Raw genomic sequence first — 72,089 nt, 5'->3', positions numbered from 1 at the left:
GAATGAGAGCAAATGAAGGAAATCACACAGAAGTTATATGGAAAATTAGATAAGACCTACATTAGTGAAAATCTCTCTCTTTCCAATAATTTTAATACATTAAATTCATGACCTGTATATGGGAATCTTTGTTATAAAAATAATTTTATTTTCATTAAGTTCATAAACGTTTCTTCCAAAAACAATGACAGAAATATCACAAAATGGAGAAGTTGGCACAACAGTTCCAATGTTCTATAGTAAGTCAAGATACTTATCCAAGACAAAGAAATATTGCCAGTAGGGCGAGGAGAAATATTTGTGCTTAGGGAATTGGTCAAGATGAGCTAAATTACACAAATAGCATAAGATTATGCTAAGTAACAAAAAACCCCAAATCTTAGTACCTTAGAACAACAAAGGCTTATTTCTCTCCTAGATGACATGTCCGTCACAGAGTGGCTGAGTTTTCTGCTTCACACACTAGGGCCTTACTGAGACAGGAGCCACCATCTTGAATGTGAGCAGTCACCATGCCACAGAAGAAAGACAGCTTTGCAGAGTCTTGCAGTGGCAGTGAAATGCTCTGGCTTGGAAATTCCAGTCATCAGATCCACTGGCAGCACAATCTTATTACATGTGCAGAAGAGAAAGGAAACTGAGATATTTATGAAACAACACCATTAGACTATGACTACCACCTTTAGCAAGTAAATCCTAGCTGATTTCCATTAAAACAGTAAAATCCTATATACTTCTTAAAAGAACAATGAGCTCAGATGTATTTAAACCCTAGCAACTTTATTTTCTTGGTTTGCAGGTAAGTAAAAGCTGCCTGAAGTTTCAGCATGAATTCTTGTGCCTTCTCATGTACCTCTAATCTGGCAGGGTTGTATGTAAACAGTGTCTCAGTGCCCACCGGGGGCCACTCCCTGGCACTAGCACAGATGCTTGCCTATGCAGAAGAGCACCTAAAAAGAACATAGAACTGTGAATATGGTTACGTAGGGAATACATTTTCTTTGCAAGTTTTAAGGAGCAGAGATGCTAGAGGGCAAAGAGTTTAAATGCTAATATGGATGTTCAAGGTTTTCCAGAAGGGAGAATGATGTGTGAATGTGCGTGCGTGTGTGTGTGTGTGTGCACGTGCTTGCATGCTCACACTTCACCTGGCTGTCCTTTCCAAGGAACCAAGAGAAATGATGTACAGCCCTGTAAAGAGAACAAAGAACAGGGTGGCCTTAGGCTGTAAATTCAAAGAACTTCTGGAAGAACATTTAAATATTGAACATTGAATATCTCTTTGCAGGAGTCAACAAAGATTGATGAGGAGAAAGTGTGAAGGGGACAGGATTTATAATCTGTTAATGTTCCCAGCCTCCCCACCCACCTCACTGAAGAGAATGAGGCACCCCTCACTCCTCTGCCTTCTGAGGAGCTTCTCTGACAAACTAGTTCAAGGACTCCTGCAAGGCTGAATTAGAAAATGAGCAGAGGACAATTGAAGCTAAGAATCCAGAGAGGAAAGCCTAAGGAGAAAAGGAAAAGGAGCAGAGAGCGAAAGACAAAGTTGAGAGAGAAAGAGAATGATGGGAGAGAAAAAGTAAGTCATGGGGTTCAGAGAAAAAGAGGGTTTATTCTGTGGGAGTGGCGGGTCACAGAGGAGAGGCTCCAGCATAAAATGATATGAAAAAGAATCAGGCCGAAGACGGAAAAGAGACATGAGAAGTGCTCCCTGGGTTTATGAACTGCGTCCCCTTTATTGTTTTCCAGGGGCTGAGTGCTTTAGTACTTGTGGTTATTTGACACGCTTATTTGAATATGACTCTCTCTAAGGTTTGCATTTGTCTTTAAAAATACAGACAAAATGGGGTGCCTGGGTGGCTCACGTGGTTAAGTGTCCAACTTGGGCTCAGGTCATGATCTCCCAGTTCATGAGTTTGAAACCCCTTGTTGGGCTTTGTGCTGACAGCTCTGAGCCTGGAGCCTGTTTCAGATTGTGTCTTCCTCCCTCTCTGCCCCTCCCCCGCTCGCACTTCGTGTGTGTGTGTGTGTGTGTGTGTGTGTGTGTGTGTGTGTGTGTCTCCTCTCTCTCTCTCTCTCTCCCTCAAAAATGAATAAACATTAAAATTTTTTAATTTAAAAATACAGGTAAAAACTTGCTCCACTTTATATAAATGCACAAATTAATATGCCATAACACGTTGAAAAAATATCAAAGTGTTTGAGTCTTTTGTCAACAGGAAAAAAAGGTTGTTTGCCTGTGTTCTCTTAAGGGCTCTCCTTTCACAGACTGAAAAGAGCCACAAGTCTTTTTTGTAATGCCGGTATTGGCCTTCTTTACTGCCCTTGGACTCTGTATTGGTTATCGTTCATTGCCAAACACATTCCTGAATACAACGCTTTATGATAAACCACCCAGGAATTCCTAGAAGCATTTTGCCTTTAGGGTGAGTATGATACTAAGCCTCCCCAATAGAGGGTGCTGAAGAGACAATGCAAGAGGAAGAGGCTTCTGGAAATTCTCAGCACAGGTAGGGGAGACAGTTGGGTGTTTGCCTTGTCTGGATGGAACCTGCCCAAGCCATGTGACCAGAACATGATCCCTCACGACCTTGCAGCTTGGCCTGGTGATAACTCGTCCTCTCTTGAAAACCTTCACTCACCCACCCCCATTCCCAGCACATCCTACATCCGGAAAGCCTTCTGCCCCTGCTAACATCAAGACCCCCACTGCATGCCCACACCACCTGTTGCCAGTCGTCTGCTCCCCACCTAAATGCACCTGGAGGACTGCCTGATGTCTGCCTACAACTCCACTCCAGCCAACTTTCCTGCTGTTAGGTGGCCACAGCACACTTTATCCAAGAAGCCTGAACTCCTTCCAAACATGTCTTTCCTTGACTATTCCCCCTCAGCCCTTATGTACTATATATAAAGTTTCCTCTGTCTTATAGTTACTCTTTATTAGAGTTACAAATTCTTATATCAAAATTCCTCTTTAACCTACTATGCGGTTTCTATCTCCCAGTTAGACCCAGACTGTTACAGACTCTTTGATGTAGTTTGGTATACTAAACTCCACTCCTAATACCATTTTTCTCAGAGGAATATGTCACTTCTTCACTCCTTGGAAACACCCACTTTATGAATGCCTCCTACCTCTGGCAACCACCAATCTCTTCTGTGTACCTATGAGCTCAGGGTATTGGGGGAGGTGGGTGCTGGTCTAAGGTGTTTTTTTATATTTACATATAAATAAGATCATATGGTATTTGTCTTTCTCTGATTTATTTCAATTAGCACAATGCCCTTAAGATCCAGCCATGTTATTGCAAATGGTGGGATCGCCTTCTTTTTATGGTTGCATAATATTTCATTTTATATATATATGTGTGTGTGTGTGTGTGTGTGTGTTTGTGTATACATACACACACACACACACACACATATATATATATATATATATATATATATATATCCCACATTTTCTTTATCCATTCATCCATCGATGGACATTTAGGTTAGTTCCATATCTTAGCTATTGTAAATAATGCTGCAATGAACATAGAGGTAGAGATGTCTTTTCATGTTAGTGTTTTCGTTTTCTTCAGATAAATATCCAGAAGTGGAATTTCTGGATCTGTAGGCATGTTTATTAACATGTCATACATTCCAAGGGAGCACTCAGGGTCTGTTTCTTTCTTCTCTAAACATTCTATCACCAATGCTTCAGAGATTTGATCTTTCACTCTGAAATGTTAACAGCTAAAAAGTTAAAACGACCTTCTTCACCCACACCAATCTCTCTCTCTCTCTCTCTTTCACACACACACACACACACACACACACACACACAGAGTTTGGTACATCTGAGTTCTAGTTGCATTTGTTCCTACATTCTATCATTTTTTTCTTCTCTCATTTGCAAATGCCACTATTACTTTCGAAAATCAGGTTATAATTCACTAAATTCAAAAATGTCTTAATTATAGGTCCTGCAGCCTTCTTAATCTATACCTCTTGAGCAATTATCTGTTTTTTTTCCATATTTGCCATGCCAACAGGTCTAAGATTAGAATTTACATTAGCAGTTCCCCAGCCCATGAGTTCCAAACTAAGAAGAGAGAACCTACTGTTACATTAACTTTTGACAGAAAATAACATCCTGTGGCAAATACCTTTAAATCAAATTTGTCATGCTCCAGAGGGCCCATTTCTTTCAAAAGTGCAAAATTCAGAAGGGCAAGGAATAGAAATAAGAAGGTGTGATCTTGAGTGTGAAATATTCAGCTGTGAATTACTACATTAAATGTTCCTACATTTCAAACCAAATGAAAATTCTCTAATAATCAACTGTCAGTCACAAACTAGTATGTATCTTATTAATTAATCTCTTAACAGGAATGACACCAAATATGAAGTCCAACCACACTAGTCTAGTTATTGTTTGATCTGCTTTTCTTGAACTTGTTAAAGAACATATCAGAAAAAATTCAGTATAGGAGAAAAAATGATAAGAGAGTTTGTTAGAAAACACAGGCTGAGTCAAGCCCTAGAAGATACTATCAACTGGGAAATATTGAATGCATTTTCAGCAAGACTTATGATGTTACAAACTGAAATCAAGTTACCTGAAAGGCACCAGATGTAGAAATTGAAAAACTTATTGCAAGGAATGTCAAAAACTGAAAAATAATATTAAACAAAGTGGAGCCATGCATAATTCCTGTTAATATATTTATCATCAATCACCAGTTTCATATCAATTGCAGGTCTCTGGTTCCTTCAAAGTTCTCTACAATTTCTGATTTTTCGTCTTTATTTTTTTTAGCTTTCTGAAATTTTACTGTTGTAAAAGTTTCCACAGAGCCTGTGGTAGCCTGTTTTGAAGATGTTGCTATCCATTCATTATTTTCTCTTTGATCTATTCATATAATCTTTTTCCACCAAAGCTTATCTCCTTACATCATTTAGAAGCAATTGTTTGGCATTCTTTCCAGCGATCTCCTGAACTGCTCTAAAACCAGCCCCTCTCCCCATTACTATTTCCATGATCCTAATACAGGCTCTCATCATCTTCTGCTCTAATGATTCCAGTAGATTCCAAACTTGTCTTTCTGGTTTCCCTGAATAGCTAACCCTCTTTCTTGAGGATGAACCAAGTGTAAAGACTTTCGTTCTACCAGATATCGAGGCTTATTATAAAGTTGTGATAATTAAGAAAATGTGGGGGTGCCTGGGCTCAGTCAGTTGAACGTCCCACTTTGGCTCAGGTCATGATCTCACAGCTTGTGAGGTTTTTTTTTCAATATATGAAATTTATTGTCAAATTGGTTTCCATACAACACCCAGTGCTCATCCCAAATGGTGCCCTCCTCAGTACCCACCCTCCCCTCCCTCCCACCCCCCATCAACCCTCAGTTTGTTCTCAGTTTTTAAGGGTCTCTTATGCTTTGCCTCTCTCCCACTCTAACCTGGTTTGAGCCCTGTGTTGGGTTCTGTGCTGACAGCTCAGAGCCTGGAGCCTGCTTCAGTTTCTGTGTCTCCCTCTCTCTCTGCCCCCTTCCCACTCACTCTGTCTCTCTCTCAAAAGTTAATAAAAACATTAAAAAATTAAGAAAGAAAGAAAAAAGAAAATATGGCATTAGTGCAGCAATAGAGAAGTAAACCAATGAAGCAGAATAAGGAGTCCAAGAATGGACCCACACATCCTGAGCACTTGATTTATAACTAAGATGGCATGGCAAGGCAGTGGAGAAATAATGTCCTTTGCAATCAATGACTCTGGAAGAAGTATGCATTCATATGGAAAATAATGAAGTTACAGCTTTAACTCATACACAGATAAGAGTCATACCTTGTATGTTATACACTCATGGTGAAAGACAAAGCTGTAAAGCTTTTAAGAGCTCATAGGAGACTTCTTTGGGTCTTCAGGATAGGAAAAATGTTCTTAAATAAGACATAAAAAGCAATCAAAAGAGAAGAAATTAGATCTATTTAAGTCTATTAAAATTAAGAACTTATAATTCATCAAAAGATACATATTAAGGGATGTCTGGGGGGGCTCAGTTGGTTAAGCATCCGACTCTTGATTTCAGCTCAGGTCATGATCTTACAGTCGTGATACTGAGTCCTGCATCAGGTTCCACACGGAGCATGGAACCTGCTTAACATTCTCTTTCTCCTTCTCCCTCTGCACCTCTCTCTGCTCATGCTCTCTTTCTCGCTCTACCTCTCAAAACAAATAAATAAACATTTTTAAAAGATACATATTAATAGAGTGAAAAACAAAACAAACAAACCCAAGAATGGGAAAAGCTACTGTAACATGTAAAATGAGACATTTATATGCAAAACATGTTAAAAACAAAACAAAACAAAACCCTACAAAACATTAGAAAAAGTCACAAACATTAGAAAAAAAAGGACGGAAGGGGTGCCTGGGTGGCTCAGTCAGTTAAGTGTCCGACTTTGACTCAGGTCATGATCTCTTGGTTCTTGGATTCAAGCCCTGCGTCGTGCTCTGTGTTGACAGCTCAGAGCCTGGAGCCTGCTTGGGATTCTGTGTCTCCCTCTCTCTCTGTCCCTTCCCCATTAATGCTCTCTCTCTCTCTCTCTCTCTAACAGTGAATTAACATTAGAAGAAAAAGAAGAAAGGAAGAAGGACAGAAGACTTGAACGGACACTTCATAAAAAAGAAACTGAATGGCTAAAAATATGTGAAAGAATGCTCAGCCTCATAAATAATGAGAAAACGCAAACATGAATCAGAAGGAGATTCCACTACACATCTGCCAGATTGGCAAAAATGACTGACTACTGCACTGACAGTATCAGGTGCTGACAAGGACATGGAGCACTGAGAACACCCACACCACTGGCGGTAGGCAAAATGGTCATGCCACTTTCGGAAATATTTTGGCCTCTTCTCCTGAATTTGAAGATATGCCTCTCTTATGACGCAAAAAAGGCACCCTCTTGAGAAACTTGTATGCTTGTGCAGGAGGAAGTAGGTAAGGACTGCCACAGCTACGTTGCTTATAATGATCCACAGGATGGAAGCTACTGATGTATCTATCAACAGTACATTGTCTAGTGTGTTCATATATGGAAGACCACCTGTCAATGAAATTGAATAAACTACAACTACACAAAGCAAGTAATAGCATTAAGCGAAAGAAGCAAGATGCAAAAGTGTATATACAGAATGACTTCATTTATAGAAAATTCAAAGCAAGCAAAACTAAAATGTAGTGTTTAAAGTTACACACATAGGTGGTTAACTCTGCAGAGGTGGTAAAGCTCTAAAGCTAAACAAGGACTTGATCATCATTAAGCTTTGTGGTCAATTTAACAGGGTAAGTGAAGGGGAAAGTGTGAGGGAGAAAATGAGAATAGTAAGAGAGTTCTGGTGTTCAGGCAAGGCTCCATCTCTGACTTGGGTAGTGGTTACATGGGTATTCGCTTTGTAATTGTTCCTGTAAAAAAAAAAAATAATAATGTTTATTTATTTTTGAGAGAGAGAGACAGAGAGACAGAGCATGAGTGGGGGAGGATCAGAGAGAGAGACACAGAATCGGAAGCAGGCTTTAGGCTCAGAGCTGCCAGCACAGAGCCCGATGTGGGGTTCAAACCCACAAACTGTGAGATTATGACCTGAGCCAAAGTTGGACGCTTAACTGAGCCACCCAGGTGCCCCTATAATTTTTCAATAAACGGTACCTTTAGGTTTTGCATACTTTTCTCTACATGGGCTTTACTTTACAATATAACCAGATTGGAAAAAAAAATATGTTTCCACTAGATAAATGTGAATCAAAGTACATAACCTTATTCCTTATAGATTCCATTGGATCAATTACCTTTAGCTCAGAAAATACTTGCTCCCATCAGAATTTTTTTGATTTACTTATCTTGTAGTCTTTGCATTTTTATAGACTAGAAATGCTTCTCTATACCTCTAAATTTGGCTCTCAGAAACTTTTCATTATGGAGACTAACTATTGTCATGGGAATGATATCCAGATAGAATCTAGACATGCTATAATAAAAAAAGAAAAAAGTCAAATAACTGGGAATATTTTAAAGCCAATGGGAAGGATAACAATTGGCAGTATCTTACCGACAACAGTGAGAAAACCCTAAGGGCTACAGGCTGCTGTCCTGCCTGTGACCAGAGCACCGGTGGCCTAGACTGCCCATTCCTGCTCTTTCTTGTCCTTTTCAATTCTCTCTACATAGCTGATAAATTAAATTAAATTTATCTGGGTGGCTCAGCCAATTAAGCATCTGAGTTCAGGTCATGATCTCACAGTTCATGAGTTTGAACCCCTAGTCCAGCTCTGCGCTGACAGCTCAGAGCCTAAAGCCTGCTTCGGATTCTGTGTCTCCCTCTCTCTCTGCCCCTCCCACCTCAGGTTCTGTCTCTCTTTCTCTCAAAAATAAATAAACATTAAAAAAATTATTTTAAATTTTGTATTATTCTATTGCTGCTGCTACTGCCACCTTATAATTGTGTAGCTTATTATCCAGTAATTTCTTCACTGAACATCGAGTTGCTGGTCAAACACAAGACACCGCTGGGTACTGCTCCTCAGAAGCTTTGCCTATCATAGGCATAGTTACTTCATTATCCCATATAATCTCCAACAATGCTTCGGGGTAGGCAGTGGATATGTTGCTATTCATTGTTTGAGCGTTTTTTTAATTGGATTTTTTATTAGTTACCTTTTGCTATGAATAACTCACCCCAAAACTTAGTGAAGCAACCTTTATGAAGCTCCAATTCTGCAAATCAGCTAGGCAGCTTCCTCTGGTTTGGGCTAGTTCAGCTAATTTTAGCTGGGCTCACTAGTGAGTCAGCCAGCAACTGGCTGACCTAGGATGGCCTCACTCACTCATTGTCTGGCCAGGATGACAGGACAACTGGGCCACACATATTTCATCATTCTACAGGCTAACTCAGGCTTCTTCACGTGACGGTAGCAGAGTTCTGAGAGCAGCAAAAGCACATGCCAAATGTGCAAGCATGTTGCAAGTCTCTGTGTATGTCACATTTGCTAAAGTCCCTTGGTCAAAGCAAGTCACATGGTCCAGCCCAGAATCGGTGTGGGAGGATATAAGCAAAGGGTGTGAATGTAAAAAATGATAAATCTATGGCCATCTTTGCCATCCACTGCAGCCCTAGAATGCCTCTCCTAAGATCACACTGGTGGTATGTGGCAATCGAAGCACAGCTCATGGCCCCTCACTTGTAGTTCAGTGTTCTTTCCATCAGGGCAAACAAACAGAAGGAAGAGGGAAAGCTAATGGAGGTAGAAATTGGGGAGGGTGTGCAGGGGAAGATGATAAGGAAGTCACACAGGGTAATTCAGATCACAAAGCTTACTCAGTTAAAGTGGTTATGGTGGTGAAATTAACTGAGCAATCGCCACATGTTGCTTTGTTTTATGCAATACTAACCAATTTTAGAATGTTCTAATCATCAACAACATAAATGTGAAGAGCATTGATCCACTCGTCCCATCTTCTTATATCTCTTCATGTCTTCCCCACCTCCCCAGGATTACCATCTCAACACAACTTTCCGGCCATCGGTCAGGAATCTGCAATCTCCCTTGCAAGTGCACACAACACTTAAGTCAGTTTCACAAAGCAGATGTCCATTAAATTTGGTTGACTAAATGAGAAGTAGCACAGAGAATATACTAAAACATCAAACCATTGCCCCCAGGAATATTTATTTTATTAGTACTACTGTAAATGCTGCAAAGAGTGTTCAGCCCTGGCATGCCAAGGGAGTTCCTCATTTGCAACTCTGGTTTTCCATTGTTGTCATTTCATGTGAAGAACATTGCAACTCAGCCCACAGTTTGGAAAGGTCAAGAAGCATTAAAGTACTTGAGGGGATGTGTTTGGCTAGTTTGACTACAACCTGGTTTGGCTCACACTTGTGCACTTACTAGCTCTTCATCTTTGAGCAGGTTGTTAGTACTGAGACTCAGGTTCTTCATCTGTAAAATGAGGATCACAGCGTTTACCTCAAAGACCACGTGAAGGATTGAATAGAATCAATCTGGGGGCACCTGGGTGACTCAGTCCATTAGCCTTCTGACTCTTGATCTCAGCTCTGGTTTTGATGTGGGGATCATAGGCTCAAGCCCCACTTTGGGCTTCACATTGGGCTCCTTGATGGGTCCCACATTGGCCCTGTGTTGGGCTCCATGCTGAGCATGAAGCCTACCTAAAAACAACAACAAAAAAAACCCAAAAAACCAAAAAACAAAAGAATCAATATGTAGGTAGCATGCATAGCACAGAGCTAATTGTGGATACTCTTTATATGATCATCTCTACTATTACTAATAATAGAAATCATTATAAGACAAATAATTTATTGTTTCACAGATTGAGATAATAGGGGAAACTGGGAGATCTATTTCTAAGGAATTCCCAGATTTTCTTTTTTTGTTGGTTTTCGAAAGTTCATTAAATCTCATTTACAGCAAACCAGAGAAGCCATTTCCTGATGTCCTCTCATGTATTAATTAATTTGCTCAGACCCTTGTCTACACTACCTGCAGCTCCCTTTCCCTATTCAGAGGACAGATGTTATTGACCTTCCTTCACTCCCATCAGAAAACTGCTCCGCCTTCTTTCTAGAGTCTCTGACCATCTTTCTATGTATATTTAAAAGCACCACAGGGATGAAAAAAAATCAGACTGATAAAGATGCAGCCTAGTCCTTTATTAAAAAAAAGAAAGCCATCTTTCTGAATAAAGATTAGAGATTTCAGTGCTAATATCCTTCTTGAAAAAAATCATGTTTCAATGCAGATAAGGAAGAAAGGCAAACTCTTTGCAACGACAAATCTTATTCTTCATTGGGCCCTCATTGTTTCATAAACAATAATACGCACACATTAGGAGGAGAATATCTTGTTGAAACAATAAATGGCCCCTTAGGACCTCAAAGTGCTTTGAGGAAATTGCTATTAATTTTTCCAATCACCCTGTAGCAATAAAAATCTCAATTCACAGAATTAAATTGAGATCTCAAGAGTCAGGTGGCAAATGCATAGTAAAGAGGTCCCCCAGTAGTCTACTTTCTGAAAATATTTTGGTCATTTTCATGAAGGGTTATTATGAAAAATGAATACCAACAGTTCAATAACTTTGTCAGCTATTCTGAAGAAAAGTTTTCAAAGAAACCAGGCAAGTCTGACTTTCCTTTCAGGATTACTTGAAGAACTGGCTGATATGGATCAGAGGGGAAAAAATGTGAAAAAAATAAAGCAGAATATGCAAAAAGAAAAAAAGAAGTCTGCTAAGAGCTGGCTGTGTCCTCCTAAAACATAAGTAATAGGTATGATTTCATTCAGAGATGTGGATTCAAAGGATCTTTCATATAAAATTGTTTGGAGTACACCAAAAAGTCTACTCTGATTAAAACTCTTTTCTCCTGGGGCGCCTGGGTGGCGCAGTCGGTTAAGCGTCCGACTTCAGCCAGGTCACGATCTCGCGGTCTGTGAGTTCGAGCCCCGCATCAGGCTCTGGGCTGATGGCTCAGAGCCTGGAGCCTGTTTCTGATTCTGTGTCTCCCTCTCTCTCTGCCCCTCCCCCGTTCATGCTCTGTCTCTCTCTGTCCCAAAAATAAATAAAAAAAAGTTGAAAAAAAATTAAAAAAAAAACCAAAAAACTCTTTTCTCCAACAGTTCCTACTGGGATTTATCATTCACTTAGATTAACTCACCAGCTCCTATGATAATCACTCATATCTGGGAGTGGTACCACAATAAGTCACCATTACTGCAAATATTTTAGTGTAAATTAATTTATCTAAGGAAAACGAAACAGACTAGATTTTTTTATTTCAAAGAGTATAGATTCAGAGCATATCTGCTGGGACATCACAATGGTGAGTCCTGAGCAAGCAAGGGACAATCAGAGGACATGTTGTCGATGTAAGACAGAATGCTCAGGCTATAGTTAGACCACTTTCTCTATGCCTCAACTTCCTCCTTGTAAAAGAGGAATGATTCTGTCCTGCTTAGCTCTCAGAGTCACTGTGAAAATCAAATTCAATAATATTCTGAAACACTCAAGTGTTTCATTCAAATATAAAAAATAAATAAATAAAGAATGGGTCCTAGAAGTGTGGCAAGGGTTATAAGGACAAAAAAACATTCAGATGGGATAAGAGTAATGATAAAAATAAATGACTACATAGATAAATAACATAAGAAATATTGGTTACTAAGTTTTGCTTGAAATCACTCCTGGAAAACAGTGTAGATATTTTTTATTCAAGGACATAAAATAAGGATAAAAATAAGACAAGTTGCTGCATTAAATGAAGATTTTCTAACATTTATAAAAAAAAACCCTGGAGACATGAAAGTCAGTCTCTTTCCTTGATCTCTCCTTAAAGAAAAGGCAATTGCTAAAAAAAGAAAAAAAAAAGTAGTAGATTTTCAAGCCCTGATGTGCACAGATGCCCATGAGATCTGAAATGAAAAAAAAAAAAAAAAAAAAAAAAAAAAAACAACCTCTTAAACCATAGTCTTAGATAGATTTCATTATTTATATGTATGTTTGTAAATGCAGATTCAAAAGGTGTAAAAAACACACTGGACTATTAATAGTGTTTCCTTCAGGGAGAAAGGTGAGGCTGGGGAAAGCTGGGAAGGAGGACTTTCTTTACACTTTTGTAATATTTGAAAAATTCTCTAATCATATATTTTATGGCTTTTTAAAAAATAGCATGATAGATATTATGATAGACATATGCAGTTTCTAACCATGGGAGATGGGATCAGCTGAGACTTAATAACTAAGCAGGAATCAGTCAGACAGAATAGTAGAGGAAAGGCACTTACGGCAGAGAATTAGCATGTGCAAAGGCGCAGGGGTCTAGGAGGAGGAGAGGTATCCATTATGTGTGGTAGTTTGGTAAAAGCAAATCCTAGGTGGATATGGTAGAAGAGTGGAGGGTGATGGTAGAAGGCTGATCGTGGGGCCTGCGTAAGATGTTAAGGAATTTGAACTGTATTCTGAGCCGCTAGGAAGCCATTGATGGATTTGGGGTGGTGGGAGGGTGGGGGGGGTGGATAACATGCTGCAGTTTGTGTTTCAGGGAGATGTCACTGAAAACAGTGTAGACAATGAATGGAGTAGAAGGAAAAACAATTAGGAAACACTATGAGCAAGGAAAGAGTTGCCAAAGCTCTTAACTAAAACCATGGAAAGGAATCAAGAAACTATTGGTTATTTGCAACTACAGTTGAAAATGGAGATGCAGTCAAGAGGTAAGGCTTTAATAATCAGCATTTCCTGGGATGCCTGGGTGGCTCCGTCAGTTAAGCATCTGACTTCACCTCAGGTCATGATCTCGGGTTCGATGGTCCGATTCCTGCATGGGGCTCTGTGCTAAAAGCTCAGAGCCTGTTTTGGATTCTGTGTCTCCCTCTTTCTGCCCCTCTCCTGCTCGCACTTTCCCTCTCCCTCCCTCCCTCTCTCTCTCTCTCTCTCTCTCTTTCAGAAATAAACACTAAAAAAATTAAAAAAAAAAAAAGAATCAGCATTTCCCAATTCCATTATTCATGTTCTCCATCACAATCTAAGAAAAACCCACTACTATCTTTTACTCAGTAATTTTTATTGACTCACATTAAGCCTCATGCTAAGCAGAAAAATAATAGGTTTGATACACTGTGGTTTTCTACTACACCTTAATATAAGCACATATAAATTAAAATTAAAATGCATCTAAGTCTTCTTAAATACCAGCAATGAAAACTATACCACACTTTAGGACACATAGGATCAATTGCTTCCATTTCTAAAACCCTATAAGTCTATGTTATTTAACCAAAAGCTTCCTTTGAAATTTGAGCCCCCAAAATGTTATAAGCATTTTGTCCAAGATTTAGCTTAGACTGAGTATGGTCTCCAGATCTAGTAACTCAGAATTGCAAATTCTCAGACCCTACTAAAGCAGAAATTCTGAAGGTACAAGGGACTAATCTATGTTTTAAGTAACTTCCATGTGAATTGGATGCCCCTACCTAAAGTCTGAGAACCACTGCTTTGGGCCATGCACAAGATTTCTCCGGCAAAGAAAATGAGGCAATCAGGAGAATGTAGGTAGGATCATTTCCAACTCAGTGCTCTTACATCTAATAACATCTATTATTCTTTTTTATTATCCAGATCCATACTGTGCCTTTTAGAACCATGCTCAGTTCATTGACAACCATTAAATAGATCAACTGAGGATAATGATGCATTTGTGGTTTTCTAGATCTCTAGTGTACCACTTCTCAAATTCTCATACCACAGTTACTACCTTCATAATTCTGCTCCAACCATGTATCACATATTGTACACACATATTATTTACTTTAAGTTTTTCCTTAAATAGGGGCGCCTGGGTGGCACAGCCGGTTAAGCGTCCGACTTCAGCCAGGTCACGATCTGGCGGTCGTTGAGTTTGAGCCCCGCATCGGGCTCTGGGCTGATGGCTCAGAGCCTGGAGCCTGTTTCCAATTCTGTGTCTCCCTCTCTCTCTCTGCGCCTCCCCCATTCATGCTCTGTCTCTCTCCGTCCCAAAAATAAATAAACGTTGAAAAGTTTTTCCTTAAATAAATTCCCTTTTTTATTTTAATAAATTAAAGGACAAATTTATATTACTACCATCACCAGAAAGTACCACTTGCTGTGAGTAAAAGCTAACTACAAAGAAGAATACAATGTCAGATTCTACCCTTATTTGTCAAAAGTTCTGCTCTGATGACATGATACTCTTTGTATAAAACCCGAAGACTGCACCAAAAAAATTGCTATAACTAATACATGAACTTATCAAAGTCACAGGATATAAAATCAATGTGTAGAAATCTGTTGCATTTCTATACACCAATAATGAAACATCAGAAGAAGAAATCAAGGAATCAATCCCATTTGCAATTGCCCCAATAACAATTAGATACCTAGGAATAAACCTAACTAAAGAGGTAAAAGATCTGTACTCTAAAAACTATAGAACACTTATGAAAAAAATTGAAGATACAAAGAAATGGAAAAGCATTCCATGCTCATGGATTGGAAGAACATTGTCAAAATATCTATACTACCCAAAGCAATCTATACATTAATGCAATCCCTTTCAAAATACCACCAGCATTTTTTACAGAGCTAGAACAAACAATCCAAAAATTTGTATGGAACCACAAAAGACCCCAAATAGCCAAAGCAATCCTGAAAAAAAAAGGCAAAGCTGGAAATATCATAATTCCAGATTCCAAGCTATATTAGAGAGCTGTAGTCATCAAGACAGTATGGCACAAGTGCAAAAACAGACACATAGATCAATGGAACAGAAAAGAAAACCCAGAAATGGACCCACAACTATATGGGCAACAAATCTTCAAAAAAGCAGGAAAGAATATCCAAAGGAAAAAAGACAGTCTTTTCAACAAATGATGTTGGGAAAACTGGCTGGCGACATGCAGAAGAATGAAACTGAACCACTTACTTACACCATACACAAAAATAAACTCAAAATGGATGAATGACTTAAATGTGAGATAGGAAACCATCAAAATCCTAGAGGAGAACACAGGCAGCAACGTCTTTAACCTCAGCCGCAGCAGTTTCTTACTAGACACATCACCAAACGCAAGGAAAACTCATCAAGATAAAAACTTCTGCACAGTGAGTTAAACAATCAACAAAACTAAAAGGCAGCCTATGGAGTGGAAGAAGATATTTTCAAATGGCACATCTGATAAAGGGTTAATATCCAAAATCTATAAAGAACATATCAATTTCAACACCCCAAAAAACAAATAATCCAGGTAAGAAATGGGCAGAAAACATAAATAGATACTTTTCCAAAGAAGACATCCAGATGGCTAATAGACACATGAAAAGATGCTCAATATCATTCATCATTAGGGAAATATAAATCAAAACCATGGTGACATGTCACTTCATACCTGTCAGAATGTCTAAAATTTATAACACAAGAAACAACAGATGTTGGTGAGGATGTGGTGAAAGGAAAAGCCTCTTGCCCTGCTGGTGTGAATGCAAACTGGTGCAGCCACTCTGAAGAACAGTATGGAAGATCCTCAAGAGACTAAAAATAGAACTACCCTACAATCCAGCAATTGCACTATTAGGTATTTACCCAAAGGATATAAAAACCCAGATGGAAGGATTACATGCACCCCAATGTTTAACAGCATTATCGACAATAGCAAAACTATGGAGAAAGCTCAAATGTCCATCGAATGATGAATGGATAAAGAAGATGTGATATTTATACAATGAGATATTACTCAACCATCAAAAATAATGAAATCTTGCTATTTGCAATGACATGTTTGAAGCTAGAGTGTATTATGCTGAGCAAAATTAGTCAACTGGAGAAAGACAAGTACCATGTGATTTCACTCATATGTCGAATTAAAGAAACGAAACAGATGAACATGTGAGGGGGGTGGAAAGAAGAGCAGGAAACAAACCACAAGTGACTTGTAACAATAGAGAACAAACTGAAGATTGTTGGAGGGGAGGTGGGTGCAGGATGGGCTAAATGGGTGATGGGTATTAAGGAAGGCACCTGTGATGGGCCCTGGGTGTTGTATATAAGTGATGAATCACTGACTTCTACTCTGGAAACCAGTATCGCACTGTATGCTAACTAAAATTTAAATTAAAAATAAAATAAAATAAAACAGGACCAAAAAAAAAAAAAAAAGAAAGAAATTGCCTGATTATTGTTAGTTAAGTAATTTGCCTGATCCCCGAAATCCTCAAAAAACAAAAAACAAAAAAAAAAAAGGAAAAAGAAAAAGAAAGAAGAAAGAAAGAAAGAAAGAAAGAAAGAAAGAAAGAAAGAAAGTGACCTTCCAATAAACAAACCATATTTTAAGGTTTATTTACCTAAAAATAAATTTGCTCATAAGGACTGCATTCCTTTATTATCAAGGGTGGTTAGCCCATATTAGAAGAGTGTTCAAGTTTCATACCTAACTTGATGTACTCTGGATAGAAAAAGCATTAAAATGGATGTAAGTTTCTCAACATGTGATTCAGTATTAGTTACCTATATGAGCATGAACCCCCCAAATCATTCCGTTCTGGGAGTGATTCCTATCCCACACTTCAGGAAATGCTAGCTTAAACCATAAGTACAAGCTAGATAAACTCTGAGAGTGCAGATTTAGAACAGGAAAGTTCTAAAAATAAAACCTTCATATTTAAGAAGTGAACCAAAAAAGAAAAGCAAACAAGGGTGACTAGAACCTGGCCTGAAGTGAGAAGCAGGACCTAAAAGGGTCAGAGAAAAGCTAGACACAGAATTGCCACTGAACCCAGGAGAGAAGGAATTTAGGAAAAGAAAGCACCGGCAAGAATGAATGATCTAGCACAAACATCTGCCTTCCAACCAACCCTAAACCCAAACAATGACATAAATAATTTTATTTTGTAAAAATCCATGTATTTTGTAAAAGTATTACCAATGGAACAGGAGTTTTAAGAAATTCCTGAAAGAGACAATTCCCTTTCCTTTCTCTCTCTTCCAGCTATCACAGCTGCCACAAGGAAAGAAGGCTAAAGGGAAGAAGGTGGTCTTGGACCCTGCTGTCATGAAGAAGCAAGAGGCCAAAAAAGGTGGTCAGTCCCTTGTTAAAACAAGGGACAGGACATCCAGCCTCAAAGGGACTTCACTCTGTGAAATGTCCCCTCTGCATCTGGTTGCAGTGGCAAAGGCTCTTCCCTTTAAACATCTGAAAATTCCTTCTGTCATTAACCAGTTAACCCAGGGCTTGGCCCACCAAACAGTTATTCAATTGTTTAAGTTCATCCACAGATTCAGACCAGAGACAAAGCAAGAGAAGAAGCAGAAAATTTTGGCCTGAATTGAGAACAAAGTTGCTAGCAAAGGGGATGACCCCACTAAGAGGCCACCTGTTCTTCAAGTGGGGGTTAATACTGTCCCCACCTTAATGGAAAATAAGAAGTCTCAGCTGATAATGATTTTACATTCTGTGGACCCCACTGAGCTGGCTGTCTTCCTGTCTGCCCTGTGTCATAAGGTGGGTGTTCCCCATTGCGTTATCAAGAGGAAGGCCAGGCTGGGCATCTGGTCCACAGGAAAACCTCACACAGGTTCACTCAGAAGACAAAGGAGGTCTGTCCAAGCAGGTGGAAGCTATGAGGACCAATGACAATGACAAATATGATGAGATCCACCATCTCTGGGGAGGCATCGTCCTGGGTCCAAAGTCAGTGGCTTGTGTTGCTGAGCTGGAAAAGGCAAAAGCTAAAGAACTGGCACCAAACTGGGCTAAGTGTGCACTGCTGAGTCGTCTGTATGTAAAGGTAATATGAGTTCATTTTCAGCCAGTATTGGAAGGAAGGAAGGAAGGAAGGAAGGAAGGAAGGAAGGAAGGAAAAGAGAGAGAGACAAAGAGAGAAAGAGAGGAAGAAAGAAAGAAAGGAAGAAAGAAAAGAGAGAAAAAAAGAAAAAGAGAGTGGGAGGGAAGAAGGAAGGAAGGAAGGAAGGAAAAGAGAGAGAGAGACAAAGAGAGAAAGAGAGAAAGAAAGAAAGAAAGAAAGAAAGAAAGAAAGAAAGAAAGAAAAGAAAAAGAGAGAAAGAAGGAGAGAAAGAAAGAGGAAGGAAGGAAGGAAGGAAGGAAGAAAGGAAGGAAGGAAGGAAGGAAAAGAGAGAGAGAGAGACAAAGAGAGAAAGAGAGGAAGAAAGAAAGAAAGAGGAAGAAAAAGAGAGAAAGAAGGAGAGAAAGAAAGAGGAAGGAAGGAAGGAAGCAAGGAAGGAGGAAGGAAGGGAAAGAGAGAGAGAGACAAAGAGAGAAAGAGAGGAAGAAAGAAAGAAAGAAAGAGAAAGAAAAAGAGAGAAAGAAGGAGAGAAAGAAAGAGGAAGGAAGGAAGGAAGGAAGGAAAAGAGAGAGAGAGAGACAAAGAGAGAAAGAGAGAAAAAGAAAGAAAGAAAGAAAGAGAAAGAAAAAGAAAGAAGGAGAGAAAGAAAGAGGAAGGAAGGAAGGAAGGAAGGAAGGAAGGAAGGAAGGAAGGAAAAGAGAGAGAGAGACAAAGAGAGAGAGAGAGAAAGAAAGAAAGAAAGAAGAAAGAAAAGAGAGAAAAAAAGAAAAAGAGAGTGGGAGGGAGGAAGGAAGGAAGGAAGGAAGGAAGGAAGGGAAAGAGAGAGAGAGACAAAGAGAGAAAGAGAGGAAGAAAGAAAGAAAGAAAGAGAAAGAAAAAGAGAGAAAGAAGGAGAGAAAGAAAGAGGAAGGAAGGAAGGAAGGAAGGAAAAGAGAGAGAGAGACAAAGAGAGAAAGAGAGGAAGAAAGAAAGAAAAAGAAGAAAGAAAAGAGAGAAAAAAAAGAAAAAGAGAGTGGGAGGGAGGAAGGAAGGAAGGAAGGAAGGAAGAAGGAAGGAAGGGAAAGAGAGAGAGAGACAAAGAGAGAAAGAGAGGAAGAAAGAAAGAAAGAAAGAAAGAAAGAAAGAAAGAAAGAAAGAAAAGAAAAAGAGAGAAAGAAGGAGAGAAAGAAAGAGGAAGGAAGGAAGGAAGGAAGGAGGAAGGAAGGGAAAGAGAGAGAGAGACAAAGAGAGAAAGAGAGGAAGAAAGAAAGAAAGAAAGAAAGAGAAAAAGAGAGAAAGAAGGAGAGAAAGAAAGAGGAAGGAAGGAAGGAAGGAAGGAAGGAAGGAAGGAAGGAAGGAAAAGAGAGAGAGAGAGACAAAGAAAGAGAGGAAGAAAGAAAGAAAGAGAAAGAAAAAGAGAGAAAGAAGGAGAGAAAGAAAGAGGAAGGAAGGAAGAAAGGAAGGAAGGAAGGAAAAGAGAGAGAGACAAAGAGAGAAAGAGAGAAAGAAAGAAAGAAAGAAAGAAAGAAAGAGAAAGAAAGAAAAAGAGAAAAAGAAAGAAAGAAAGAAAGAAAGAAAGAAAGAAAGAAAGATTCCTGAAAGAAAACAGATGACACCAAATGATACATGGAGAAACAAAACCACACGCACGTGTACGCTGCAAGAGGTCCAACAGGTTTAATGAAGGTTAACAGCTTTATCAAGGTTTTACCAGGGATTATTTCAACGTAGAAAGTCGTATAGACACCTCCTTTGCTCATCTACGTTATAATAAAAATTAACCACATTATTTACATTGTAATAAAAGTTCCATAATAACTAAACAGTATTTGTGATACCAAACAATATATTTTAGTTAAATGGGTGTATTCATTTTCTATTGCTGAGTATCAAATTATCCGACAATATGGCCTGTTAAAACAACACCCATTTATTACACCACAGTCTCTGTAGGTCAGGAATCTGGATGTGACCGAGTCCTCACTGCTTCATGGTCTCTCACAAAGCTGCAGTGAAAGTGTTGGCTCAGTGAATGCAATCTCATCTGTGGGCTCTACTGGGGAAGCATGTCACTCAATAGTTGTTGGAAGCATTCAGCTCTTCATTGGCTGTTGGGCGGAGGGCCTCAATTCATCGATTGTTCTTGTCTGGATGTGGCCCTCAGTTTCTTGCCTCAGGGCTTCTCCAACACAGCAACTTGCTTTATCAAAGTACACACAAGCCAAAAAAGCAATAGAGGGAGTCTGCTAGCAAGAAAAAAGTCCCAATAGTTCATAATCTAATCATTGAAGTGACATTCCCTCAATGTTGCCATAAATAACAGAAGGCAGGGATCATTGGCAGACACTGCAGAAGCTGCCTTACCCAGAAGAGTCCTTCTCACCCAAATAATTACATTTAGTTCTAGATAGACACTAAAATTATATCTAAGCTTTTCATTTTACAGATGAGAAAACTGAGACACAGGGTGATTGTATAACTCATTCAAGTCTAGTCTAAAGTGAGAACCAAGGTCTGCTTAGCCCATTTTACTGTTTTTTTTACCCTACACCATAACTGCTGCTTTTTTTTTTTTTTAATGTTTATTCATTTTGGGAGAGAGAGAAAGAAAGCAGGGGAGGGGCAGAGAGAGAATCCCAAGCAGACTCCGCACTGTCAGCCCAGAGCCAGACACAGGGCTCAAACTTACCAACCCTGAGATCATGACCTGAGCTGAAATCAAGAAGTTGTATGCTTAACTTACTGAACCACCCAGGCACCCCTTACTGTTTCTAAAGTCTGGGACAAGTGCCATATCTCAACTGCTCCAGCCTGTTGACAACCCTTTCTCTGAAGGGTAACATGAATTCTCTATGTCACTTCCATGGTAGTTAACCAAACAATACCTGAATGACTGTTTTTTTTTTTTTAATTTTTTTTAACGTTTATTCATTTTGGGGAGAGAGAGAGAGTGTGTGTGTGCGTGCGTGTGTGTGTGTGTGTGTGTGTGAGTGGGGAAGGGGCAGAGAGAGAGAGAAGGACACAGAATCCAAAGAAGGCTCCAGGTTCCAAGCAGTCAGCGCAGAGCCGGGCACGGGGCTCGAACCCATGAACCATGAGACCATGACCTAAGCCAAAGTCAGACGCTTAACCGACTGACCCACCTAGGTGCACCTACCTGAATGACTGTTTAATGTTCTAGGGTAGCTACCTTAGCTCCCCCTAAAACCTCTTCTAAGAAGGAACTATATTTCATGCATCCTCTTGTCCCTTGTAAAGAAAATTCTAGAAGCCTCCTACCCACAAAAGGAACTTAGTGAAACGTGTGTTGACTGACAAAATTTAAAAACTGCAAGAAAGCATAAATGTTAGAGAAGGAGAAATTGTATAATTTGCTTTTGACAGTCATATAACATCCTCAAATTGTCAAATAAAAATTTCCTTAAGTAATTTTTTATGGGATAATGTAAGGTCAATGAATTAATAAGAGCAAGGGTCAGCACTGTCCACCTAGTAAAGTTCAATATGAGGAAACCTAAAGACAAATTAATTCCCACCTCTCAGCTCGTGGCCCTGGGCTGGTTAGCATTTTCACTCATTGGGTTCTGTGTTTGTATGAGGAGATTTGCAGCCTACGTTATAAGAGTGTAAAAGATACATAACTGACAGAGAAATACTTGGAAGGTGCATACCATTGAAAATGTATACAAAACATTCAACACTTGAGAAGAGAAAAATCACAATTTCTTCTATTCCTATACCAGTGCCCTAATCCACTTTCCTTTCCTCTATATGAAATAAATAGATCCCCAAATAAACTGGAGGATAAAACCAGTACTTAACAAACTCCTCAAAACCAATAGCTGCACATTTTGTCCAAGTCATATGAATTCCTCCACTTTGTAAACCTTAAGAGACAACAAGAAACTATGAAGATGACCTATTTCACTTTTTTGAGACATTCTGGGTAAAATAAAGTATAATGTATGGTTTCCTCAAAATTCAAAGACTAAGGAAATATTCTAACCCGTAGAGTAGAGTAGTTCTACTAAACACTGGTATAGAAAACAATCTTGAAGCAATTGCTTGTTTCTATCAAGACAGGTGATTGTAACATGTGTGCAGGTGAATTGAGGGGACAGCAATGTAGCTGTATATAATCAATTAACTCTAGCAATGCTATTGACAGAAAATTCCAGAAACACACCAGTGAAGTACCTGCAGTCTTTACCATGTTTCTACTTTTCTAAAAATATTTCACATTTGTCCCCACAATCTTATCAAAGGGAGTCAGGAATTTTACTCAAAGCTGTGAACTGGGTCTTGTATGCTCTGTAAGATTTAAACAGATCAGGTTCTTATTTCCTACATGAATACATTTATGATAAGCAAGTCTTTGATTAGCTGTTGGCTGTGCAAAGACCAGACACACCCTTCTGCACCTTGGATTGATATGCACTGAAACATCCCTAACATTTTGAATTATTTATTTTAGGAGGGCTTAAGCCAAAAGACTGGGAAAATATTATCAATGCCAAGCCCTTCTCTTCCCCCAGAAGGCTTGTCTCTTGCCTCTTACAACAAAGTAAAGAAGATTCTAGTTTTCCTTACCAGAATCTTTTTAGGTGCCTAAGGCAGGGCAGATGGGAGGTGGAAAGAGAATATAAACTGTTTTGGAGTTCCTTCACATGAAGAAAAAAAAGTTGTATCGAGATTTAAATACTCCTGCCTCAACAAACACAAATAACCAAGCAAAAGTTAGCTTACAAAAAATTCAAATTGCTGCCCTGGAGGAAAAAAGCTCAAACTAACAGATGCTCAGTCATTTTAGCAATCTTTTAGAATATTGGGATTTAATAGCAGTTTATTATCTGCACCAATAACAACAAAAATGATGGGACTATAGGTCAGGCATTGAAACAAAATTATCCCTACTACATTATCTATAATATGACAATTGTGAAGAACCCATCAAGACTAAATAAGAAATGTTTTCTAATGAATGTTGCTATTGTGTTAAATGAGATTAATATGGGCCTTGAATTTTAGAAACATTGAATTAAGCAGCAGGTAATGAAAAGTGATTATCCTAATTAAGCAAAAAAAAAAACAAAACAAAAAAAAAATACAATGGCCCTCTTCGTCACCAGAGATGCCCCCTTGCGTAGCATCAAACTTCCTCCTATGTGAACTCCGAGCTACCCTCTAGAGAGACCAGGATTTTGCTAAATACCCTGTATAACATCAAATAACGGTTTCTCCTCTATTCTGTAAACCAAAGAAAGAAATGGGATAACATTCTCTAATGATAATGCCATGAGTTCTTCAGAAGAAAGATTATACTGATTAAAGAATTGCACATATCTGATTAAAGAATTTATTGCACATATCTGATTTAAAGAATTAAAGATTGCACATATCTGATTAAAGAAATCAGATATGTGGGTTTGGGAGACTCAAAACACAGTCTCCTCAAAGGTAGGCATTGGGCTCTGGCTCTGGCCGTCATGGGGACAGAGACTTAGGGTATGTTTGGGACAGGATGATATGCACATACCCTAGCTCGTGCAGAATGAAGTTTACAAAGGATCATGAAGATGGGCTCCCCTGCTTCTTATTTCATTTGCATCTGTGAAATCACTGAAATCCCTCCTCAAGATCTCAACAGAATCATAATATCAGGGAAAAAGTGCCTTTGGGTAAATCTCCCAGGGAAATTAAGAGGTAGAGCCATTAAATAGAAATGATACATATTTTATTTTGGCACCTGACCTTTTTATGTGGTTAATACATAAAAATAGCCCTAGAACATTTTTTCTTTTTCTTTTTCTTTTTTCCTAAGACAATCACTAAAGTTTTCTAGGTCTTGTATGTGTCAGACACTGTGCTAAGTGCTTCGACATTTGACATGTTATCCAATTTAATCCTCGTAGCCCTGTAGAGTAGTGTTTTATTTAATTTTATAAGTGAAAAAAAACTTAACCTCAGAAAAAAACAAAAGACAGAAGGTTGTTGATCATTTCTTGAGTAGGGTACAAATAAGATACGAGTTTATGATCATTAACATCTATAAAAAGCCATTCTAAATATAAATAAAATAAAGATTTTTTTTTTAATTTTTCACAAGATTATGACTAGTGGAAAGTGTCCTTCTAAGCAGCAGGCTGCCCAATCCAGAGGTAAACTTGTCACAGTTTCGGCATCCTCTGATGACAGTTCTTATGACTCAGTTCCTTGGATCTCTCTGTAATTCCTAGTGGTTAAATGGAGCTCGTTCCTTGCATGAAATAGTCTGAGTTTGAATCCTAACTGTATGTTTGGGGTGAATACTAGCAATAGACTGGCTGTATTCCCTTAGGCATTTTAGTCAACTTGAGAATTTGTAATGGGTTATTTAAAGAGGTGGGGGTAGGATGGTATCTATCTACATGGGGCAGTTTAGGTACAGCCTGAAATCCTTCTGCAAACTGACAAGAGAGCAATATGTAGACAGCTAACATTAAAAAGACCCCCAGGGACAAGATAGGCCACTGTCGTACCTCCTTCATACAGGTTGCATGCAAGACTCCCTCTGCAAAGAATCAATGATTTGGTTTCCAGCATTGCCCAAGTCTTTAATCGAAATCTATTCCTCTATCTTCCCACCAGGGGGCAGGGTAGAGGCGACCCTAGTCAAGCATAATCTCATTTTCTCTCAATGCCCTATATTGAAAGTCAAGGAAACTGAACACTGACTCTAGTTCTTTTTATTCCTTTTACAATATTCCTACTTCTTGGGGCAATATGGAAGTCTCTGATTAACCAGGGGGAAAGAAGTTAGAGGAAAGAACCACTTAACAAATAATATCTCAAGATACAATCTCAAGAATAGACTGAAATTTATGTCTGAAGTTAGAGTTATTTCTAACATTATTTATATGGCAACAAAAACAAAAGTGCCAGATTCACTTAATAACGATCGTTTTGTTTACAGCTACTCCCTTGCAGTTTCCTTTCCTCTCCCCTATGATTTTGCACATTAGTGTATTTCAAAGCTACTCCTCTGAAATGAGGCATTGACATTTGCTCCTATGGCAGCAGAAATTCAAGCAATTGAATGATACTGATTCTCAGGACAGGCCTTACTATCATGACCTCCTTCTATTCCCATAACCATGACCACCCACCACCACTGCCCCTTGTTCATATTTAACATTTTTTGCCAATGTTCCTTCCGCCTCTCACGCCTGTATCAAATGATAATGGGAAATCTGTCTTATAAACCGAATGCAAGTAAGGTCTAAATTCCAGGATGAGAAATTGCCTCAAATAATGAAAATAAGAGCATTCACATATAGAATGGAGTGTTAGAAGTATATGATAATGCATAAAATATTCTTCTGTTATTGCTGCTGGAAATTACTGTTTACAAAGCACCTTCCCATGTACTATTTGGTTAAATGTAACCGCTTAATATCTCTTTCAAAAGAAGTATCCCAATGAAAGGAAATGTTAGTGGTTTGTAATTTTTTTTTAGTGTTTATTTATTTTGAGAGAGAGAGAGAGCGCGCACAAGCGGGGAAGGGGAGAGAGACACAGAATCTGAAGCAGGCTCTGGGCTCCATGCTGTCAGCACACAGTCAGAGGCGGGGATCTGATCCACAAATTGTGAGATCATGACCTTGGCGGAAGTTGGATGCTCAACTGACCCAGCCCCCAGGCGCCCCTAGTGGTTTGTAATCTTAAGGAGAGCTGGCCTTTCTCATGCTGAATGCTCACGAAAGCAGACATGCCTGGCTGGACTTTCACCTAGTAAGAGAGTCGCATGCCCAGTTTGGAGAAAGTAGGCTGCTGGAGGTTTGTAGAATGATATGGCAATCCTTTAAATGCAGTTATGTCTTTTTCGCCTGGCCTAAATGTTCCCATTATTTCTGTGATATAATTCAACCAACTAGGCACCTTAAATTTTTCAACAATTTTTCCTTTTGAAGTTCCATCGCTGGAGCTGCCAAATCAGTCTTTCCCTGCTGTTGATGGCCTGTGGCACAATGAACGTCACTACATGCCCCTTCCCATTTGTCAGCAATGGCAGAAACGTCCATGGTACCTGTGAAGGCCAAGTGATTGCCAAGTAATTAGCAAGGGCTGACGTCAGTTAGGCAACATCTCCTTCCGTAGGTTTCCATAAAGCAAGACTTGTGACAACTTTCTTGGAGTCTTAAAAATCAGAATTATTTAAGTAGATAATACCAAAGCAGAAAAAGCCTCTGAGTCTTTTTCCCACCAGAATATGGTGGCAACATGGCATTAAGGTTCAGGTCATGATACATAAAACAACAGTTACGTCATGTGGTTAATATACTATGACTTGCTAGAGTGTAAAAACACCTCTGTCATTTCCCTTTGTCACTCACGCACCATCCACAGGATCAAAGGAAAAAAATAACTTCACCAGTGAGATGCTAAACTATAGAAATAGACATCATCTTAGCCAAGGAAGCCCAGTTACACCAGGTAGATGTGAAAAGGTCAACAGACAGCACCATCCATGGACAGCTTTTTGATAACAAAATGGTGATAGGAAAGGTGGGTTTTAATAATTCTGATAAAGATGCTGATGATGTAAATTAGGATGACAGCAAAGGAAAGCAGCACTTCTGGTCCTCTCCACTAATTCATGTCCATCACGTCCTTTAAAACTCAGCTCAAGTGCTATCCTTCAACCCAGCCAACTACATTAGTCTTTAAGGTTTTGCTTTTCCTCACTCACGTATTCTATTTCTTTTCCCCCATTTGCACCAGCAATTTCACTTTATAATTTTTCTAAAATTATTTCAGCTCTGCATGTGTTGGTTTCCTATCTGCTAACAAACAGAAACTGTGACTAATATTTTTTTAATCCTACCAATTAAACCTGGTTCAGATGCTTGATGCACCATAGGTACTGCTAAGTAATGAAATTCAAGTTTGCAAACATATACATAGGGAATACCTATTTGACGTGAATGACAACAGGGTGGGGAAAATGCGAAGATGAATAAGACATGGCCTTGCCTTGCACTCATGAAACTTAACATGTAGTAGATAAGAGAGACTTGTGAACAATTAGCAATAATAAAGGTAAAATGTCATAATTGCTCACGTAAGTAGCTAAGGTATGCATTAATGCTTCAAAAGATGTAATAAGACATTTGCAACTCCTTCACACTTAGAAAGCCAAGAAAAACTTGAATGAGGTCAAGTTTCTCTGGAGGATAAACAGGAGAGGAGTGCATACCAGACTGAGCTTGAACAAGTACATGGGAGCCAAGAGTGCAAATTACACTAATCAAGAAGTATAACATGGCTACGCACTATCTGAGTGGGGGGTGGGGATGTAGAAGGTTGGAATTTTAGTGGAATCGCCATGGAAGATGTTGGAATCCATACTAAATAGACTTTATCCTGCCACTCTCCGTTCCCCCAAACTGTTATCCAAGGAATTCTAGTCCCAAAAGATTTTCTGTTATTAGACAGGTGTGTGGCCAGAAGTTTGGGGGGAGATATGCATACTCTGCTACTCTCTCGAATATTCTTTACGCACATTAGTATGCTAAAATTTGAGAGAAGTCTGAGAGTAAGAAAGATTCTTAGTATTGTTAACTCACAGCTTCTCAAGCTCTATAATTCCCTCAATTATTTTTCAGTGACATTTATTAACACCTTGTAGATCTAAGTTTCAAGAGAATATGGCTTGTGAAATGCCACTAGGCAAACAGAATCAATTATTTACCTGGATGGAAGTAAGTGATGGGGTCTGCCCCATTTTTAATAAATTCTTAGATTGCACATTTCAAAAAAGATTGCACAATTCAAGCAATATAGAATTATTAGTGAGATCCCTGGAACATAGCCACCAACATATCAGTCTTGAAAGGGGAAACTAGGGTAAGTTAGTATGACTCTTTTTTTTTGGTCATGATAAAATATATACAATATAAAGTTTGCCACTTTAACCATTTTTAAGTGTAAGTTTCAGTGACATAACCTACATTTACATTGTTGTGTGGCCATCGCCACTAGCCATTTTGAGAAATTTTCCATCATCCCATAGAATGATCTGGAACTCTGTATTCATTAAACAATCCCCATTCCCCCTCACCCACCCCAGCCCCTGGTAACCACTATTCTACTTTCTGTCTTTATGAATTTGACTATACTAAGTAACTTCTGCAAATGAAAAAACTCATTATTTGTCCTTTTATGTCTGACTTAGTTCACTTAGTATGTTGTTGGGATAACACATTTATTTTTTATTTTTTATTTTTTATTTTTTGAGAGAGAAAGAGCAAGCAAGGGAGGGACAGAGAGAGAGGGAGAGAGAGAGGATCGCAAGCAGGCTCCACACAGACAGTAGAAATACTGACAGTTCTCACATTCACAATCCGAACCGTGATACCATGACCTGAGCCAAAACCAGGAGTTGGATGCTTAACCAACTGAGCCACCCAGCGGCCCCAGGGATGACTCATTTTTAAAAGAGATAGTCTGACTGTGGTTCCTGAGTGGCGTAGTCGGTTAAGTGTCCAACTCTTAATTTCAGCTCAGGTCATGATCTTATGCTTTATGAGATCAAGCCCCATGTCAGGCAGAGCCTGCTTGGGATTCTTTCTCTCCCTCTCCCTCTCTGCCCCTCTCCCACTTGTGCTCTGTGTCTCAAAATAAATAAACTTTAAAAAATAAAATAAAAAGAGATGATCTGAGGTCTATGAAAAAAATAAAACAAAAAACACACAAAGAACCACATGCTACAACAGGTCCTAGTAAGAACTACCGGCAAAAAAAAGTCAAGCAATACAAATCTAAATGCAAAGCACTGAAGGATATAAAGGAATCAGACCTTTCCTCAAGAGGGCAACCCTCTAATATAAAGGGCAGAAGTGTAAAGAGCTTAAGATACATCTTACCCTGTTATGTAAATCCATGGGAGCATGTGTCAATCCCTGTCATTTTCTAGAGACTGATCAACATTATCTAGGCCTTCAAAGGCTTTGCTTATGTTTAAATATTCAGAGTCCCTCAAACGTAGCCATTGAAGCTACTGTACTGGATCTACCATAAACAGAGTATAGACTGAGGATCATGCTTTCATTTGTCCCATATGGTTACCTTTCAAGTCATAAACAGCAGAACAAAGCCATTGAACATCTGATTAGCACTCAGATATCAAAGGCAAAACATGACTATTTTGCTGCCCTAGGAAATTCTCTCAGGGAAACAAAACAAAAATTAAGTGTACTTGTGGTAAGGAAAGAAAGCTGAGAAAAAGGGAAAGTATTATGGTTTATCTTTTTTATCTTTTCCATGTCTCCTAAAATCATATTGGTGTAAGCCCAAATCCTGTATACCTACACAATTGCGAGATTATTCCTGAAGTCCTTCACCTTGGCCCTAACACCCTAGATCCCAGGGCCCAGTTCTCCCCGATGAAACCATCTCCCTCACAGGGCTGCCAAACTGTCTTCCCACTAAAGCATCAAACCTTTGGTTTTCCCTCTTTGCTGCAAAATCTCTAATTCTTTAGTGGGTCCCCATTGTCTAACAGTTAAGTTCAACATTCATAATTCTCCATCATTCAACATTTTTTTTGGCCAGGTCAAACACCTGGAAATCAGCAATGCCTTCTCTACTTTTGGAAAACCACTCTGTCAGTGTGTATCATAAACTGCTCCTTAATGTAGATACTTATATTTGTGACCTTTGGAAAGATAGCCAAGTTAAGGAAAAGGCTTTGGAGACTCCATGCTGACATTCACATCCAACTTCCTTCCTGTGTGACCCAGGCCTCATTGTTTAGTATCTCTGTGCCTCAGTTTCCTCAGCAAAAGAACAGGTAACTAACAATGTCAATGTGGCTGGATGTGGATATAGATTACATGAAGTCACATGGGTGAAGCTCTTAGAACAGTGCCGGACACTGTTAGCAGTGCATGGTCTGTGCTAATTAGTACTGAGGATCACACACAGTACAATATAGATCACTCAAACATGTCTTCTGGATGAAAAACCAATGGAAATTCAATAATAACGTGGCTAAATGGAAGATTCTTGTTTTCAACACAGGATACCTGTTGAAATTGAAAATTTCCAAACTATTTAGTCATATCTATCATGTTTATGAATTATGAGAGGAAATAAAATTCTAATCTGCTCACTTTTTGCTCCTAATAATAAAAGTGAATCAAACAAAAGAAGAAAGAAAAAAAGATTGATGGGAAAGGTCAGCTGTCTGTAGAAGTCTCTCATTTACTTGCATTCTTATGCAAACCCCACATAGCGTCTCCGCAAATGCTTGCATCACAGAATTATGAACAGTACTCATCAGAGATCAATCACTCTGCTTCCTCACCATAGATGAAGTCTGGTTTCTCCCTGGAGATACAGTGTCCCCTCTTAAACTCTTCCAGTGAAAGTAGATCCCTAAGGCATTAAACAATGAAAAAGGATTGCATACATTTCAGTACTAAAATTCAGCAAGCAATCACCCTCTCTTACCCACCTCTGGATTTTGTAATATTTGTTGTTTTGGTTAATTGTGCTGTTTTAAGTTCTTTTTATGAATTTATGTTAACCTCTTCCATTATGGTTGCTCTCATCCACTGACCTCCAGAATCCTCTGTCACCTTTCTGGATTTTCTTAAGTATATCTTTAACTAGTCCTTGTATTTGACTCTTGGGCCTTCATTAATGTACTTGAAACTACTATGGGGACTGGGAAATAGAGAAAAGTGATCTTCAGAAACAAAAGGAGAATAAAATAGATGCACAGAGGGGTTTCACGGGTCTCTACAGCACTCCAGTTCATGCTGGCCCTCCAAAGGCCATGCAGAATGCCTGCTCTTAAAGTCTCAAGAGACCTAGTATCCTTCCCTTTTAACTCTAGTTGTTCAAATGGAGTTTCTATTCTAACAGCACAACACTTTGGGGGTTTATTTATTTGTCTAAAGTCAGAAAAAGTTACAGCTCTCATGTTAATGTGGTCTTCATTTATGGCATAAAATCAATGCTTACACTGTCCATGCCTCATTTTTTACTTTACCAAAATGAGAGGTTGTATTTAACTGCTTCCTGGAGCAATAGGAAAGAACCACTAATCAATCAGCATGACGTGTCTTGAAGAAGAAATGTAGTGACCATCCCCCTCATGAGATGGCACAGTGTTCTTGCATGAACCAATGAGTACTCTAACTAGATCACCTCCCAGTAGCTTTTTAACTTGGGGAGGGGGATGGTTATTTCACTAGTCCTGGATTCAAGTTTGACTCTCTCTCCTAACTGTGGCGAGTACCCCAGAGGGTTCAGCAGTTATCTGAGCAACTCAAGCTAAAGACTCAGGTGGTGCACCTCGATTGGGATATTGAGTGTTAGAGACCTGAGTAATTTGCATATCCACTGACTCACCTAACTTGGCAGTTAGGATCTGACCAGAGTAAATACCTTATTTTAAGTGTTTTCTCCAATTACTTTCTACTCGTAATTTTGACGTTTCTGTTTTCTTTTTAGTTTTTAGCTTCCAGCCTTAATTCTTTAATATGTACGTCTTTATTTTTAAGCTAGTCAAATAAACACTTTACAGATGGCCTAAATTTTGAATCTGTTCATATTTTCTTCAATAGCAAGATTTTGTAATGGTTCTACCTTGATTGAAAATATAACTGAAGTATATGACAACTAATTTTTGTGTGGTCTCTCTCCAAATTTGATCCAGTGATAATCCAAACCCTGACAAAAATTCAAAGCAACACCAAAAAACAAACAAACAAAAACCACTCCGTTTGATTTTATAGCCAACTAATTAAATTAAATCCCCTATGCCCCCCTTCTCTGATTTATCCCTCAAGGAAGATTTGGCTATCTTGGTGAAACAACCACTAACTTAGATTTCATCTGATGTAAGTCTCCATATGATTCCCAAGTGACAAAGATATACGATCTTTGGATATTCATTGAAAAGAAAAAAAAATACAATGTAAAGGACTGCCCACTGCTGGAGGATGAATCCCATCAGTACGCTCCCTCATCCCTTCTTCTATTGATGTATGGCTCCTAAAAACCTCTCCCCCCAATTTCACTCACGGATTGTGTCCCTCTGTGAGCAGCCATGTTTGCTAAAGCTGAAACGTCATGATGATGGATCACAACCAGGCATTCTATTTGGGGCTAGATGCCTGCGATCTGTCATTATGTGCAAATTTGCTTCTCGCTGGATCTGGGAGAGATAAATACAGAAGATGAAATAGCACATTGTTTTATATCCTGTTTTCAGTAAACGAACATGTAGCCCTATTAGAATCAGGGTCAGGTATCGTGGGAGTCCCTGCAGCCTGTGAGTGATGGGGGTGGGCCAGCTAAGGCCCCTCTAAGCCCTTTTCTTTGTTCCAGATTTTCAGATGCATAAGAGCAACTAAGAAATGCTTATGGCCATCTGACTTAAACTCTATTTCATATTTGTTCTCTTCATGCTTGAACCCTCGACCTACTCCTCATCTCCTCCAACTCACCCAGATCCTAATCCAAAGATGAATCCTTGGGTTCATTACAGATGATGCCATTTCAGTTTCCAGCAGGAGCCCTGGGGAAACTCTCACTATATCAGCTTTATCTCCAGTGAATATCAAATCATATTTCAACGTATAAAAGTGAGAAAGACTTTATCAGTTTTATTAAAGTTGTAAATTCTGTTATTAAAACCCGCCAAAGCCCGTGCTCCTAGAACCCTCATGGAGCATATTAACTCCTTCATTCTGCTTCTTTCTCCGTGGAGTCCTCCAACCAGTCAGACCACCAGGATGCTCCACACAGATCATGAGTGGGAACTACCCTATGATTCATGTCAGTGGCTTCTGTCAAGAAGGATATTTCTGTTTATTCTATCCGGATTGATATTTGGCAGTATGCTGTAACTCAAAAAGAAAAACTGCACGCCTAAGGACTGCAGGCCAGGAGGGCTGCTGGCAGCTATGGTCTTGTAGACATACAATGGCTACTTTGATTTGCTTGAAGCTGTCTACCCAGGAATCCCCATATGTGTCTCCTGTTCTCACTTCTCGTTATGACCTTCTTCTCCAGACTCTGTAACATGATCTGACCCCAGCCTGGCCTGGATCCCACACTGCCTTTCCACTTCCACACCCTCCCCAGCCCTTGCAGGCATCTCACAGACAGTGCTGTCTCCTGAGTACGTGACGTACCTTCACACGGCTCAGATCTGCTCTGAATAGTCCATCCAGCTGGAATTCTCTTTTTGTCCGCCTGTTGAAATTTTATACGTTTGGTAGGCACCAGGTCAAACACATGTTCTAGTCACCTTGGTTGGATCTAACTGCCTTTCCCCCTCTCTCTACACGCACTTGGCAGTCTTAGTATCTCTTCCTCATCTGCCTCCCTCCTTATGTCCAATGCTCATGATCATCCTGATTCGCTTAACACTGTCTTTCCAATACTAGGCATACAGAAAAATTTGCTTAAGAATCTCACATTCCAAAAGAAAGAAAGGGTGAATGGCTCACAGGGCAGAGTGTGGAGCTGAAAGAAGTCTGATGTGTGTTCTCCACTAGCTGGAGCAGCAATGGCTCTTTGGCCATGATGCTCAGGTGGCACTCATGGATTCAATCTTTTATTCATCCCTTTAGTCAAACAACACCTTTTGGGGAGTAAAGGCCATTTTACGAATCTGAACAATATCTCCATATTGGCAGTAGGGGATTATATTTCCATAACCTAAATAAACCTCAAAAGACTCACTCACATCATAAAAGCCATTTATGAAAAGCCCACAGCTAACATCATCCTCAATGGGGAAAAACTGAGAGCTTTTTCCCTGAGATCAGGAACACGACAGGGATGCCCACTCTCACCGCTGTTGTTTAACATAGTGTTGGAAGTTCTAGCATCAGCAATCAGACAACAAAAGGAAATCAAAGCCATCAAAATTGGCAAAGATGAAGTCAAGCTTTCACTTTTTGCAGATGAGATGATATTATACATGGAAAATCCGATAGACTCCACCAAAAGTCTGCTAGAACTGATACATGAATTCAGCAAAGTTGCAGGATACAAAATCAATGTACAGAAATCAGTTACATTCTTATACACTAATAATGAAGCAACAGAAAGACAAATAAAGAAACTGATCCCATTCACAATTGCACCAAGAACCATAAAATACCTAGGAATAAATCTAACCAAAGATGTATAAGATCTGTATGCTGAAAACTATAGAAAGCTTATGAAAGAAACTGAAGAAGATATAAAGAAATGGAAAAACATTCCATGCTCATGGATTGGAAGAATATTGTCAAAATGTCAATACTACCCAAAGCTATCTACACATTCAATGCAATCCCAATCAAAATTGCACCAGCATTCTTCTCGAAGCTAGAACAAGCAATCCTAAAATTCATATGGACACAAAAGGTCCCGAATGGCCAAAGTAATTTTGAAGAAGACCAAAGCAGACGGCATCACAATCCCAGACTTTAGCCTCTACTACAAAGCTGTAATCATCAAGACAGGATGTATTGGCACAAAAACAGACACATAGGCCAATGGAATAGAATAGAAACCCCAGAACTAGACCCACAAACATATGGCCAACTATTCTTTGACAAAGCAAGAAAGAATATCCAATGGAAAAAAGACAGTCTCTTTAACAAATGGTGCTGGGAGAACTGGACAGCAACAGGCAGAAGGTTGAAACTAGACCACCTTCTCACACCATTCACAAAAATAAACTCAAAATGGATAAAGGACCTGAATGTGAGACAGGAAACCATCAAAACCCTAGAGGAGAAAGCAGGAAAAGACCTCTCTGACCTCAGCCGTAGCAATCTCTTACTCGACACATCCCCAAAGGCAAGGGAATTAAAAGCAAAAATGAATTACTGGGACCTTATGAAGATAAAAAGCTTCTGCACAGCAAAGGAAATAACCAACAAAACTAAAAGGCAACCAACAGAATGGGAAAAGATATTTGCAAATGACATATCAGACAAAGGGCTAGTATCCAAAATCTATAAAGAGTTCACCAAACTCCACACCCGAAAAACAAATAACCCAGTGAAGAAATGGGCAGAAAACATGAATAGACACCTCTCTAAAGAAGACATCCGGATGGCCAACAGGCACATGAAAAGATGCTCAACGTCGCTCCTTATCAGGGAAATACAAATCAAAACCACACTCAGATATCACCTCACGCCAGTCAGAGTGGCCAAAATGAACAAATCAGGAGACTATAGATGCTGGCGAGGATGTGGAGAAACGGGAACCCTCTTGCACTGTTGGTGGGAATGCAAACTGGTGCAGCCACTCTGGAAAACAGTGTGGAGGTTCCTCAAAAAATTAAAAGTAGACCTACCCTATGACCCAGCAGTAGCACTGCTAGGAATTTACCCAAGGGATACAGGAGTACTGATGCATAGGGGCACTTGTACCCCAATGTTTATAGCAGCACTCTCAACAATAGCCAAATTATGGAAAGAGCCTAAATGTCCATCAACTGATGAATGGATAAAGAAATTGTGGTTTATATACACAATGGAGTACTACATGGCAATGAGAAAGAACGAAATATGGCCCTTTGTAGCAACGTGGATGGAACTGGAGAGTGTGATGCTAAGTGAAATAAGCCCTACAGAGAAAGAGATACCATATGTTTTCACTCTTTTGTGGATCCTGAGAAACTTAACAGAAACCCATGGGGGAGGGAAGGAAAAAAAAAAAAAAAAAAAGAGGTTAGAGTGGGAGAGAGCCAAAGCATAAGAGACTCTTAAAAACTGAGAACAAACTGAGGGTTGATGGGGGGTGGGAGGGAGGGGAGGGTGGGTGATGGGTATTGAAGAGGGCATCTTTTGGGATGAGCACTGGGTGTTGTATGGAAACCAATTTGACAATAAATTTCATATATTGAAAAAAAAATATGTATTGTATACTTGAAATTTGCTAATTGATATGTTAATTAGCTTGTTTGTGGTGATCATTTTGCAATGTATATATATCAAAATATCAAGTTTTATACCTTGATTATACAGTTTTTGTTAATTATACCTCATTAAGGCTGAAAATGGCAATTCAAAATAACATGATGCAGACCAATGCTTGTTGGTATTACAGATCTTATCCTCTTAAATAAAAAAAATTCTTCTTTAGAAAAAAAATTAAAAAAATAAACTAAAAAATTAAGAAAATAAAATCAATTTTTACTGTCTTTAAAAAAAAAGACTCACAGTTTTGAAATGACTCATACTAATGAAAGCTACATTTTCCAACATTTCTAACAAAATAGAAAAAGAAAATATTAGAAGACCAGCCCACTGTTGGTGATGGGAATGTTGGTCATGGAGATATTTTTTTTCCTGTCCCAGGTGTAAATGATAGCACTAGGGCAAAGACCACAGAGGCTGTGTCTTATTAGCCTTCGCTTCCTGAGTACCTAGAATACTACCTGGGCCATAATAGGTCTTAAGTGTAAGTGAGATAAAGGATAGAAAATCAATTGATAAATGTATTTGTACAATAAACCGTGCTTCCAGAGTCACACTCAGAAAGCAACACGAAGGCAGAGATGTTGGTCTATTTCATTGCTGGGTGTTGAAGCTTAAAATGTGCCTGCCAGGTGCTCAACAAATATTTGTCAAGTGAATGATTGAATGGGGGCCAGCTCGTGGAGGCCATAAAACCAGGTTAAACTTTCAACTCCATCCTAACATCAGTCAGAAGTCTAAATGTTTAAGCTAGAAAGCTACATGATCGGATTTCAGTTTCAAAGATCATACTGGCGGAAGAATAAGCAACGGCAAAATGGCATGCTGGAAAACTGTGAGGAAGTCTTTGCGCATATGTAGGTGACAGACTACACCACAGATGGTGGCAGTGGGCATGGTGGGGGCGGTGAAGATGGAGAAATGAGGAATAATTTGACAGAGCTTCAGGAGAAAGAATTAATAAAATGTGCATATTGATCAGGTGTGGGTGGCAAGGTAGAGAAGTCAAGAGCAACTTCAGTTACCAACTGAAGGAAACAAGTGGGTAAGTTTGTTGTCGGCTAGATGCGGTAACGGCAGAAGAGTGGGGTCTACAGGGAAGACCGTGGTATGGCTGAATACATATGTTGAACATATGAGAACTGTACACGTCTCAGTAGAGAAGGCTAGTAGTTCACTGATTACCCAGGTCAGGAATTTAGGAGAGAGATATCACTTAAAAGTTAAGACACAATTAGGTGGTTGCAAATCACATGCCAAAGCCTGCCCACAAACTTGTTTAGTCAGCACCCCTGGCTAATTTTTGTGTCAGCTAATAACTTTTAAACATGACGACACTGCACCTAAAAATCCATATTTTCAGCTTTTTTCTTCAAAAAAATTGAAACTGTAGTAAAATTAAACCCACATTCATTGCCTCGAGTGAGGAAAGAGTAAGGGCGTACGGAGCAGCTTCCCTCTTAGATGGACTTGTTCTGTGCAGGTGACCGTAGAACCCTCATTCCATGCTGTCTCCCCTTCTTAGAGTTCAGGTAGCACTGTCTTGATGTTTGTGTGTCTGTCCTTTTTAGAGTAGAGGGAAGAGAAAAGTGAAATCTCTCACACACTACCATCTCCACTGAGAGTTGGAAAATGAAAACTACTAAGAGCATTATTTCATGGAAAAACATTTTTTTTAACCCCTGTCCTATATCAACGTGCTATCCATCTAGCACCTAAAAGCATTTGAAGTTGTGACCTCTGACGTAATTTCAAAAGAACTTTTGAGTTACTATCATGATACTTAGCTTAAAGATTCATTACCCAGAACCCTGCAGCAGACAGTTCTCTCTCATAAGACTGCATGATCTGGGGGTCAAGTGCCATTCTTCCTTCATCTTTTTCTTGGATGCCATAGAAAACTGTTTTCACATTCCTGTTATATCAGTGGTAAGTAATGTATTTATAGTAAAATTATATATATATTGATGTTCTTTTCTGATGATATTACTGATATATATGGAGATTAGACTGTCACTTGATGGAGTAAGTGGGAAAGCCCTACTAGTGAGCCAACAATAGGTCACACTTATGTGAGCAATCACAGGCCTTGTGAATTTTCAAGAGATGTGGCACAGACCTGTTTACAGAATTCTAAAATCTCCTTAGGGAAACAATGATGCACATCTTATGTGAGGATGAAGAATTTATGTATTTAAAAAACAAAACAAAAGGCAAAAACTTGCTCTGCTCCATTGGGCCCAGGTCCTAATTCTGCCACCAACTTGCTGTCAGTCTTTGGACACATTAATTAACCTATCTAAAGCTTTCTATAAAATGACCTGAAATAATAGCTGGAAAACCTACTTCTTAGAACTATAGGAATTAATAAGTAAAAATGCTTTCTAATTATTTTATATTTATTTTTGAGAGAGAGAGAGAACTCGAGCAGGGGAGGGGCAGAGAGAGGGTGGGACAGAGGATCTGATGTGGGTTCTGTGCTGACAGCAAATATCCCGATGCAGGGCTCAAACTCACAAACCGTGAGATTGCGACATGAGCTGAACTCAGCAGCTTAACCGACTGAGCCACCCAGGCGCCCAGTAAAATTGTTTTCTAAAACTATATATGACATTTTACAAATTTTAGTTGTAGTTCTGTTTTCTGGAGATAACAACAAAAAATAATGTATGTTGAATCTGCCTAAGGTTCAAACCAACTTTTCATCAGCTTTCTTCTGATTGAACACTACCATATTGATAGTTGAACGGTTGGTAAAAACAGAAACTTTGCACTGGTGTTCGGGAAAAAAAAAAAAAAAAAAAAAAAATATATATATATATATATATATATATATATATGAAAGAAAAGTGTTTTCATACTGAACCGTCTTACAGAGACAACTTCTTGGCTTCCCTTTGGTACCCTTTAATGCTGATTTTATATCTAATAATTTGATACATTTTCTGAAAAGCCTGCCCCGCAGAGGCTGAGAGTTTGTGCCAGTTACTAAAAGGTTAGAAACATCAACTGCAAAAATAGTGTCTGCTGTCGTGGAGGTGATAGGAGTTGCAATGGTGCCCTCTTGTGAGGATGTTTCGTCAATGCAAATGCACCTCACAGATGGATGATGTAATATGTGGTTCTAAGAGGTTCTATATTCTCAGCACTCATTTTAAGTGAAAGACTTCTGCTTCCCTTTATTTTATATGTTTAAGAGGTTCTCATATGTGACAATCGTTGACCATGATCTTCTAATCCAAAAATGCCACCAGAGGTTGACTTTTACCACAGTATTTCTTGTGTTTTCTTTGTTTTTTGTGATAGTATCCGAAATCTTTTGTTAGGAAATGGAGGTTTTTGAGTTTATATTTTGATTTGTTTTATTGAAGTGTTATACATATATATGTATAACTATTTTGCTCCTTTAAAAGAAGATGATAGGAATTAATAGTTATTATACACTCACCAAATGCAAGGCAATGTGCTTCATGTAAGTTTATTGTTGTTATTGTATTGTTGTATCAACTTCTCTATTTTACTTAAGAGGGAAATTAGTGTCAGAATTCATGCAAATAGTAAATGATAAAACTTTAATTCAATAAATCTTTGAGTCCTATTAGTATTTAAGCATTCTAGGGACACCTGGTTGGCTCAGTTGGTAGAATATGCAACTCTTGATCTCAGAGTCATGAACTTGAGCCCCATATTGGGTGTAAAGTTTATTTAAAAGAAAAAGATTCGGATATTTCAATTATATCTCAGTAAAACTGAAAAAAAAACAAAGATTAATAAAATATACTTAAGCATTATAAAATAAACATATATGTACATATGTGTATACACTATTTTCATCCTTAAAAGATTTCATCATCTAAGGAGTGATAATAAAGTGCTGATGCACTGTGTGGACTGATGTGTATAAGGTGCCTTGGAAGCACATGACCCAGACTTGAGGAAAGCAGGAGAAGCTTCTCAGTGGAGATGACACCTGAGCTCAGACATGAAGGCTGAGTAACAATTCACCAGGGAAGAAGAAGGAAGGTAGAAGAGTTTTTCTCAGGGTAAAGCCTAGATTCTATTCCATGGTAATTAAGATTAGGTATAAGTGCCTCTCACAAACCTAAATATTAGTCTGTTTTAGAAGACTCAAGTTTCTCTCCCATGTAAGAGAAATCTAGTGGTGAAGAGTTCATGGCTATTATGGCAGATCTGTGGCTTCAGTAGGGGACAGGTTCCTCTCTTGCTGTCCACTATCCAAGCTGATGACTTGAGATCCAAGATGGCTCCTGGAAGTTCTGAAGCCCTAGCATCACATTCCCTGAACAGTTATAAGATGGAGGAAATGGAAAGAAGAATGAACATAAAGGACACCTCCCAACTGAATTTGCACCCTTTCAGATATCTTTTCTTAAGTCCCAAGCAGTACACCCACACCATCTTGTTGGCCATAACATGGACTCGTGGTCACACCTTGCTGCAGGGGTGGCTAGAAATGTCTTTTATTCTGTACTGCAAGATGTGCAATTAAAGCAGTGGTCTGGCCTGAAGGGAGGAGCCAAGATGGGAGAACAGCATGGAAGTTTTTTGTGTGTCTCATGTCCATGAAATACAGCCAGACCAACATTAAACCATCCTGCACACCTAGAAAACTGATCTGAGGATTCACACAACCATCTGCACAACCTGAACCACAGAAGTCAGCAGGTACGTGGTGCGGAGAGGTGAACTGGGGGAGGAGAAGTTGCGGAGGGCAGGGAGCTGCTTTTGTGTGCAGAGAGAGGACACAGATGGGGGGAGTGGGATATGGGAAACCATCCCACCCAAAAGCAGCTGGAGAGAGGGTGGAAAAGTGGAAACAGTCACAGGGACTGAATTAAAAAGGGAGAAAGGAGATTGTTTAAATTCCATGAAGACTATAAACAGGGGGAGCACAGAGTCTGAAACTCTGCAGCTTGATACCTGGAGGTGCTCTGATGGGAAGGGCAAATCCCCAGGAGCAGAGTGGAGTTCGGGGTTCTTCAGGCCATATGGGGAGGGGCAGTTCCCCTGAGAGAAGAACATCTGGTAGGGACTGTGTGGGTTCCCCAGAGGCAAGGCCCCAGTGGACCCAGGAGAACAATCACATTCACTGGTGCTGGAACAAGGTCATTAAGGGTGAAGTCTGGTGCCAGATGTGTGTTGTGATTTTCCATAATCACTGAAACGCTGCTGCTACACTATCTTGCAAACTTTTTCTGGGGTGGGCTGGCACCTGGCCACAGTCTCTGGGCATTGGCAGCAGCATGGTCCTGCAAACGTTCCTGGGTGCGGTGAGCATCCAGCCATTGCTTGGTGAGACCCTTCTGCAGAGGGGCAGAACAGGTCAAAGCCACAGTCCCTCAGAAGTAAGAGGTCAAGAAAAACAGCCACATCTGAGACAAAACTCAGGAGGGAGGTGTTGCCTGGGGCTTGGTCATGGACTGTATAAAAGCAGGGTGAGGACAGAAACCGAAGACAAAGGACGGGTGCACAGTTGCTGATCAAGGAGAACAGAGTTCTGATACACGAGACTGGGTAGCTGAGTGACCCATTTTCAACACTCCAGCACATGCTCATATGCACCTACAAGTGCCACAACAATCCACCCCAGTAAGCTAAGCAGCGCCATCTAGTGGAGAACAGAGCCATTACACTAAACCTCACCCAACTAGGCCAACCTCGCTCTTCAGAAATACAAGTCTCTCCACCTGCTTAGTTTAGGGACTATAAAGCGCTTCATAGTTTGACTTCTAGGGGAAAACGAAGTAATTTCAGTAGTATTTCAGTCTGTTCACCAGTCCATCTATTCAATTTTCTTTTTTTTTCTTTTTCCTTTTTTCTCTTTTTTGTTTCTCTTCTTTTTCTTGAATACAGAAAGAGAAAAAATTCATTTTTATTTTCAATTTTTATTAAAAATATTTTAATTTTTTTTCTGCTATATTTTTTACTTTTGTGTAACATTTTTCAAATTCTATTTTAGTTTCATCATTTCATTTTAGTCTAATTCAGTGTATTCATTTTTTTCAAATTTTCAAACGACTTCCTGTTTTTTTCCTTCCCCTTTTTTCTCTAACCTGTCAAGCCCCTTTCAACACCAAGACCAAAACACACCTAGGATCTAGCATCATTTATTCAAGTGTGTGTGTGTGTGTGTGTGTTTGTTTTTAATGTTTTAATTTTAATATTTTTAAAATTTTAATTTTAGTTTTTTCTACCTCATTAATTCCTTTTCTTTCTTCAAAATGATGAAACAAATGAATTCACCCCAAAGGAAAGAGCATGAAGAAATGATAGCCAGGAACTTAGCCAACACAGATACAAGCAAGATGTCTGAACCAGAATTTAGAATCATGATAACAAGAATACTAGCTGGAGTCAAAAATAGATTAGAATCCCTTCCTAGAGATAAAAGAAGTAAAAGCTAGTCAGAATGAAATAAAAACAGTTATAACTGAGCTGCAATCTCAAATGGAGGCCACGGTGGCAAAGATGGATAAAGCAGAACAAAGAACCAGCAACATAGAGAACAAACTTATAGAGTATAATGAAGCAGAAAAAAAGAGGGAGATTAAGGCAAAAGATCACAATTTAAGAATTAGAGAAATTAGTGACTCATTAAAAAGGAACAACATCAGAATCACAGGGGTCCCAGAAGAGAGAGAGAAATAGGGGTAAAGGGTTATGTGAGCAAATCATAGCAGAAAAGTTTCCTAGCCTCGGGTAAGACACAGACATAAAAATCCAGGAAACACAGAGGACCCCCATTACAGTCAATAGAAACCGGCCATCAACAAGGCATATCATAGTTAAATTCACAAAATACTCAGGCAAGGAGAGAATCATGAAAGCGGCAAGGGAAAAAAAAGTCCTTAACCTACAAGGGAAGACAGATCAAGTTTGCAGCAGACCTAGCCACAGAAACTTGGCAGGCCAGAAGGGAGTGGCAGGATATACTCAATGTGCTGAAAGAGAAAAATATGCAGCCAAGAATTCTTTATCCAGCAAGGCTGTCATTCAAGGAGAGATACAAAGTTTCCCAGACAAACAAAAACTAAAGGAGTTTGTGACCACTAAACCAGCCCTGCAAGAAATTTTAATGGGGACTCTCTGAGGGGGAAAAAGATGAAAAAAAAACCACACAAATAAATAAAGACCAAAAGCAGTGAAGACTAGAAAGGACCAGAGAACACCACCAGAAACTCCAATTCTACAAGCAATATAATGGCAATAAATGCATATCTTTCAGTACTCACTCTAAATGTCAATGGACTCAATGCTCCACTCAAAAGACATAGCATAACAGAATGGATAAGAAAACAAGATCCATCTATATGCTGTTTACAGGAGACCCACTTTAGACCTAAAGACACCTTCAGATTGAAAGTAAGGGGATGAAGAACCATCCATCGTGCTAATGGTCAACAAAAGAAAACGAGAGTACCATACTTATATCAGACAATCTAGACTTTATTTTTATTTATTTTAAAACAATTTCTTGGGGCGCCTGGGTGGCGCAGTCGGTTAAGCGCCCGACTTCAGCCAGGTCACGATCTCGCGGTCAGTGAGTTCGAGCCCCGCGTCGGGCTCTGGGCTGATGGCTCAGAGCCTGGAGCCTGTTTCCGATTCTATGTCTCCCTCTCTCTCTGCCCCTCCCCCGTTCATGCTCTGTCTCTCTCTGTCCCAAAAATAAATAAACGTTGAAAAAAAAAATTAAAAAAAAAAAAAAAAAAAAAAACAATTTCTTTAAAAAAATTTTTTTAACGTTTATTTATTTTTGAGACAGAGAGAGACAGAGCATGAATGGGGGAGGGTCAGAGAGAGAGGGAGACACAGAATCTGAAACAGGCTCCAGGCTCCGAGCTGTCAGCACAGAGCCCGACATGGGGCTCAAACTCATGAGCTGTGAGATCATGACCTGAGCCGAAGTCGGCCGCTTGACTGACTGAGCCACCCAGGCGCCCCAATACAGTCTTTATTTTAAAGTCTAGATTGTCTGGAGGCGCCTGGGTGGCTCAGTCGGTTAAGCGTCTGACTTCGGCTCAGGTCACGATCTCGCGGTCCATGAGTTCGAGCCCCATGTCGGGCTCTGTGCTGACAGCTCGGAGCCTGGAGCCTGTTTCAGATTCTGTGTCTCCCTCTCTCTGACCCTCCCCCATTCGTGCTCTGTCTCTCTCTGTCTCAAAAATAAATAAACGTTAAAAAAAAATAAAATAAAATAAAGACTGTATCAAGAGATGCAGAAGGGCATTTTATCATAATCAAGGGGTCTATAGACCAAGAAGACCTAACAATTGTAAACATTTATGCACCAAATATGAAGCACCCAAATATATAAATCAAGTAATCACAAACACAAAGAAACTCATTGAGAATAATACCATAAGGGACTTCAACACGCCACTCACAGCAATGGACAGATGATCTAATAAAAAAATGAACAAGGAAACAATGGCTTTGAATGACACAGTGGATCAGATGGACTTAAGAGATATATTCAGAACATTTCATCCTAAAGAAGCAGAATATACATTCCTCTCCAGTGCACATGGAAAGTTCTCCAGAATAGACCACATACTGGGACACAAATCAGCCCTCAACAAGTACGAAAAGATCAAGATCATACTGTGCATATTTTCAGACAACAACGCTATAAAACTTGAAGTCAACCACAAGAAAAAATTTGGAAAGGTAACAAATACTTGGAGACTGAAGAACATCCTACTAAAGAAAGAATGGATGGGGTGCCTGGGTGGCTCAGTCAGTTAAGCATCTGACTTCAGCTTAGGTCATGATCTCACAGTCTGAGAGTTCGAGCCCCGCGTCAGGCTCTGTGCTGACAGCTCAGAGCCTGGAGCCTGCTTCGGATTCTGTGTCTCCCTCTCTCTCTGCCCTTCCCCTGCTTGTTCTCTCTCTCTCTCTCTCTCTCTCTCTCTCTCTCTCTCTCTCTCTCAAAAAAAAATGAATAAATATTTTTATAAATTTTTTAAAGAAAATAAAAAAGTAAAAAATAAAGTTCTCCTGGAAAGAAAAAATTAGATAAAATGTATGGAAATGTATGGAAATCTGTTAATAATTTTATATCTAAGTATTCCCACTATCCTTTGCTTTTTAATACACTGTCTAGAAACAGGGTCTCAAAACAATAGTAATCATTATTTTGCTGACAGATTTGGTAGTTGACTCAAATCAGCTGGGCAGGTGTCCCTCAGGGTCTCTTGCAGCTGCAGTCAGATAGTGGCTGCATCTGGGTTCCTCCTTCACTCAAGTAGACGGGGCCTGGGAGAACTGGGACTCTTCAAGTGTGTCCTTCCTTCCTCCTCTTCTCCTGCCTCTCTGCCCCTCCCCTGCTCATGCTCTCTCTCTGTCTCAAAAATAAATAAAAACATGGGAAAAAAATTTTATGCTTCCTAATTTTGTATTTATCCTTTGAATAAAAGGTAAACCCAAAATTGAATTTACTTTTGCTGCTCTGTAGAAACTTAGGAACTGTGGGAAATCCTTATAAGATTTTTATCTTATGTTCTTGGTTATTAACTTGGACCCATGTGTTGTTACTAAAGTTCAAAGTGTTTCTTTGAAAGAAAAGAATTAATTTTAAAACTTCTTCATATGTACGGTTTTTGCATGTATATATATGTGTGTGGGTTTTGTTTTTCTTTCTTTTTTTGATGTTTTAAGTGAAGTGGAAAAATACTCTGGCTTCTTAATGCAGAATTGATTTTACTGATACAACATTAATAACTTAAGTACTTTGAGTTATTTTCTCAGCAGCAACCTATTTGTGTAAATTCGTGTGTGAATGCCTGGTTCCAGGAGTAAAGCATGGAGTCTAGAGTTCCCCAGAACAGACAAAAGCTAGTTGACTTGTAGACACATTGGTCTCCTCAACTTGGCCTTCCCAAAGGGTGATGTTCCTATGTTAATGGTCCTCACTCAGTTCCTTTGGGCCCAATATTGCTGAAACTAAGGAAGGGCAGCTTGGAGAATGTTGATATCCTATCAGAAGACAAGGCTGATTTTTAAGTTATTTTTTTAAATTAAAAAATCTGTTATGGTTTGACTTAGGCCCAAACAGGATGCTTCAAAACTTGGATCATTATTTAAATGGATAACCCTTCACAAAATGTAACAGCCGGCTCTTGCTTTTCCATTCTTACCTTGAGCTGCCCAGCATCTTGGTGGGTCCACTAGGCACACAGACAATATGAGAAGGTCCTGTGGACAAACGGGCTCTGGTTACACGATATTTGTGTTTCTCATTGCCTAAGCATAATGACTTTGCCATAGCAGTTGCTTAATAAACCACTTGCTGAGCTTAAAAAAAAAAATTTAAAGAATGAATGGGCTAACCAAGAAGTTGAAGAGGAAATTATAAATTTCATGGAAGCCAATGAAAATGATAACAATACCTACCAAAAGCTCTGGGACGCAGGAAAGGCAGTCATAAGAGGAAAGCATATAGCAATCCAGGCATTCCTAAAGAAGGAAGAAAGGTCTCAGACACACAACCTAACCTTATGCCTCAAAGACCTAGAAAAAGAACAGCAAATAAAACCCCAAACCAGCAGAAGACAGGAAATAATAAAGATTAGAGCAGAAATTAATGCTATTGAAACCAAAAAAGCAGTAGAACAGATCAGTGAAACCAGAAGCTGGTTCTTTGAAAGAATTAACAAAATTGATAAACCACTAGCCAGTTTGATCAAAAAGAAAAAGGAAAGGACCCAAATAAATAAAATCAAGAATGAAAGAGATCACAATCAGCAGAGCAGAAATAAAAACAATAAGAGAATATTATGAACAATTATACACCAATAAAATGGGCAATCTGGAAGAAATGGACAAATTCTTAGAAACATATACACTACCAAAACTGAAACAGGAAGGAATAGGAAATTTGAGTAGACCCATAACCAGTAAAGCAATCGAATTAGTAATGAAAAATCTGCCAAAAAACAAGAGTCCAGGGCCAGATGGCTTTCCAGGGGAATTCTACTAACATTTAAGGAAGAGTGAACACCTATTCTCTTGAAGCTGTTCCAAAAAATAGAAATGGAAAGAAAACTTCCAAACTCATTCTATGGAGCCAGCATTGCCTTGATTCCAAAACCAGACAGAACCCCACTAAAAAGGAGAAGTATAGACCAATTTCCCAGATGAACATGGATGCAAAAATCCTCAACAAGGTATTAGCCAACCGGCTTCAACAATACATGAAAAAAATTATTCACCACAACCAAGTGGGATTTATACCTGGGATACAGGCCTGGTTCAATATCTGCAAAACAATCAATGTGATTCATCACATCAATAAAAGAAAGGACAAGAATCATATGATCCTGTCAATAGATGCAGAGAAAGCATTTGACAAAATACAGCATCCTTTCTTGATAAAAACCCTCAAGAAAGTAAGGATAGAAGGAGCATACGTCAGATCATAAAAGCCATATATGAATGACCCAATGCTAATATCATCCTCAAGGGGGGAAAACTGAGATCTTTCCCCCTAAGGTCAAGAACAAGACAGGGATGTCCACTCTGGCCACTGTTCTTCAACACAGTATTAGAAGTCTTAACCTCTGTAATCAGACAACACAAAGAAATAAAAGGCATCCAAATTGGCCAGGAGGAGGTCAAACTTTCACTCTTCACAGATGACATGATACTCTATATGGAAAACCCAAAATATTCCACAAAAAAACTGCCAGAACTGATCCATGAATTCAGCAAAGTCCCAGGATATAAAATCAATGCACAGAAATCGGTTGCATTCCTATACACCAACAATGAAGAGAAAGAAAGAGAAATCAAGGAATCGTTCCTATTTACAGTTGCACCAAAACCCATAAAATACCCAGGAATAAATCTAACCAAAGAGGTGAAAAATCTGTACACTGAAAACTATAGAAAGCTTATGAAAGAAATTGTAGAAGACACAAAAAAATGGAAAAAGAATCCGTGCTCCTGGATAGGAAGAACAAATATTGTTAAAATGTCAATATAACCCAAAGCAATCTGCATATTCAATGCAATGTCTATCAAAATAACACCAGCATTCCTCACAGAGCTAGAACAAATAATCCTAAAATTTGTATGGAACCAGAAAAGACACTGAATATCCAAAGCGATCTTGAAAAAGAAACCAAAGCAGGAGGCATCACAATCCCAGACTTCAAGCTATACTACAAAGCTGTAACCATCAAGACAGTATGGTACTGGCACAAGAACAGACACATAGATCAATGGAACCAAACAGAGAACCCAGAAATGGACCCACAAACGTATGGCCAACTAATCTTTGACAAAGCAGGAAAGAATATCCAATGGAATAAAGACAGTCTCTTCAGCAAGTGCTGGGAAAACCGGACAGCACCAGAAGACATGCAGAAGAATGAACCAGGACCACTTTTCTTACACCACACACAAAAATAAATTCAAAATGGATGAAAGACCTCAATATAAGACAGGAAGCCATCAAAATCCTCGAGGAGAAATCAGGCAAAAACCTCTTTGATCTTGGCCACAGCAACTTCTTACTCAACACATCTCCAGAGGCAAGGGAAACAAAAGCAAAAATGAACTACTAGGACCTCATCAAAATAAAAACCTTCTGCACAGTGAAGGAAACAATCAGCAAAACTAAAAGGCCACCGACAGAATGGGAGAAGATATTTGCAACTGACATATCCAATAAAGGGTTAGTATCCAAAATCCGTAAAGAACTTATCAAACTCAACACCCAAAAAACAAATAATCTAGTGAAGAAATGGGCAAAAGACATGAATAGACACTTCTCCAAAGAAGACATCCAGATGGCCAATGGACACATGAAAAAATGCTCAGCTTCACTCATCATCAGGGAAATACAAATCAAAACCACAATGAGATAGCACCTAACACCTGTCAGAATGGCTCACATTAACAGCTCAGGCAACAACAGATTTTGGTGAAGATATGGAGAAAGAGGATCTCTTTTGCATTGTTGGTGGGAATGCAAGCTGGTGCAGCCACTCTGGAAAACAGCATGGAGGTTCCTCAAAAAATTAAAAATAGAACTACCCTATGACCTAGCAATTGCACTACTAGGCATTTATCCATGGGATACAGGTGTGCTGTTTTGAAGGGACACATGCACCCCCATATTTATAGCAGCACTATCAACAATAGCCAAAGTATGGAAAGAGCCCATATGTCCCTCGATGGATGAATGGATAAAGAAGATGTGGTATATATATATATATATATATATATATATATATACACACACACAATGGAGTATTACTCAGCAATCAAATAGAATGAAATCTTGCCATTTGCAACTATGTGGATGGAACTAGAGGGTATTATGCTAAGTGAAATTAGTCAGAGAAAGACAAAAATCATATGACTTCACTCATATGAGGACTTTAAGAGACAAAACAGATGAACATAAGAGAAGGGAAACAAAAATAATATAAAAACAGGGAGGGGGACAAAACAGAAGAGACTCATAAATATGGGGAACAAACTGAGGGTTACAGGAGGGGTTGTGGAGAGGGGATGGGCTAAATGGGCAAGGGGCAGTAAGGAATCTACTCCTGAAATCATTGTTGCACTATATGCTAGCTAATTTGGAGGTACATTAAAAAAAAATAAAAAATGGGGCGCCTGGGTGGCGCAGTCGGTTAAGCGTCCGACTTCAGCCAGGTCACCATCTCGCGGTCCGTGAGTTCGAGCCCCGCGTCGGGCTCTGGGCTGATGGCTCAGAGCCTGGAACCTGTTTCCGATTCTGTGTCTCCCTCTCTCTCTGCCCCTCGCCCGTTCATGCTCTGTCTCTCTCTGTCCCAAAAATAAGTAAACGTTGAAAAAAAAAAATTAAAAAAATAAAATAAAATAAAAAATAAAACAAGTTAAAAAAAAAAAGAATACATTTACATATGTTTCTGTTCCAACTAATAGGAGCAACAATGAGTACATAGAATATCATATATACCCCAAAATTAATGCCCCATGAACATTGACATTCATGAGTAAACACGAGCCTCTTCACTATCCAGTATGTGTAGATATCTGTCCAAGTAAATTATTAGAAATCTGTTAATGTGAAGTTAAACCATTGCAGATTATCACACAAAACAGCAATAGTTTAGGTTGATGTTAACAGCTTTTGTCAAAAAAATCACTTTCACATCAATTTATTTTTTCATTTTCAAAGATTTTTCAGGATACAATACCTAGGGGGCACCTGGGTGGCTCAGTGAGTTAAGTGTCCGACCTCAGCTCAGGTCATGATCTCACCATTTGTGAGTTTGAGTCCACGTAGGGCCCTGCACTGACAACCAGGAACCTGGAGCCTGCTTCGGATTCTCTGTCTCCCCCCCTCTCTCTCTGCTCCTCCCCTGCTTGGACACTGTCTGTCTCAAAAATAAATAAATAAAACATTTTTAAGAATTTCTTGAGAAAGGATGCAATACCTCATCCCAGATTTTAAGCATTTTTAAAATATCAAATAAATGCTTGATAACATCTAAAGGAAAAACCCATCACCACTGGAAATTTGTCCAGAAAAAATGTACTTGTACTTACAGGGTAGAAAACCAATTGCTATGTCATCCTGATGTTGAATTATGCCTTAAGCACCAAATCAGAAAACAAAGATGTGTTAAATGCATAAACACTGAAGTAACTAATGAGGGCAGTACTGCCTGCATTTGTCTAAAAACCGGTTTCAACGCTGGAAGCTCTGCGTGTGCTCTCGCTCCCGTTGTGAGGTCCTACAGTGGCAGCGGGTTCTTTCTAGTTGGAGATGGTATCGCTCCTGGCCCAGGCCTGCTTCCTGCCGTGAAATATGTTAGGTGGCCTACAAATCAAACTGCTGGAACGTTTTTCTTTTTATCAGAGACATTTAATAAAGCAAAAATGGATACGCATTTGTATTCGTTTTCTCTCACTGGATAAAAATTACCAGGTTAGTGGCTTCAAACACCACCAGTTGTCACATGGTAACACGTGGATAAACCTTGAGGGCATAATGCTAAGTGAAATAAGCCAGCCAGATACTGTGTGATTCCACTTATATGAAGTATCTAATGTAGTAAAATTTATGGAAACAGAAAGTGAAATAGGGGTTACCAGAGGCTGGGGGGTAGGGTCGGGGATAGAGAGCTGTTTAATGGGTATAAAACTTCAAAATTGTAAAATGAAAAAGTTCTGGAGATCTGTTTCACAATAACGTGAATACACTTACTACTACTGAGCTGTATACTAAAAAATGGTTAAGACGATGGGGGCGCCTGGGTGGCTCCGTGAGTTAAGCATATGACTCTTGATTTCAGCTCAGGTCATGATCTCATGGTTCATGAGTTCAAGCTCCACATCGGGCTTCGCATTGACAGCGCAGAATCTGCATGGGATTCTCTTACTCGCTCTCTCTTCCTGCCCCCTCCCCTACTCTCTCTCTCAATCAATAAATAAATAAACACTTAAAAATTGTTAAGATGACAAATTTTATATTATGCAATTTTTACAACAATTTTTAAAACGGGAAACAACTTGGGGCAGCTGGCTGGTTGAGTCAGCAGAGCACAGGAGTCTTAATATTAGGGTCGTGAGTTTGAGTCCCACGTTCGGAGTGAAGCCTACTTAAATAAATAAATAAATAAATAAGGAAACAAAAAAAAGGACTCCTGCAAATATGGCAAAAATGATCGGAGTGATGAGTAGTATAATCTTCTGAATCTCCTTGTATGTTTGAATTATTTTGTATTTAAAATTTTTGGAGAACAAATAAAAAAAAAAAAACAAGAAAAACAGTGCTAATTTATTAGCTCACATTGATAGGTCAAAAGTTTGGCATGGCATGACTGGATTTTCTACTCAGGGCATCCATCACAAAGCTGAAATCAAGGTATCAGTTTGACTGAGTTCTCACATAGAGGCCCTGGAAGAAAATCCATTTCAGTTCCTTGTAGTTGTAAGACTGAGTCCCCATTTCCTTGCTGGTTCTCGGCCTGGAGCCACTCTCAGTTCCTAGATGCCACTCTGATTCCTGTGCCACTTGGTTCTTGCAGTTTTTTTTTTTTTTTTTTTTTAGTTTATGTATTTATTTTGAAGGAGAGAGAGAGAGCATGAGCAGGGAAGGGAAAGAGAAGAAAGAATCCAAAACAGGTTCCATGCTGTCAGCACAGAGCCTGAAATGGGTCTGGATCCCACCAACTGTGGGATCATGACCTGAGTTGAAATCAAGAATCAGACACTTAACCAACTGAGCCACCAGGTGTCCCGCTCTCCCCCTACCCTCCCCGTTCCTGCAATCTTTAAGCCAGCCATAGCGTGTCATGTTCTTCGCACGCTTAGAATTTCTAAGTTCCTTTCTGTGACCAGCTGGAGAAAACTGCTTTTTAACAGACTCACGATTAGGCCAACACACATAATCTCATATTTTAAAGGCCAACAGAGCCCTAGGACATAATCTAATCATTGGAGTGGAGTTCATCATATGCATGGCCCCAGGGATTATGCAGTACGCATACACTAGTAGGGTGGGAAATCTTGGAATTCTGTCTACCCTCGCATCCATTCTGAACTCGGCTGGGGAGGGAGTGGAATGCAGAGAATGGCGAGTAGCTCCTGAAATTAGAACTCTAACATGAATAGCAAATTGTTAAAGTCTTATTTTCCTAGAACGACTACTGAAATGTCTAATTCCCATATTAGGCAAATATCCATTCTTTACTTTTCCTGATTCCTTTAAATTAAATGAAATTTATGGGGCGCCTGGGTGGCGCAGTCGGTTGAGCGTCCGACTTCAGCCAGGTCACGATCTCGCGGTCCGTGAGTTCGAGCCCCGCGTCGGGCTCTGGGCTGATGGCTCAGAGCCTGGAGCCTGTTTCCGATTCTGTGTCTCCCTCTCTCTCTGCCCCTCCCCCGTTCATGCTCTGTCTCTCTGTCCCAAAAATAAATAAACATTGAAAAAAAAAAAAATTTAAAATACCCTGAAGAGATTTGTGTGGGATTTGTTGTCACCTGGGGGTTTGGTCTAATAAAGCAGGAGGTTGAGTTGTTACATATTCCCAAGCAGTACCTCAAAAAGCACTGAAATATCTGATTATTGGATAAATATCATCCCTCAGAGTCTTCACATGACGCCACTTGATAAACCTGCAAAGTAAGTAAAAGAAATAATTTTGTTTTAAGTTCCTTAAGGCAATCACTGGAGCTCTGAGGTTAAGCTTCCACACCATGAAGTTCCTCCCTCCCTAAGCCTCTGGTTTCTGTTCCTTGTTATTTTTATTCCAAATGATATTTCCAAACATACACATCTATAAAGTTCAGAGCCTGGAGCCTGCTTTAGATTCTGTGTCTCCCTCTCTCTGCCCCTCCCCTGCTCACACTCTGTCTCTCTCTCTCAAAAATAAACATTGGGGCACCTGGTTGGCTCAGTCTTTTAAGAGTCCGATTTCAGCTCAGGTCATGATCTCACAGTCCGTGAGTTCGAGCCCCGCGTCGGGCTCTGTGCTGACAGCTCAGACCCTGGAGCCTGTTTCAGATTCTGTGTCTCCCTCTCTCTCTGCCCCTCCCCTGCTCATGCTTTGTCTCTCTCTGTCTCAAAAATAAATAAAAACATTAAAAATGTTTTTAAATAAATAAAGATTAAAAATTAATAAATAATAAAGTGTAAATACAGCTAGAAAGCAAGCAGATGGAAATATTTCAACCTTATTAATAATGAACAAAATTCAAAAACACTCAAGAAGCGAATACCACCTTTTTTTATGTAACATCTTTATGAGACATAATTCACATACCACACAATTCATTATTTTTTAATGTTTATTTATTTATTTTGAGAGAGAGAGAATGTGCAAGGGTAGGAGAGGAGCAGAGAGAGAGGGAGAGAGAGAGAATGCCAAGCAGGCTCTATCCTGTCAGCGCAGAGTCCGATTCAGGGCTTGATCTCACAAACCGTGAGATCATGACCTGAGCTGAAATCAAGAATCAGTGGCTTAACCAGCTGAGCCACCCAGGCACCCGTCACAACTCATTATTTAAAGTGTGTAATCTGGGACACCTGGCTGGCTTAGTCAGAGGAGCTTGTGACTCTTGGTCTCTACCATGGTGGGTAGAGATTACTTAAAGAAATAAATAAACTTTAAAAAAGAATAAATAAAGTGTATAACTCAATGGCTTTTAGTATATTTACAAAGTTGCACAACCATGACCACAATTGATTTCAGAATGTTTTCATCACCCTAAAAAGAAACCCCATATTTCTAACCAAACCACCCTGCCCTGGGCAACAACTAATCTATCTCCATAGAATGGCCTATTGTGGACATTTCATATAACATATGGTTTTTGTGTGGCTGCTTCTTTCATTTAGTAATATTTTCTTAACGTTTATTTACCTTTGAGACAGAGAGAGACAGAGCATGAACGGGGGAGGGTCAGAGAGAGAGGGAGACACAGAATCCAAAACAGGCTCCAGGCTCTGAGCTGTCAGCACAGAGCCCGATGCGGGGTTCGAACTCATGGACTGTGAGATCATGACCTGAGCTGAAGTCAGACACTCAACTGACTGAGCCACCCAGGCACCCCCATTTAGTAATATTTTGAAGGCTCTTCTGTGTAGCAACTTCAAGTGGTATCATTTTTATCTAATAAGTTAGATTTTAAAACTTAATGATGTAATGTTGGTAAATGGTCTTCTATTGCTAGTATCCCAGTTTTATAAAGAAATTTGATAATATGTACTAAGAGTCCACAAGGACTCCCTTCTTGACCAAACTTTAGTTAGGCTCCTCTGAGCTATCTTTTTTGATAAAGCCTCATCCTTGGCCTATGCTCCTTGGCCTGCTGAAACCGGTGTGGCAAGAACTGCCCTGCCCTTCATACCTAATCAAGTTCCTCATCCCTTCTGCTATCAACATCAAATCAGATTCTCTTCCTCTCACCCTTAATGTTTAATCAAGTTCCTCTTAGTAATTTTCTGTCCAATGATTCCCACTCTACCCATTGGCTCTAAGTCCCTAGCTGCCCTTGCTGCATTCCGAGGTCAGCTTTATACCAAAGTCTCTCTCCTCTACTACAATAGTTCGAATAAAACCTGTCTTGTCATTTTATTTTATTTTATTTTATTTATTTTATTTTATTTTAAGAGAGAAAGAGTGCACATGAGTGGGGGTGGGGACAGAGGGAGAGAGATAGGGAGAGGGAGAGAGATAGAGAGAGAGAATCTTAAACAGACTCCATGCTCAACTCGGAGCCTGACACAGGGCTGGATCCCGCGACCTGAAGCCAAAATCAAGAGTCTGCCACTTAACCAACTAGGCCACCCAGGTGTCCTATCTTCCCTTTTTAAAACAAGTGTCTGGTGCAATTTCTCTTTGACAAGTTCTAAAAATATTAAATAAGTTTTGATTTAATAAGTTCATCTCTGACAGTTTTTCTTAAGGAAATAATTCAGAGTCTAGTGAAAAGATTTATTCATAAATTTGATAGCAGTGAAAACATAGGCAAAGGAATAGGTACAGGTAGTTCTTCAAATGTCCAAACTTAGGGGAACAGTGAGCAAACCAAAGTGTAGCAATTCAATTGTGTATACTGTAGGCATTAACAGGTATATTTATGAAGGTGTAACAATATGAAAAACATTCATTATGTTACAGGGTGCTTGGCAAAATTTGTATTCACTATATTTTTAAGTATTTTTAAAATATAAACTTGGTCTTTTCTACAAGTCAATGACTTTTTCTGAAAAAATATTGGGGTTTTTCAATATGAAAAGAAATATAAGAGCTATAATCATATGTAAGTGTGGGTCTTGCTTGGGATCTGATTTAAACAAAATAAGTGTAAAAAATATTTTAGGAACAGTAACAGAATTGTGAATATGGACTAGTTATTATCTTATGTAAATATATTTTACAGTTTGCATGATGTGGAAAAAGACATCCTTAATTATTAGGAATAGAAAATAAACTAGGGATGAAATATCATGATCTGAGATTTGCCTTAAAGTTCTCCTGGAAAGAGCACACCCGGGTGGCTCAGTTGGTTGAGTGACCGACTTTGGCTCAGGTCATGATAATGCTGCTCTTGGGTTCAAGACCCGCGTCAGGCTCTGTGCTGACAGCTCAGAGCCTGGAGCCTGCTTCGAATTCTGTGTCTCCCTCTCTCTCTGCCCTTCCCCTGCTTGTTCTCTCTCTCTCTCTCTCTCTCTCTCAAAAAAAAATGAATAAATATTCTTATAAAATTTTTAAAGAAAATAAAAAAGTAAAAAAATAAAGTTCTCCTGGAAAGAAAAAAATTAGATAAAATGTATAGAAATGTATGGAAATCTGTTAATAATTTTATATCTAAGTGTTCCCACCATCCTTTGCTTTTTTTTTTTTTTTTTCCCAACGTTTATTTATTTTTGGGACAGAGAGAGACAGAGCATGAACGGGGGAGGGGCAGAGAGAGAGGAAGACACAGAATCGGAAACAGGCTCCAGGCTCTGAGCCATCAGCCCAGAGCCTGACGCGGGGCTCGAACTCACAGACCGCGAGATCGTGACCTGGCTGAAGTCGGACGCTTAACCGACTGCGCCACCCAGGTGCCCCATCCTTTGCTTTTTAATACACTGTCTACAGGGTCTCAAAACAATAGTAATCATTATTTTGCTGACAGATTTGGTAGTTGACTCGAATCAGCTGGGCAGGTGTCCCTCAGGGTCTCTTGCAGCTGCAGTCAGATAGTGGCTGCATCTGGGTTCCTTCTTCACTCAAGCAGATGGGGGCTGGGAGAACTGGGACTCTTCAAGTGTGTCCTTCCTTTCTCCTCTTCTCCCGCCTCTTCTCGTTCTCTCTTTCTCAGGTGGCTTCTACATTTGGTGGCTGCAGAGAAAACAGACTTCTTACATGGTAGCGGAAGCCTTGAGCAAGTGTCCCAGTAGAAACCAGCAGGAGCTGTGTGTTCTTTGTTACTGTCTAGACGTCACTCAGCAGTGCTTCAGTTATATCTTAGATAAATGGTCTGCTCAGGGCAAGTGGAAGGGCCATAGGCTCCACCGTTTAATTGCAGAATGGCAAGCAAGGTCACAATGTAAAAATAGCATTTGAAATAGAATTATTGTTCCAGGCATCTTTGAATAACATCTGCCACACTATATGATGGACGTTGGGGATTTGTCATCATATTCTCTTTACTTTTATATATTTTTAAATTTTGAGGCACCTGGGTGGCTCAGTTGGTTGAGCATCTGTCTCTTGCTTTCAGCTCAGGTCATGATCCCAGGGTCATGAGATGGAGCCCCGGCTTGGGCTCCATGCTTAGTGTGGAACCTGCTTAAGATTCTCTGTCTCTCTCTCTCTTTCTCTCTCTCTCTTTCTCTCTCTCTGCCTCCTCCCCCAGTCTCAATTTCTCTCTAAAATAAAAATAAATAAATTAGAATAGAATAAATAAATGTTATATATTTTGAAATTTTTTGAATTGAGGGAAAAAACTAAAAGGAAATGCATCAGAGTGGGCACAGTAATCCCATCAAGTAATTTTCCATCCTCTTAAATTGCCTATAATGTTATATTCTATAACTTAAGAAAAATGATAATCTAAAAAGAAACTTCCTCTTAATCCCTTTCCAATAGCTAAAAGCAATCAGGATATCCTAACACTCTAAAAACAAGCCATAATAAACTATCATTAAATGCTAAAGCCATTTAAATCTCTCATATCTTTTCCTTTTTGTTATCCTAAGGTTGGAGCAAAGGCAAGTATTTGTATCTTGGCTTGGATAAAAATCAGATTTTATTTAAAGCAGGCATCCAGGTCACTGGATGAGTTAATTAATATGTAAATCATCTAAAACAGTGTGCAAAATTGGGCGGACATGCATCAATACATCTTATAAGGGAGATGATCCATAGTTGTAATCAAGTTCTGGGATGAAAAGTTTAATGATTACAACTGTTATTGTTGTTATTTCTAAATAAGTATAACATGTTTCTCTAACTCTATGTGTTACTAAAAACACAGAGATCACATTTCTCCCTCTCTGACTGGTTATTTCCCCTTGATCTTCCCCCACCTTATTCACACCCATCCGAATAGATTGTTCTTGCCAACTTTTCCTCGAAACCATAAGATAAGAGGCAAGCATAAAGCTCTGGCCATCCTTTTAATAATACCCCCCCCCCAAAAAAAATTTCACAAGACTGTGACTCTATATTTTTAAATCTAGGTATTTGAGGAAGAATATTCCTGATGCTACAATCTTCTATCCAGTGTACATTATCTTGTATTTTGTTAATGATTGGTGCTACTAAGAAATCACTGAATTGGCATTTTCAGCAGGTTCCCTATGTCTTTTTCGAGGACGTTTTGGGTCACATTTTTTTTTTCTTAATTTTTTTTAATGTTTCTTTATTTTTGAGAGAGACAGAGACAATGTGAGTGGGTTAGGGGCACAGAGAGAGGGAGACACAGAATCCGAAGCAGGCTCCAGGCTCTGAGCTGTCAGCACAGAGCCCGACGTGGGGCTCGAATTCATAAGCTGTGAGATCATGACCTGAGCTGGAGTCAGATGTTCAACCGACTAAGCAACCCAGGCACCCCTTGGGTCATATTTTAAATCAATTTATTTTCAGGTTTGTGATACTATCTAAATCATTGGGTCCATAATCTTCTAGGTTGCCTAGGTTGGGCTGCATTTATTTTGTTCTTTAAGACAGAACTTCAGCAACTGATTTTAGGCATTTAGTTTGCTTTATTTTGGGGGGAAAAAAACAGTCTCATGAGGAATGAAAAAAATAAAACCAAAAGAATAAGAAAAACATACAAACATGCAGTTTTAAAAAATAAATGTTCTAAGAAACCCAGCAAGAACCTCATGCTGATGGTTTCTAGTCCTTTTGCATATCTTACTGGGCAAGTCCATTCATTTCTGCACACCAACTACTAATTATGGACCAATCTCCACAGCTATATCCCCAGAACTGATACACAGAATGTGTGCTGGTCTATAATCCATTATTTATAATTCCGAGGTCAAATAACTACTCTGGGGGCACCTGGGTGGTTCAGTCAGTTAAGCTCTTGGTTTCAGCTCAGGTCATGGTCTCACAGTTGGTGAGTTTGAGTCCCACATTGGGCTCTGTGCTGACAGTGTGGAAACTGCTTGGGATTCTCTCTCTCTCTCTCCCTTACTCTCTGCCCCTCCCCTGCTTGTGCTCTCTCTCTCTCTCAAAATAAATAAATAAACTTTAAAAAAAAAACTACTCTGAAAATTGAATGTTTTTCTATAACTCATTTGGCACTGAAACATGACCTGACCTGATTCATTTGGTAATGAAACATGACCTGTATTGAGACTACTTTTAGTCATTTTATATTCTTCTTAGTGTAAATACTCATAAATTACTGTAGAACTGTTAAAATATTTGATACCTGCATGTTCTTCTATCCCTCCTATGGGAGTGTTATATAACACAGGGTACCTGTATCTGCTAACATGTCTGAAACAGAAGATTTTCTATACAAAACACATCCAGACCCATGGGCTTTCTCTAAAGGATTGTAGGTCTAAGCAAACATTTATTTAATATATTCAGTCTAAGTAATTTTGAGCATTAAAACACTCCAAAGACATTTTAACAATAGAATAAAGATACAAAAACATATCAGTTAATTTCATAGAAAGAACATTTTAATGAACTCTGTAATGAAATTATAAGTCTTTATGAAGTTCTAAAAAATTTGAAAAAGAAGAGTAATAATCATAGCTAATATTTATTCAGCCCTGATGAATTGCTAGGTATTCTATTAAGCAATTTACATACATTATTTCATGAATTCCTCTAAACTACCATATGAAATAGGTATTTTTAGGGCGCCTGGGTGGCTCAGTCAGTTAAGCATCCAACTTTAGCTTGGGTCATGATCTCAGGTTTGTGAGTTGAGGCCCCATATCAGGCTCTGTGCTGACAGCTCAGAGCCTAGAACCTGCTTCAGATTCCATGTCTCCTTCTTTCTCTGCCCCTCCCCTGCTCGCACTCTGTATCTCTCTCAAAAATAAACATAAAAAAATATTTTTATTATATTTATTATACTTACTCTATATATTTGTAAATAAGGAAACTAAAGCACATAAATAACATTCAAGAATTCTCTTTTCTTTTCTTTATTTTTAAGTAGGCTCCAGGCCCAACTTGGAGTGTGAACTCATGACCCTGGGATCAAGAGTTGGATGCTCAGGGTGCTTGGGTGGCTCAGTTGGTTGAGTGTCCTACTCTTGGTTTCGGCTCAGGTCATGATCTCATGGTTCATGGGTTCGAGCTCCACATCGGGCTCTGTGCTGACAGCCCGGAGCCTACAGCCTGCTTCGAATTCTGTGTCTCTCTCTTTCTCTGACCCCTTCTCTGTTCACACTCTGTCTCTCTCTCTCTCTCTCAAAATAAATGAACATTAAGAAAAATTTTTTAAATGATAAAAACATTATTTTAACCTTATTTTAGTGCTGCAGTCTGATTCTCCTCATTTTCATTCTCAACATCATTTATAAAGTAGCAAATAAGAATAAGCTTTTAAAAAAGAGATATGACAGCAGAAATAACATCAATAGAAGAGTTTGAAAATAAAGTTGAGGGCACAAAGCAGGAGTAGAACAAAGAGACAAAGATAGGGGTGCCTGGGTGGCTCAGTCAGTTAAGCATCTGACACTTGATTTTGGCTCACGAGGTTCGGGAGTTTGAGCCCTGCATTGGGCTCTTCACTGACAGCGTAGAGCCTGTCTGAGATTCTCTCTATCTGTCCCTTTCTTTCTGTCCCTCCCCACCTCTCAAAAAATAAAAAAAAAAAAGAGAGACAGAGACAAAAATAAAAGCAGAGAAAACATATTTCTTAAAAATAGAGAATCTGTCGGGGCACCTGGGTGGCTCCATCAGTTGAGCGTCCAACTTCAGTTCAGGTCATGATCTCACGGTCTGTGAGTTCGAGCCCCCCATTGGGCTCTGTGCTGACAGCTCAGAGCCTGGAGCCTGCCTCAGATTCTGTGTCTCCCTCTCTCTCTGCCCCTCCCCTGCTTGCTTTCTGTTCTCTCTCTCAAAATAAATAAACATTATAAAGTTAAAAAAATATTTAAGAAAATAGAGAATCTGTCTAGGAAATAGATCATCAAATAATAGGAGTTCTTCAAAGAGAAAACAGAGAACATACAGAGGAGAAAATTATCAAAGAACTAATGCAAGGACATTTTCCAGAATGGATGGACACATGTTTCCAGACTGGAAGGGCTCACTGAGGGCCCAAAACAATGTTCGGAAACAAAAATGGCACCTAGGGACATTATCAAGGGTGTTCAAAAGAAATGATCCATAAAGCAGAGGAAGGAGAAATGGGGAAGATGGCAGAGAGAGAACAGATGAGATTCAAAGAGTTTAAGAGGAATCAAGATTAAAAATACTATGTTTAACTACTCAACAGCAATACTAGAAGTTTTAATTCATAGGAGATCATGCCTATAAATTTCTGAGAGAAACTGATGTCAACATTGACTTTATACCTACTGTGTAGTAGGGTGAATGTACAAGGGTGGTTGTGTGAATATGCAAAAATCCAGAAGCTATCTAAATATATACTATGAGAGGTGAAATAAACTATAAAAAATACATATAACATTAAAAAATTATAATAGTTACACAAATAAACAAAGTATGAATAATTATAACAATGTTTTCACCATTTAAAACAATTCACTCAAATTTTATTGAAGAATGAAATTAATCATATGTACTGACATGGAAAGAATGCCATTATATATGATTAGGTTAAAAAAAGTAAGTTTCAAAATAACAATGTACAGTATGATAGTTTTTATAAAAGAATATATAGAAAAATAATATATAGAAATATACAGATATATAGATAAACTAATTGAGAAGAAAGAAAAATCCCCATGTCATCAGTGACTACCTTTGGGGAATAGCTCTTAGAAGTTTAGTTTATACTTTTTACTTTATACAGTTCTATAGTAGTTGAGTTTTTTCCTTAAAATGTGCAAATTAATTTTTAAATATGTATATATTTCATTTCTTTGTGATGACAGCACCATCTAGTGGTGTAAGCTTTTTAAATATTTTAACTTTAAAATAACATGAAATTTAATAATAATTTAATATTAAAATAAAAACTAGAAAAAATTAAATGAAAGTTAAAAATTAAAACAAGTAACTACAGCACAGGAAAAAAAAACCTGTTTTTAACATGGCATTCAAGAGAACAAATCCTTATAACTTTATTTTAAAAGTTTATCTCTTAGAATAATTTCTGATATATTAAATGGAAAATTCAAAATACATGGGATGCCTGGGTAGCTCAGCGGGTTAAGTGTCCAATTCTTGATTTTGGCTCAGGCCAATACACGAAGAAACAATTGAGAAGATGAAGGAATAAAGTAATCTTATATACAACTTTAAATAAAAATCGTTAAAAACAGGCTTTTGCTCGTTGCGTCCCCGAGAGCAAGATGGGACACCAGCAACTCTACTGGAGCCCTTCCAGGAAATCCCACCTGGGTTCCGGTTCTTGCCGCATCTGCTCAAACCCTCGTTGTCTGATCCGGAAATACTGCCTCCACACATTCCACCAGTGTTTCCATCAGTGCGCAAAGGATGGAGGCTCAGTGGGTTGCATTAAGTGAACCTCCTTGAATCCAAGATTCACTGCAGATATCCAACATTCCTACCTTAATGGTAATTATTTGTACATAAAATAAAAATACTTCAACAAATTGATTAAAATTTAAAAAAAGAAAAAAAAAGCAGAATGGAGGGCTCCTGGCTGCCTCAGTTAGTGGAGCATGTGACTCTTGACCTCCAGGTGGTGAGTTCAAGCCCCATATTGGGAGTAGTTTCCTTAAATGAAGAAGAAGAAGGAGGAGGAGAAGAAGAAGAAGAAGAAGAAGAAGAAGAAGAAGAAGAAGAAGAAGAGAGAAAAGAAGTACACAGACATCAGATGGAAGAGAAAATTGTACATGGAAAATCTACTGATAGATCTATTAAATAAGAAGATATTAAAATGTGACTTCCTATACGCATGTGGCTATGGCTCCAGAAGAATGCCAGAGAAACACACTTTGAATATATTAATGGATGTCAGAGCAAAAGAGATGAAATAAAAGGGAAAGAATGAGAATTTGGGGACAGATTCTCCTGGGTTGATGATCACAAGGCTAAATCCTGGCAATGGCAATGAAAGGATGGGCTGAATCTGAGAGAAATTATGAAAAACAGCCTTGGACTTGAAGAAACAGAGAAATCCAAGATGGTATCAGATTTTGATCCTGGATGAGAGATACAAGGAAGAATAGAGTAGTGCTATTCAGTAAAAATAAGAGAGGTCTATACGTAATATTACATTTTTTAATAATCACATAAAAAAAGATCAAAAAGACGGGCACCTGGGTAGCTCAGTTGGTTAAAGGTCAGACTCTGGATTTCAGCTCAGGTCATGATCTCACAGTTGGTGAGTTGGAGCCCCACATCGGGCTGTGCACTGATGGTGTGGAGGCTGCTTGGGATTGTCTCTCTTTCCCTCTCTCGGCCCTCCCCCACACTCTGTCTTTCAAAGTAAACAAACTGAAAAAAAGATCAAAAAGAAAAAGGAAAAATTAATTTTAATATATTTTATTTAATCCAATACATCCAAAGTATGATCATTTCAATGTAGAAATTCAAAGTATAAACGTGTATTTCATACTCAATTGGATTAGCCACATTTCAAATGCTCCATAGTCGCATGTGACTGGCAGCTAATGTATTGAACAACACTGAAAGATTGAATTTAGGAGAAATTAGCGTGCTTTAAAAATAGTTTAAGGAACCAACAACACATGTACGTAAACTAGAAAGCAAATTGTTGGAGGTACAGAACAAATACGCTCAGCATTGGCTGTGGAGATTTGGATAGTCACACACATGAAATGATACAGCCATGAAAAATGACCAAGAGAAGAAATGTTAAATAGCACTTGCCAAAGCATATTACTCAGCAACATTAGTTGCTCTAAAAGCGTATTTTTTTAATGGCCAACTAACCACAGAATCTTCATGTGTTTGAAAGACTAAAGAGCACACATGAGCAAGATTTTTCAACCTGTAAATAATGTTCTGGACATACGAATTTAGCAGCCTCCACTGAAAGGCCTCAGTTCAGGAGTATTCATTTATTGCTAAAGTCCCTCCAGAAGTGTTGCTCTTACTCCTTAATTAGTTAATGAATTAGTTAGTGCTTCTAAAATAAAAAAAAAAAAATGAATAAGGAGAAAATACGGAGATCTCCTGGTGGAGTAAACAGCAAAAGGGCTACTTACAATACAATAAAAACCAAGACAAAGTCCCAAGATAAACAGTACCTTGGAAAGTTAATTGTTTACCAAACTCTTCATTTGTTCAGCCTGACTTATTGTTAAAGAACACTATAGAAATTGACCTGTGTTCAGACACGTCACTCCTATAAACCACCTGTTGAATCTCAAGTGTGCTGAGCGGAGGGAACAGCCTTTGCTTGCTCAAAGCTGTATATATTAGCAGTATTTACAGAAGGGCATGTGATAGAAAAAGTAAATAGCTGAACTTAGTTTCCTGTTTCCTTCTTGATTCTTCAGGAGGGGGTGACTTTTTTTTCCTTTGGAAGTACATATTCTTCTTGGACAAATCTTAATTAAAATTCCAGGTAGATTAGTAAACTTTGGTTAATGAATTGGCATCAGGAAGCACCAACGTTTTCATGGCCTTGTAGAGTTCAGTGAAAATGTTTATTAAGGGACACCGCCTGTCCTGTCCTGTCCTGACCCCAAGACACTGAAGACTCTGTTTGAATCAGACTCATGGGTTTCTTCCTAGCCACTGTCAGGGACAGGAATGCTTCTGGTAAGTTTTTATAAAATTCTCATATTTTCTTTACCTCAAAATGAAACTTTGTTTAAATTAGTCCATATTGACTAGCAATATATTTCATTGCCACAAATATGAAATTCCACTTACTGTTCTTTCCTGGAGATTTTTTTTCTTTAGCATGAAAGAAATATGGCTAAAAAGAGGAAGAAGAAATCTGTGCTTTGTGGAACACCCTTTCAGGATATTTTTCTTCTCTTTGCTCTCTATGATTGATTTCTTTGTGCTAGTATTTTGTCCCCCAAGTTAGAAGAAATGTATTTTCATTTACTTCCTAAGTAGAATTAAGCAAACTAAATCACAGGACCTCATTGAGTTCTCGTACTTTTGTTGAAAAGTACTATTGTTGAAATTATGATACTGTATTTTGGTGAAAGCCAGAAACGATTTCAAGAGAAACATTTCTGAGGGACATAGTTAAATAATGCCTTCTTTATTTTTAATTTAGGGCTAAAAGCAGATAAATGATAACATGTCCTCCTGAATATTTCTAAAGACTTTTTGTAACACAAATCTGATGATAGCAATCTGTAACCAACATTATTTTGTTCTAGATATTCAGCCAGCATTCTGAGGTAAAAATGTTATAAGATATGCCTCAGAAATTCAAATTGGGGCAAACTGAGGCTATTGAGTTGCCTATTGTTCATGTGATAAGGTATAGAAAACCCACCTGGTCTCATAGGGTTTCTCTCTATTGGGACAGAGCAGCAATTACATTATCAACAATTAAAAGCAAAAATTCTCCCGGATGCAATGTTTACAATTAATCTACAGAAACACACACACAAAATGCTGCTTTTCATATTCTCAAGTCCAACTAAGAGTCTTTTTATCTAGGACTTTAGCAGCAAAGACATTTTGTTCCCTAATCGTTAAAAATTTTCAAACATACAAAAAAGAAAAATAATTATACCATGAACACCCAAATACCTACCACATAGATTCTACAATTAACATCTTGTTGCATTGGCTTCTTCACATACTATCCAATACCCCTCCGTCTATTCATCCATCTATTCATGTTCTTTACTTTTATTTTTTTAGAGCACTTTTAGGTTCACAGCAAAATTAAGACTGAAATACAAATATTTCTTATATCGCCTCAGCCTCTCTATACATGCACTCCCTCCCCCATTATCAACATTCTCCCACCAGAGTAGTACATTTGTTACAATTGATGAACCTAAATCGACACATCATAATACCCCAAAGTCCATAGTTTATGGGAGGTTTCACTCTTGGTGTTGCCTGTTCCCCCATCCCTGACAACCACTAATGGTTTCATCATCTCCGCAGTTTTGCCCTTTCCAGAATATCATGTAGTTGGAATCATACAGTACGTTACCTTTCAGATTGGTTTCTTTCAGTTCGTAATAGGCATTTTGAGGTTCCTTAATGTCTTTTTTAATATTATTTTTATTTTTAATTAAAAACATTTTTTTAATGTTTATTTATTTTTGAGACCAAGAGTGTGTGTGTGTGAGTGAGGGAGTGGCAGAGAGAGAGGGAGGTAGAGAATCTGAAGTAGGTTCTGTGCTGTCCGTGCAAAGCTGGACGTGGGGCTCAAACTCACAAACCATGAGATCATGAGTTGAGCCGAAGTCAGATGCTCAACTGACTGGGCCACCCAGGTGACTGTTTAATGTCTTTTGGTAGCATGATGGTTCATTTCTTTTGAGAGCTGAATAATATTCCATTGTCTGGGCATACCACCATTTATTTACTCATTCACCTGCTGAAGAACATCTTCAAAATTTTGGCAATGATAAATAAGGCTGTGTGCCAGTTTCTGCACGAGATACATTTTCAACTTCTTTGGGCAAATACCAGAGAGAGTGGTTGCTGGATCATATGGCAAGAGTTATGTTTAGTTTTGTAAGAAACTGCCGAATTGTATCAAAAAATGGCTGTACCATTTTGCATTCTCATCAGCAATGAATGATAGTTTCTGTCTACATCATCACCAACATTTGATTCTGTCAGTGTGCTGGATTTCTAATAGATGTGTAGTGGTATCTCATTGTTGCTTCAAGTGGCCTTTCCCAGATGATATATGATATGAAATATCTTTTCATATGTTATGTGACATCTGTATCTTCTTTGATGAGATGTCTATAAAGGCCTTCATTGTTTTTTTTTTTTTTTAATTGGGTTGTTTGTTTTCTTACTATTGAATTTCAGAGTTCTTGGTGTATTTTGGAAAATGCTGCTTTATCAGATTATGGGTTTTGCAAGTATCTTCTTTCAGTCTGTGGCTTATCTTCTCACCCTCTCAACATGAACTCCTCGCAAAGCAGTTTTTAATTTTAATGAAGTCCAGATTCTCAATTCTTTCTTTCTGGATTATTCTTTTGGATAGTTTTTAATGGTTTGGGATATACAGGTTAAAATAAGAGGATATAACTCCAGAAGAGCCAGATCCATCCATCCATCCATCCAACCATCCATCCACCCTTTTTTCATTCACTCATTATCCAGCCAGCCAGGCAGTCCCATGTTTGGAGACATGTAGTTTAAAATAAGAAGATTTAACTCAGGAAGAACACAGGGTGAGGTGTGGGAAAGGGCACAGAGCTTCTGTGTCCTGTCCAGGTGTGCCACTGCCCCCAAGTCAACACATGTTCACCAACCTGGAGGCTCCATCTTCCTTACTTCTATGATGCATTTTAAATTTGCAGACCTCAGTATACTTTACCTAAACATTTAGGTATGTAGATCACTAATTCGAGTTCAATTGTTGTTTAACTTTTTCCTTGAGATAAAGTTTATGTACAGTAAAATGCCCAAATCTTTAGTATACTATCAGATGGGTTTTGATAAATATATACATCTGTGTGATCCAGACCCTTGTCAAGATATAAAACATCATCATCCTTCCAGATCTAGAAAGCTTTTTATTCCCCTGCCTAGTCAGGGGAAGCATCCTGCCTGTCCTTTATACAGTACGTATGCATGATGGCTTTTTTTAGGTTCATTCATGTTTTTGTGTGTATCAGTAAGTCATTGCTTTTTTATTGATAAGCAGTATTCCATTGTATGAATATACCAAGGTTTGTTTACCCATCCTTTTGTTGATGGGCACCTGAGCTTTATCCAATTTTTGACTATTATGAATAAGCCTGTTATAAACATCCTTATACAAATCGTTTTTTGGACATATGCTGCTGGGTCATAATGTAGTAATAATCTTAGTTGTCTAAGACACTACCAGAGCCTTTTCCAGAGTGATTGTATCATTTTATCGCCCTCACCAATATTGTGTGAGAACTTCAGTTGCTCCATATCCTTGTCAATTCTAAGGTTGTCAGCTCGTTCAGTATTTATTATTCTGGTGGTTGGGTAGTGCTGGCTCATTGTGGTTTTATTGGCATTTACTTGATGACTCGTGTTGCTAAGCATTTTCCCATGGTAATTTGCATACCACTGTTAAATGTGTATTCAAATATTTGGTCCATTTAAAAAAATAGATTGTTTGTCTTTTTATTATTGAGTTGGAGGCATTTTTGTAAGTATATATTGCAGCTGCAAATCCTTCTCAGATACATATTTTGAAATATTTTCTCCCAGTCTGTGGCTTGCTCGTTCACTTTCTTAAAGGTGTGGTTGGGTAAGCACTAGTTTTAAAGTTTGATGAAGTCTAATTACCTATTTTTGCATGGTTATTAATTTATGTATGCTATTTTTAAAAGTCTTTTTTTTTTAACTCAAGTTGCAAAGATACTCTTCTATGTTTTGTTTTTCCTTTTTCCCTAGACATCATCATTTTGGCTTTTACATTCAGCTCTAAAACTATGTGTTTGTGTTTAGTGTGAAACAAGAGTGGAAGCTCTTTTCTTTCTTTTTTAATGTTCCACCACTTTTTAAAAATTTTTTCTCTGTCTCCCTCTGTTCCTCCCCTATTTGTACTCTCTCTCTCTCTCTTTCTCTCTCTCTCAAAATAAATAAATAAACTAAAAAAATTTTTTTTACCCTTTTCAACTGGATTCCTTCAGATACTTTGTAAAAAATCAAATGACCATAAAGGGTAGATCTTAATTCTGGATTCTTGATTCAGTTCCATTAAATTATTTGTCTCTTCTTTATAGTAAGTTGCCAAGTCAGGTAATATGAGTCCTTTAAGTTTACTCTTCTTTTTCAAAAATGTTTGGATGTGCTACCTCCTTTGCATTTCCATAGAAAATTTAGAATCAGATAATCAATTTCTGCAAAAAACTGTGGTAAGATTATGACCATGATTCCCTTGAATTTATAGGTTAAGTTAGGAATAAATTTAACAATACTGAGTCTTCTAACCCATAAACATGGTGTACATCACAATTTATTTAGATCTTATTTGATTTCTCTCAGAAGTGTTTTGCAGTTTTAAATGTAGAGATCTTTTTTTTTTTTTTACATAAATGGTCATAGAAATTTCATTCATAATTGTCCCAAACTGGAAACAACCCAAATATGCATATCAACAGATGAATTAATAAGCAAAATGTGGGATTTTCATAAAATGGAATACTACTCAGAACAATAATAATTAATTGAATGGGATTGATTCTCAGGAGGGTTTTTCTTTGGGTTAGAGGGTAAGGATTATTGGGTGAAAGGGTACTCTGACAGAAAGTAGAACAGGGGTCCCCTATCATTGAGAAAATCAAGAAAGGGATAGGAATCACTTTTATTAAAAAAAAAAAAAAGCTAAGCCCTCATTACAGTGACAATTCCAATTCTCCCATGGCCCAGGGGTCTTTCCAGCCCCATCCACTATTCTTAGGGAGCAGGTATGTGCCCTGCGGCTGGAATCAGCTGACCCCACCCTACTTCAGTGAGGCCCTGCTGTGCCAAGCCAGCTGTCTTCCCCAGCAGCCTTCATGTCCCTTGATCTGTGCAGCCCACTCTTCAGCCCTTGTTAATTTATTTATTTTTAGAGAGAGAGAGAGAAAGTGGGGAAGGAGCAGAGAGAGCGAGAGAATTCCAAGCGGGCTCCATGCTGTCAGTGCATAGCCCAATGTGGAGCTCCTATTCATGAACCATGAGATCACGACCTGAGCTCAAATCAGGAATCTGACACTTAACCTACTGAGCCACCAGGGGCCTCTATTTATTCTCTTAATATAGGAAATCACATTTATTGAATGTCAAATTTTCAACCTTAGGATAACCTGGGATAAACACTACTTGGTCATTCTATTATCCTTTTATGTACACCACTGGATTTTATTCTGTTCTTATTCTGTTCGGATTTTTCTGTTTATATTCATTAGGAATATTAGTCTGCAGTTTTCTTTTGTTGTTTTTCTAATATCTATCAGGTTTCTTTACCACAATTAATGTAAGCCTCGTAAAATAATTGGGAATTCTTTTCCTCTGCTTCTATTTTCTGGCCTTTGGAATCTAGGGATCTAGAAATCGTAGCACTGACACACAGGAAAAGAAGCTATGGCCAATTACTCATTTCCAAAACAGAGTCTGTAGATGCAAAGTGTTAGGTCAGTAAGACTGTGCTGTCCAGCAGCCCCGCGGCCCACCATCACAGTTATGCCTGAGATGTGACAGGTAACCTCCAGCCTGGACAGCAGACTCAATTTAATGAAGTATCTGATGCTTTGTCTTGGCTCCCACTTCCAGGACTTTGGCCAGCTCAAGCAGTGTTTACAGAAGAACACGCAAGAGAGCCACCTCAATCTGTCCAGACTTCACCACTCACTACAGTCATACAACACACGCTCTGCAGGGCAAAGGAGTCACAAAATAGGAAACTGTCTTTAACTTTAAATAGAAACTTTTCAATGTGAAGTTTGATTGGGAGGTGACTATAAATATGTCTGCTCTAAAATCGGGGCGCCTGGGTGGCGCAGTCGGTTAAGCGTCCGACTTCAGCCAGGTCACGATCTCGCGGTCTGTGAGTTCAAGCCCCGCGTCAGGCTCTGGGCTGATGGCTCAGAGCCTGGAGCCTGTTTCCGATTCTGTGTCTCCCTCTCTCTCTGCCCCTCCCCCGTTCATGCTCTGTCTCTCTCTGTCCCAAAAATAAAAATAAAAGTTGAAAAAAAAAATAAATTAATTAAAAATAAAATAAAATAAAATGGCAACAAACATGGGCAAAAACAAACAAACAAACAAACAAAAATAGGCTAGCTCCTGCCAAGTTTTAGGGAAGCCCAAAGACTAGAGATACACCAGACATCACCTGGAATTCAAGGTGCTTGGATCATGGCTATAATGCCCTATATGTCTTTCTTCTATTTTAACTATCTACCACAAACAAAATGACTGAGTGAATGTCTAATTCAACCACAGTGACTGAAAACACTTAACAGCATCTAAGCAGAGCCAACAATACGGCCATAAAATAAGATACAAAACGTTTGCATAATTCATCTAAACTCTCTCAGGTTTAAAAGCATTGGAGCCACTCAGTTGTGGGTGGACTTATGTGGTTCCACACCACCTAGAAGAGCAAAACACTTTGAAGAACAAGCAAAGAGGAAAATCTAAAGATACCTGCATTAATGCTCTCTTGGACCAAAAATAGACCTCAAATGGCCCTGAACTAATAAAGACTTTGGAGATCTATTATTTTTCAATCCTAAAGAGATTCTGACTGTTTTTGAGTAAAGGATGAATATCTAACTAGAGATGAAAGAGTAAAGAAAAAAATGAAAGTTCATATTCTTAGCATGAGCATGAGCTTGAGTTAAATACAGCTCAAATACAGTTAAATATATATATATATATATATATATATATATATATATATATATATCTCCTTGGAAGGTAGAAGAGAAAAAAACACCTTAGGAAATCTACACCTTTGAGAATCACAAATTTGGTAATGCTT

The 72,089-nt window shown here is 38.8% G+C and overlaps 1 pseudogene; it reads left to right on the top strand.

The window, feature by feature from the left end:
* Positions 1-17,057: 17,057 nt before the first annotated feature.
* Positions 17,058-63,006, top strand: LOC112858868 (large ribosomal subunit protein eL8 pseudogene; annotated as a pseudogene).
* Positions 63,007-72,089: the final 9,083 nt, after the last annotated feature.

Source organism: Puma concolor, chromosome B1 (assembly GCF_028749965.1).
Source record: "Puma concolor isolate L17-30 chromosome B1, mPumCon1.1.hap2, whole genome shotgun sequence".
NCBI lineage: Eukaryota > Metazoa > Chordata > Mammalia > Carnivora > Felidae > Puma > Puma concolor.
The sequence above is the reverse complement of the archived record's forward strand: the minus strand, read 5'-3'. Positions and strand labels throughout refer to the sequence as shown.